Here is a 72089-nt window from a genome sequence, read left to right on the forward strand (position 1 = left end):
TCAAAAAACTCAAGCAGGTTTGTGAGGTACGATGTTCCTTGCCAAAAATCCATGCTGTCTCTACTCAATCCTTCCCTCTCTAAAAGATATAAAGCCTATCTTTCAGAATCATTGCCAACAACTTACCCACCACTAAAGTTAGACCCACAGGTCTATAGTTCCCAGGTTTTTCCTCACATCCTTTCTTAAACAATAGCACAACATTAGCCAAATTCCAGTTCTTTGGTTCTTCAGCCATGCTCAGTGTTGAAGTAAACTCTCGAGACTCGGACCTTCCAAACTAATTAGTTTATTACACGATATATCATGGGAATTCACCATCCTAACTGTGGCTCGATGTTATTCCGAAGTACATCAGGATAATATAGAGAAAGGAGCTGATCGTTAATTACACAGTTTGGCATGCTTACAAGTTGGTACTAAATTAGAGGTTAGTCATTAAGTTCAAAACTAAAGCATTTTATGCATTCTACAAGTGGACAAAAGAAATGGTTTTCACCACCTGCTCCAGTTAACACTAAGCAGAGATACCCCTAATTGGCTGAATGACCATGAGGAAGCAATAACTAGAGAAGGAAGGGGGACAAAATGGAAAGTCTATGTCAACTTGACTGGTTTTACATCCTGTGCTGATCATTCAGCAAAGGGAGGAGACACTATCTTGAGAAGGAAGATAAGGACAACCTTTCACATTACCTCATAGTAAGGAATGCATAGCCAGCAATGTTCTGGCTGGGGACACAAAATGGAACCCTCAGCCGAATCAGGAAAATGGCTTCTGGGCAAATAATGTTAACTCTTCCCCAACAAATATTTCTACTACGTGCCCCACAATTTCCTACCCACTTCCCACAACATCCTGGGACACATATAATCAGGTACTGGAGGGTTATCTATCTTTATGTTTTCAAATAACTTCAGTTCTTCCTCTTCTGTAATGTGAACTGTTTTCAAAATATCAATATTTATTTCCCTGAGTTCTCTAGACCGCATTTCTTTTTCAACAGTAAAAATTGATGTGAAATATTCAGTTAGCATCTCTCCCACCTCCTGAGGTTCAACACAAAGACAACATTGTTGATCTTTAAAGGGTCCTAATCTCTCTCTCTCTCATTGCTATCCTGTTCTTGAAGTGTTTATAGAATCTTTTTTGGGTTATCTTAAATCTTCCTTGCCAAGGCTATCTAATTTTGCATTTTTGCCTTTCTGATTTGCTTTTTAATTATGTTCCTACCCTCTTTATACCCTTCAACCAACAGGACCATATGCTTCTGAACTCTCATTATCACACTTTTAAAGACTCCCACTTGTCAGTCATACTTTTACCTATAAACAGTCTACTCTAATCAACTTTTGAAAGTTATTGCATCATTCCCCTAAATTTTGCCTTATTCCAATTAAAAGCTTTAACTGTTTTGGAAGATTTATCCTTTTCCATAGCTACTTTAAAACTAACAGCATTACAATCACTAGTTCCAGTCACTTGTTCTGCCTTATTTTGCAAAAGATATTCAAGTTTTGCTCATTCTCTCCAGGAACATATATATTGATAAAGAAAATTTTCTTGAACACATTTAACAAATTCTTCACCAACCAAAACTTTAACACTATGACAGTCCCTCAGAAATATCTAATCTAATTGCAGTAGTAATGTACTCCTTAATTAAATATGCCATTCCCTCTCCTCTCTTACTATCCCTCCTATAACACCTAAAGCCTGAGCTGCCTCTCTTGTCAATTCCTCAGCCAAGCTTCTGTGGTAGCTTTGACATCCCAAACCCACATTCCCACATGTGCTGAGCTTATCAGCCTTATCTGAGAGTTAAATCATTCTCTGACCGTTCATGTCTGTCTTAACTTGCTCTTTTCTGATTCAGAAACATCCTCATATTTCTGTCTATGTGCTGTTACTTGGAAGCTCCCACCTCACCACTCTAAAAATGCTGGCAGGATCCAAAACTAGAACTAGCAAATCTCCCCAGTCAGATATTGGTCCCTTTCCAGTTCAGGTGAAACCCATCCTTTTTGAACAGATCTTTTATGTCCCAGAAGAGATCCCAACAATCCAAGAAACTGAATCCCTTCACATTGCACCACCTTTTCAGCCACTGATTTATCAATCCTATCCTTCCCTCAAGCAAAACCCCAAAAACGCAGAAATGCTGTGCCGCCCACATTTCGGAAATAAGCCCTTCATCAGGAATGGGACTTGTTTACAATAGTTTCCAGTATCTGCAGTAATCTGCTCCTACATTTTCCCCTGTATCAGCTTATATTTCTCCCTGCCTCACAACTTTCCATCACCTTTATGTGATTAACATTGACTTCCAGAAGATAGCATACAACAAATTGTGTGGAAGATTATAAGTCGTGGTACAAGAGGCACGGGCAACATGGATACAACATTAACTGAGTAATAGGAAAGAGAGAGTCAATGGTCAGTGGATATTTTTCTGACTGGAGGAAGATTTGGAGTGGAGTTCCCAATGGGTCAATATTGGGACTGGCATGTTCCAGTAAGGAGAAAGGATAAGGATAGCAAGGTAAGGGCACCTTGGATAAAGAGGGAGGTTGTGAATTTACTCAAAAAGGAAAAAAGCAAATGGAAGGTTTAGGAAGCTAAAATTGGGCAAGGACTATAAAGAATATAAAGAAAGCAGGAAAGAATTCGAGCAGGGAATTAGTAGAGCAAGAAGGGACCATGAAATTGACAAATAGGTTTAAAGAGAATTCCAAGGCATTCTAGGCATACATTTAAAAAATAAAAACAAGACGATAATGAGGGAGAAGGTAGGCCCATTTGAGAGTAAAGGAGGAACTTGTGTTTGGAGGCTTGTGAAATCCTAAATGAGTACTTTGTGTCAGTATTGATCTGGAAGAAGGATTTAGAGGATAGAGAGTAGTGTGCAGCATGCTAATATACAAGGGCATGAAAGGGTAACGCATCAGCTCAGGCTTGGACTGCCGAAGGGCCTGTTCCTGTGCTGCATTGTTCTTTGTTCTTCTCTGTTCAGTGAGCTCTTCCTGCATTTAAAACACTGCAACAGGGATTCTATGAAACAACTCCAGGTCACTGAGATACAGACCCACCTTGGAGGATACAGTCCCAGATGTGGCTTTCCCAGACTAGTGCACATGGAAGTTTGAATATTGAGTTTTACTTTAAAAAGACCCCTCCCCTGGATACTATTGAGACAAAAATATCAGTGCAATCACATTTTCAGAATTCCAGTGGCTTTCCAGTCAGATCACTACTTCGAATCCCTTGATTAGATTCCAGTCTGTAACTCACTCCGGGGCATTGATTTATTCTAGATATAAACCTCTTGGAACATGCCAAAAAGAAATCACTGGAGAACCGCAGCAGGTCTGGCAGCATCTGTGGAGGGATAAGAGTTAATGTTTCTAATCCAGGTTAATTGGATTTTTGAAACCAGGATCCCTTCCTCCCAGGAACTGAAACTTCTCTGAACTGCTTCCAACGCAAGTATATCATTTTCAGAAAGGAAACCATAACTGAACGCAATACTCGATGTGTGGTCTAAACAGTGACCGTGCAGTTGTAACAAGACCTCCCTCCTTTTATACATTACTCCCTAACCTTAAAGGTCAATATTCCATCTGACTACTTACTTCTTTGATGTACCTGTATGTTACTCTTTTGTGATTCCTCTCCAAGAACAGGTAGGTCCTCCTCCTCCAGAATTCTGTCATCTCTCTCCTTTTAAATGTTCTGCTCTGTTATTCCTGTCAATCAAACAACTTCATAACACAGCCACATTATTCTCCAGGTTCCTTTTCCTTCCCATTTACTGAAACTAACCCAGAAGAAAGAAGAGGAGAAAGATCAAAAACGCAAAAGCGAAGAAGGAAGAGAAAAATGAAAAGGAAAGGTACTTGTGTGTGCACTGCGCTGCCGGGCGAGGTGGTGGAGGCTGGTACAATTGCAATATTTCAGGGGCATCTGGATGGGTATTTGAGTGGGAGAGGTTTGAAGGGGTGTGGGCCAGGTGCTGGCAAATGGGACTTGATTGAATTCATCTAATACAATTATTCTCTCTCATTTAGTCTGAAAATCCCCTTTTCAAATGAAGGGATACTCCCAGGGCTCCCATCTGCAGCATATGAGACAATGCTGAAGCAAACCAATATTCTGTTCCTCCTTCATTGAGCTTGAATAGTATGTACTACTTTTGATATTCAAGTCATTCTCCTCTTTTGAACAAGGCTGAACTAATCCCACTAATTATCCCTCTCATCTGCAAGGGCACATGGCAATGCTGCAGTTGGGAATTTGCCACACAGGGACTGACATTCTTAAGAGACCATAAAGTGCATTAGGCCTGTATTCTATAGGCCAAGAACTCATGGGAAAGCCACGTAAAAATAAATTTTCAGGGAGTTTGTGCAAAAGTTTATCAACTGTAAAGTAGTGATGGTAGGAGCCATTTTGGGAAAGCAAATATTAGCAGGAATTATACTCTTAATGGTAAGTCCTAGGGAGTATTGTTGAACAAAGAGACCTTGGAGTGCAGGTTCTTGCACCTTGAACATAGAGTTGCAGGTAGGATGTGATAGTGAAGAAAGTGTTTGGTATGCGTTCCTTTATTAGTCACAGTATCGAACACAGGAGTTCGTTGCAGCTGTACAGGACATTGGTTAGGCCACTTTTGGAATATTGTGTGCAATTCTGGTCTCCTTCTTCCTTTTACAAGGATGTTGTGAGACTTGAAAGGGTTCAGAAAAGATTCTCAAGGATGTTCCCAGGGTTGGAGGATTTGAGCTGCAGGGAGAGGTTGAACAGGCTGGGGCTGTTTTCCCTGGAGCGTCGGAGGCTGAGGGGTGACTGTATAGAGATTTATAAAGTCATGAGGGGCATGGATAGGATAAATAGACAAATGGGTTGGTGAAGTCCAGGATTAGAGGGCATAGGTTTAGGGTAAGAGGGGAAAGATATAAAAGAGATCTAAGGGGCAACTTTTTCACACAGAGGGTGGTACGTGTATGGAATGAGCTGCCACAGGGTGGGGTGGAGGCTGATACAATTGCAACATTGAAAAGGCATCTGAATGGGTATATGAATCGGAAGGGTTTGGAGGAAGATGGGCTGGGTGCTGGCAGGTGGGGCTAGATTGGGTTGGGATATCTGGATGAGTTGGACCGAAGGGTCTGTTTCTGTGCTGTACATTTCTCTGAGCCGATGACTCCAAATGGGCGGAGGGGACAAGCTCGATCTCAGGTGTCCTACTCCACCACCATCTTGGAATTGTCGCTATTTTAAAATCACTATTATAACTGCAGTGTAAGAATAAAGTGCGCTTTGCTTCAAATCTATCAATTTGTCCAATTGAATTTCCTCTGGAACACAATGAAGAACACTTGCCTTTAGAAAATAACTATTCTTTCACTACTTATTCTTACTCCTTTTTACTTAAAGAACCTGTTTCGTTGCATTCTAACCCTCTCAGCCAAGGCCATCCCATGCCCCCTTTTTGCTTTCCTGATTTCTTCTTCAATGAAACCCTGCATCCCCTGTATACATCCAGGGATTCCCATGGTCCCAGCTGCCGGTACCTCAGCCATGCCTCATTCGTTTTCTGGTCAAAGCCTAAATATCTCTTGTCATTCAGGGCTCCCTATTCCTGTCAACCTTGCCTTTCACCTTCATAGGAACACATAGACCTTGAACTCCAGCAATCTCATTTTAAAGGCCTCCCACTGCTCGAAGTCCCTTTTGCCTGCAAACAAACTATTCCAATCAACTCCTGCAAGCTCCTGACTAATTCCATCAAAATTCACCTTTCTCTATTTAGAACTTGAAACTGTGGACCAGTTCCTCTCCATAACTACTTACAAATTAATAGGACTGGTCCCAAATTGCTCCCTCACTATCACCTCCATCACCTGTCCTGCCCTATTCACCATGAGTAGACAAAGTTTTGTCCCTTCCTGAATAGGATCCTCTATATACTGCTTGAGGAAACTTTCATGAATGCATCTAACAAATTCATTTGTTCGCTTGAACCTGTTTCACTCTTTCATAAGTTTATGGCTGATATGTCTATGCTTTGAGTTCCCATCTACCCAGTGTAACCTTAAATTCTGGTTATGCAAGGGAATAAATCTACCTGTGACTTAAAAATATCCATTGTCCTCACCTCTCCCACTTTCTGGGACGGACAATTCTAAATTTACACACCCAAAAAAATAATTCTCTTCATCTCTGTCCAAAAAGTGTGATCCCTCACTAATTTAATAAACACAGTCCCTAATTCTGAACTCACTCAAAAGAAGAAACATCCATTCCACATTCACTGTGTCAAGATCATTAAGAGCCTTTATACAGTTTGATCAGATCACTCTTAACCCGTCTAAACTCCAGCAGAAACAAACCCAGTCTGAGCACCTATCCCGATTGCACAAGCCACTCATTCAAAGGCTTCATCGAGTAAACCTCCTCTGAACTGTCTTCAATGCATTTACATCCTTTTTCAAAATAAGGGACTGTCGAAATGAATTATACGATCAGGTTTAAATAGACATTATTATACCATAGTAATAGAAGAACAGCAGGTTTCAATTAATGAACCTTGAACCTTGTACCAAGTCAACCTTATGCATCCTCGAGGTTCGTGTCAACAGGAGTCTACAAACAGCAATTAGTGCCATCAAGTCACTCCAGATAGGCCTTGGGGGCAGAAGAGGTTTAGAGACAGGGAGGTGATGGTCACTGACAAAGGATGGGGCAAAACATTGACAGACTAAATGATCTCTGACTGAGTGAAGTCTAAAGAATCTTGGGAAATTCAAAGAATTTGCATTAATTCATGGACAACCAAATTAGCAAACTCTTTTAAGTCTGTGGGATGTAGACAGAAGCTGATGGGACCTATCATCAGTTTGCTGAGTCCAGCCTCCTTAGTGACTGTAATTACATTGTGTTCATCCCTCCCTCCCACTTCCTGACTTACAGTTGGGTTGACACTGAGGAGCACATACAGTATTCTCTCGGGAGATGCTTGTTCATGCATGGGTGAATGCGATTGGTTGAAGTGTTTCAATCATGCATCTTCTTTCCATGTTTGATCAGTTTCACTGGATGTTGAGATTTGGAGGGATAGAGTGAGGGTGGGAGAGAAAGTCTGAGGTTGAGAGAGAGATTGTGACCTGGAGAGGAGAGAGATTGATGTCCAGTCAGATGGTGGTTGGGGCTGGTGGAGGTGGTGCGGAGAATAGTGGTGATGTTCAGATTCAGAGAGGAGGGGAGAGGGTGAGGGAGATTGGGATGATGATGCAGACAAGCTGGAACTGTGCACGTGCTCAGTTCTGAGTCAGCATGCAGACACAGTTGGCCTGAAGTTTCAATGTCAGCAAAACAGTGTCTTACCACTATTACTGAAATGCTTTTTATATCTTCTATAGTGAAGATAGAAGCAAAGTACTTATTCATTTAATTCATCATTTCCCTAACATCTACAGATGAAGGGTTTCTGCCTGAAATATCGATTCTCCTGCTCCTTGGATGCTGTCTGACCTGACGTGCTTTTCCAGCTCTGCACTTTTTGCCCCTTCTCACCTCCCAATAACTCCATACTCTCACTCCCCAGAGGAGTGACACTCACATTACATACATGTTTTTAAATACCCATGGAAACTCTTGCTTTGTTGTTTTTAAGATTTTGAGTTGGGTTCTGAGATTCCAATTTCCTCCTTCTAATTAATCTTTTTCTCTGCCATACTTTATTTTCTAATCAATCATCTGACCTGCCACCTATCTTTGCAATATCCTCAAGTTGGACGGTTTCTTCAACTTTTCCAATCAACCACAGAAAGTGAGTCCTCCCTTTACAGTGTCTTGTTTCAGTCAGAATAGACTTATTCTGAATATTCTGAGGTATCCTCTTAAATCTTTGCCATCGCTGTCTCTACTGATCTCTCTCCGAGCCAGTTATGCCATTCACTTCAGCTGGCTTAGTTTACAAGCCTGCAGAGTGGATCTTGTTAAAGTTTGAAATACTTACCTCAGAGTCAATCATCTTCCATTCAAATTGGATGTAGAATTGAATTATATTGTGATGGCTGCTATGTAGGAGAGCCTTTACACTGAGATTGTTTCATAAATCCTGTCACATTACACCGTATCAATAAGATGATAATAACATAACCTTCCGTCTGGTTGCTTCAGAACACGCAGCTCTAAGATACTTTCTCGAAGGTCATCAATAACCTCTCGTCCACGTTACTGCTGCCAACCTGATTTACACAGTCTTTGTGTAGATTCAAGTCAGCAATGATGATTGCCATCTCACTATCACAAGCAGCCAATATCTCTTCTTGTTTAACATCAGGGGGCCTATCGATCAGCCCCTTGAGTGGCTGCTTTCCCCTAACTGTCCTCATGCTGTATTTATTTACATCAATGTGTGCTATGGATTTGTTTAAGTTGACATAAAAGATGCCGACGTTCAGATACAGAGTTATTATTTTGATTTGTTTAAATAAAAACATATTGGACAGGCTCATATGAACAGAAACCATTTATATTTGTATCTTGGGAAAACGGTCTGTCTTTATGTTGCCCATCAAAAGAAGCCAAAGTCTTTTCAACAGGGCAAGTCAGAGGGATTTAATTGCATGCACATTTCCAGAATAAAAACTTTCATGTCTGGAAACTGAGATGTCTGAGTTGATATTACTCAGCAAATGAAGATTAAAATATCTGCTCCAAAATGGGTGCGGCAGAGCTGTGTATTGAAGCCAGTGGAGAGAAAGTAGAGTTAACATTTCAAGTCCAATTCTGCGAAAGGGTCAAAATGTTAACTCCATGGGTCTTTCAGCATCGGTACAGAGAATGCAGAGAGAAATATCCAGCAATTTCTATTTGTGTTTCAGATTTCCAACAACCACAGTTCTTTCTTTTATATTATTGAAAATAGTGACTGTCCATTTGATTATCTCCTATTTGCAATATCTAATTGATCCAGACTGCGTCATAATCCAAACTTTTAGCACCAAATACCAATGAACATTCAATGGGCATTCAATACTGTCTCATATGCCACCTGACTTACTGTCTAACTGGCCTGTTGCATTAGCCCTTGAGTAAGTCAGTTACGCAGCACAGGGACAAAGAGTCAATATTTCACAAGTTTACAGGTGGACAACAGACTTATTAACTGTTAGTCTCTGTCTCGTAGTGATTGGCTATTTAAACATTTTATATTGGACAAATGCTGAGCATTCAGGTCCTTGATAATCAAATAAATGGAAGGAATTGCAGATACTGTAAATCAGTAACAAAAACAGAAATTGCTGGAAAAGCTCAGCAGGTCTGGCAGCATCTGTGAAGAGAATTCAGAGTTAAAGTTTCGAATCCAGTGACCAGAAACCAAACTTTGGTCTCAAGAATTCTAGTTGGAAATCCACCGAATGTGACAATTCTGTCCCCAGCCCGGAGTTCTGATCTCTGAAACTCTCCACAGCAAATTAATGGAATGTGACTGTGACAGATGCATCGCACATAATCATGGAACTGCAGCTCTGTATCAGCTTACCGACAATCTTCACAGAAGATTTTTGTCAAACCTATGTGTTTCCTGAGTCTCATCTTTCCTTCACATTTCAGGATGGCTTTGAAATGGTTAAATGAACAGAGATTGGATAATGCAGATTGCTGAGCTGGTACAAGGATGAGCTGGTCATTCTGCCTTGAGTGTATCTGGATCATTGGGAAAAGGGGCTGTATATTCAGGCCTGACTCTATTGTGTCAATGCATTTCAATGGGGATAATTGGGGGCAAAAGCTGGATAGTTGAGGTTGAATTGCAGAGTTCAGTTGGTGCGAGTAATTAGAATGTGTGGGTGATGGCGTTTTCTGGTCAGTTCTGGTTTGGAAGATGGTTCTAACAGTCAAGGTGTTTGACAGGTCAGATGAGGGGAGGGTAGGGGGTGGGGCTGAAATCGGATGATGCATGTTTATACTTTCTACTGACCGGGTTCAGAGGGTCTGGAGGTTTGTGGGGCTGGATCTGGAGGTTAGCTTACTCACTCGGTCACTGGGTATTCAGAAGGTAATGTGTGGGTTTGGATAGTAATCACATGGACAAAGGAACAGAATGATAGATGGGAAAGGGGACTCAGTGTGTGTGATGGTGCTATCATGAGTTTAGTTACCCAAGAGGTGGTTAAAGCCAAGATTTAGCAAACAGCTACCAGGAAACTAACGAGGACTTTGCAATGTCTGTGACTGAAACTCACTACAGAAGGCAGAGGATTGCTTTGAAATGTCTAAATAAACCAAGGTAAGATATCACAGGCTGGAGAGCTGGGTGTGAAGCTTTGGGTGTTCTTGATGGTCAGGGAGAAGGATCAACAGAGGCTCATGGGAATTTGAAACGTGCAAGTGTTATCATCAGGATTTCCGTATTTATCTTACTTTAGATATCTAATCTTTAGTGATCCAGGGACCATGATAGCTCCAAAATATCCCATATCACTTCCATCTGTGTTTCAAATGTCAGCACAGAGAAAATATTCACGGTCCTGTGTCCTCAGCAAGATTTTATTGCTCACTGTACAAACTATTTATTGTTGAAATAAAACAAATCCTAGAAACAGGTGCACTGTTCATTGCAGTTTCATTATGTTCAGAGGCAAGGGCAGACTAAACTCAATGATGAAATGTTCTTGCAATCAATTTATTTTGTTTGTTTGCCTTGTTCTCAGCCAATGGAAATGCATTATTTTCAATTGTAGCTTGATTTGGCTTGGTAGCTGGGCTTTAATTGCAAAACCCTCATATTAATTCCCAAAATTTACACAGGCTTTAACTGCTTAAACTGTAGCAATTTGAGTAGGATCTGGTCCTTGTACAAAACTTGAACATGAAAATCAGTCCTGAGCCACCAGAACAGAACTAGTGGGAGGTTCTGTCATTCAGAGGAGACCTTAAATTGTCACGAAAACTGAACATTGAACTCAAAATGTTAACTCTGTCTGTCTGTCTCTCTTTCCACAGACGCTGCAAACTTGCTGCATTCCCTCAGCACTTACTCTTTTTCCTTGTTTTAAATTCTCTCCCACCTGCACTCTCAAATTTCTTTATTGATTAATGTATCAGCCATGGATTACTTGCAAACCGTGTCCCCTAAGACACAGATATGAACGGCTTTACCTTCAGACCTGACTAAAAGCAAAAACTGTGGATGGTGAAAATCAAAACAAACATCGAAAATGCTGGAGAAACTCAGTAGGTCTGACAGCATTCGTGGAAAGAGAAACAGAGTTCTGAGGAACAATCACACTAGACTCAGTGTTAACTCTGTTTCTCTGTCACAGATGTTACCAGAGCCTCTGATTTTCTCAGGCATGTTTGGAATTTGGTTCTTTCAGATCTCCAGTTCCATCTGCAGTTCTTTGTTTTCCTTTCTACTGGCAATATATTATAAAATATTTCAAAACACAAAAAGTCCCATTTCCTATTCAAAAACTGCAGTCATTCCAAAAACAAAAAAACTCAGCAAGTCTGGCAGCATCTGTGGAGAGAAATCAGGAGTTAATGTTTTGGGTCCAGTGATCCTTGCTCAGAACAAAATCTGTCGATGATTTTTCTTACAAACGAGCACAATATAACAAATAACCATTAATATTCCAGGAGGCACACTCCACCTTTAATTCATGATTCCAGAAAGACATACCTAGATAATTATTAAGTGCATTCAAATAATTAGGACAAAACATATTTGTCATGAGTTCAAAGTCCCATACATTGTACACACACACATATTTTACATCGGGTCTTTTGTAGCATCTCCTAGTTGAGGCGACCTGCAAATGCATCCAAGCTGTCACTGATGCCTCTTTCTCCAGATTACACTTGTTTTACATCATTCACCCATAACAAGGAGAGCCAAGCAACCTGGACAGTGGGATTCTCTGCCATCACTTCCTTCCCCCAGCTGTAGGGTGTCATAGCCTGTATCCATATTGCTTTCAGACTGCCCTATCACCAACCCGCAGAGCTGGAGAGTGGGAAGGTTTTGTCACTTCCACAATGTTTAACTTATCGATGTTTAACCATCGATGCCAGAGTTTGGAGGATTGTTTCAGACTGTCTTGGAGCTGCCATGATGTTGATGTAGAAGACAAGTCCTGAGATCCTGCCTCCTTCCAAAGACCTTGGGCCACAGAAGAAGAGCTGCATGGAATTCAGTGAAAAATTCTCTAAATTTGGTTCATAACATGTTTTTCTTTTCTTGTTATTCTTTCCTGAGATGTGGCTTTTTTGGTAAGGTTGCCATTTGTTTTCCATCCATTATTACCTTTGAACTGAGTGTCTTACTTGACTATTTCAGATGTCCGTTAAGAGCCAACGTAATTGCCATGAATCTGGAGTTTCACTAATAAATCTGTAATCTGAGAATCAACAATGGTTATATGGTCATCATAGGCTAGTTTTTAAATTCAGATTTTATTGAATTCATATTTCACCATCAGCTGTGGCAGTATTCGACATCATGATTTCCAGAACAGTAAGTTAGTGCTCAGGATGACCACATGACAATAATGCCATAAGAAACAGGAACAGGAGTAGGTCCTTAAGCTCTTGATCCTGCTCCACCATTCAATAGGATCATGACTGATCCAACATTCCTCACTTTCACCTTCCTGTGCTTTCCTTGGAAACCTTGATTCCCTGACTGATCAAGAATCTATCCATCTCAGCCTTAAATATACACAAGGACTCTGCCCCCACAGGGGACACTGTGACAAGGACTTCCAAAGACTCTAAGAGAAGAAATTCATCGTCATTTCAGTCTGAAACTGGCACCCCTTGAATCTGAGACTATGCTTTCTGGTCCTAGATTCCCCTATGAAAAGAAACCTCCTCTTAGCATTTTCCCTATAAAACCCCTTAAGAATCCCATATTTTTCAGTTAGATCATTCTTCTAAGTTCCAGTGAGTAGAGTCCCAACCTGTTTAGCATTTGCTATTTAGACAATCCCTGCTCACTGGGGATTTGCTTAGTAGATATTCTCTCAACGTCCTCCAATGAAATTTCCCCAAACAAAGGGACCAAAACTGCCCACATTAGTCAAGACTGATAGAAGTTTATAAAAGAATGATGGGTATGGATAGAGTTAATGCTAGTTGTCTTTTCCCAAGGGTGGGCATTTCAAGACTCGGGGGCACATTTTTAAAGTGAAAGCAAAGAGATTTTTAAAAAATGAGGAACTTTCTTTATGCATAGGGTGATTTGCATGTGGAATGAACTTCCCGAGAAAAGGGAGGATGTGGGTACAATTATAAGGTTTAAAAGACATTTGGAGAAGTACATGAGTGGGAAAGGCTTGGAGGGCTATGGGCCAGGAGCGGGCAGGTGGAACTAGTTTAGTTTGGGATAATGTTCAGCTACGCTTTGTTGGACCGGAGGGTCTGTTTCCGTGTTGTATGACTCTATGTGGTCTCACCAGTAAGTCTTCCCAACTCTTACACTCCAATCTCCTTGAAATAAGGGTCTATGAATGTTATCAAGATGCTAATGCGTCCCTGAGGCAATGGCAAAATGAAGATACAACACTGCCCATGCTTCCACCAGGGCCACAGTTGAACAATCATAACTCAACCACTTCAAGATGAGTTGGAAGCACCAGTGGGGCATTGCAGTATAGATCAGAAATGGTGCACTATGCCTTTCTCAAGTGCGGTTGACAAACAGGGTGTGGACTGTTGGCAGAGGAAATAGGGGACCAGCAGTAATCTTCTGAGAGTGAAGATGAAGATAAAGACAAGGACATTGAACAGGGTGAATATAGATGAGAGCAGACATACCTACATTAGAGGGTAATGCACTGTCAAAGACAAGAAAACAGAAAGAACTGAATTGCAACACATGTCTGGGATGAATAAACTGGGTTTAAACTTCCTCATGTATAATTGCTTTTGGTTATATGGTAGCAATCATGATTGGGGCAAAATATATGTGGACCAAGTTATTTTTGTAATCATCCAACATTCCTGTTGTTGAGTAAATGTATTCTTAATCATATTAATGTATGCTTGGTGAAGGTAAAGGTAAAGTCCACATAGTCTGAGTAGACCATTGGTTGTTCTCATTACGGAGAGATGTGTGTGCTCAGTTTGCACTGTCTAGTATCTCCACATCATAGACCCTTCAAACTGTTGAGGAGATAGCAACAATCAGTGAGAAAGGGACACGAACATAGCTTCCTGCTAAAGTTCGGTGGTTTTATAGCCTGTAGTCAAAATATGTTATTCAGTGTAATGTCATCTCTCACACTAGTAAGTTAAGAGCATTCCTGAGGCATTTTATAAGAATTATCCCAGGAATGAAAGCCTTGTCACATGAGGAGCGGTTGAGGACTCTGTGTCTGGACGCAGTGGAGTTCCGAAGAGTGAGGGAGATCTGATTGAAACTTACAGAATACTGAGACCCCGTGGTAGACTGGATATGGAAAGGTGTTTCCACAAGTAGGAGGGATGAGAACCAGAGGACATAGCCTCAAAATGAAAAGGTGATGCTTTAAAGCTGAGACCGGTAAGCCTGACATTGGTGGCGGGCAAGTCGTTAGAGGGAATTCTGACGGACTGGATTTATACGTATTTGGAAAGGCAAGGACAGATTTGGAATAGTCAACATGGCTTTGTGTGTGGGAAATCATGTCTCACTAACTTGACTGAGTTTGTTCAGAGAAGTAACAAAGAGGATTGATGAGGGCAGAGCGGTAGACGCAATCTATGTGGACTTCAGTAAGGCGTTCGACAAGGGTCCCCTTAGCAAGGTTAGATCACATGGAGTAAAAGCAGAACTAGCCACTTGGACACAGAACTGACTTTGAAGGTAAAAGACAGAGGGCGGTGGCGGAGAGTTGCTTTTCAGACTCGAGGCCTGTGACAGTGGTGTGCCACAAGGATCGGTGCTGGGTGCACTGCTTTTCATCATTTATATAATGATTTGGATGTGAACATAGGGGATACAGTTAGTAAGTTTACAGATGACTCCAAAACTTGAGGTGCAGTGGATGGCAAAGAAGGTTATCTCAGAGTACAACAGGATCTTGATGAGATGGGCCAATGGGCTGAGGAGTGGTGCGTGTATGGAATGAGCTGCCAGAGGAAGTGGTGGAGGCTGGTACAATTACAGCATTTAAAGGCCATCCGGATTGGTATATGACGAGGAAAGGTGCAGAGGGATTTGGGCCATGTGCGGCAATTGAGTCAAGATTAGGTTAGGAGAACTGGTCGGCATGGATGAGTTGGATTGATGAGACTGTTTCTGCGTTGTACATCTCTATAACCCCCTCCACCCAGTACATTCCTCCCTATCTCTGTAACTTCATCCAGCCCTGACACCTTCCCTATTTCCAGAACCTCCTCCACCCCCTACACCCCACCCTATCTCTGAAACCTCCTCCAGTCCAAATAACCCTCTCTTAGCTGTAACATCAATGCTCATTTTCACTCCATGATGTCAGCCTCTTGACCATCCCCTAATTCCATCACTCCACCGGCCTTCAGCTGCTTGAGCCCTCCATGTTATCATCTCATAAGACTTTGAGCAATTTGCATTTCCCTTCTCTGATGAATCCTGTCCATTTTTTCCTGGAAACAATGTTATACCTGTTGTGGATTTACTAGAGTAATTCAGGAAGGGTCCCTCAACAGCACCTTGTAAACCCAACATCAATATCACCTTGAAGACAAGGTCAGCAATATGACGCAACACTACTCCTTCTGCAGTTACTCTCCACTTCACCCTTAATCCCAACTTTGAAATTAATCATCCTTCCTTCAGTTTTTCTGGGACGGAATCCTGGAACTCTCTCCCATGTGACTTTGCATTTGTGGTCAGGGTTCTTTAACCCCACTGTCCTTGTGTTTTAAGAGGACAGTTCCTTATCATTTATGCCGGAGAGATTAGAGGGATGTGTAACACGGCTGTCCCAGTCAGTGATGCCCACTTCATGTGAATCCACAAACAAGTCTGTCATTGCGATGTTGCCATGGGAATGCACATTACTTTCCTGTTCTGAGGGATACACAGGAACAGTAGGAAATGAGACTTGGTCGAGTCAGTCAAAGAGCCAAGATGTTTCCCATCAGTGTCCCAGCGAGATGTGGACAGTTACAAGGGGAGTCAGGGTGAAACAATACCTGCTGGAGTGTGATGACCTTCGTTGTTCAGCTCTCTGAATATTGGAGTTGGGATGGCGTGCTGAGGTTCAACAGGAAGTTGGTAAGGCCAGTTCTGGAAGACTGTGTCCTGTTCTGCTCACGCTGATGTAGGAAGAATATTATTAAGCTGGAGTTGGTTCAGAAAAGATTTACCAGGGTGTTGCCAGGAGTGCAGGGTTTGAGATATAAAAATAGACTGGAGAGGCTGGGGACATTTTACAAAGAACATTACAGCACAGGAACAGGCCCTTCAACACTCCAAGCCTGCACTGACACATTTTGCCTTCCATATTAAAACTGTCTTCACTTACAGGATCCGTATTCCCCTGTTCCCTTCCTATTCATGCCTGCTGCTGTATGATTCTTGAAAACTACAATTGTGTCTGCTTCCATTGTCTGTTCTGGCAGTGTGTTCCATGAACTCACCACCCTTTCCAAGATAAACATGCTTCACATATCTCTTTTAAACACCCCCCTGACCCCTGCACCTTGAACCTGTGTCTCCGAGTAACTGACTCTTCCATCCTGAGAGAAGGCCTCATACTTTCCACCCTATCCATGCCATTCACAATCTCATAAACTTCTATAAGGTCACCCCTCAACCTCCTGCATTCTAGTGAAAACAAATCCAGTCGATCCAATCTTTCTTCACAGGTAAAAACCCCCATTCCAGGCAACACCCTGGTAAACCTTTTCTGTCCCCTCTCTAAAGGATCTACATCAGAACTGTACGTGTTTTTCACTGCAGCATAGGAAATTGAGGGGTGACCTTGTTGAGGTTTATAAAATCATGATAGTGATTGATAAGGTGAATGACAAGGGTATTTTCCCTAGTGTGTGGGAGGTCAGAATCGGGGCCATGTTTGTAAGGTCAGAGGAAAAAGATTGATAGATTTTCCCCAGAGTGATTTGTGATGGAATGAACTTCCAGATGAAGTAATGTATGTGAGTACAGTTATAATGTTTAAAAAATGCCAGCTCTTGATGCCAGTTGTTTTTTTTCTCCGTTCTGTGCTACTGAATGCCCAAATTTCTGTGACATGCATTTCCAGAGGACTAACGTGGCAAGGGAGTACATGTTAAATAGGAGGACCCTGGCAAGCACAGAAGATTAGATGGATCCTGGTTTGTATGTCCAGCCATCCGTGAAGGCAGCAGGATAGGCAGGTAAGGGAATTAAGAAGGATCAAAGCCACTGAATACATGAGCAGGGAGGTGTCATGTTGGAGCTTTACAGGATTTTGGTGAGACCACAGCTGGAGTACTGTGTGCAGTTCTGGTCACCGCATTATAGCACGGATGGGATTGTACAGGAGGGAGGTGCGGGCAAAGGAGATCCACCAGGATGTTGCATTAGATTGAGCATTGCATAAACCTGCAGGAGTGTTCTGCTGTCTGTGTGTGTGCGTGGGTGTGGCTATGGTAACCCACCCAGCCTGCACATCCCTGGACATTATGGGCAATTCAGCATGGCCAATCCACCTAACTTGAACATTTTTGAAATCCGAGCACCCGAAGGGAACCCAAGCAGACAACATGCAAAACTCCACACAGCCACCCAAGGCTGGAATTAAAGTCTGGATCCTGGCACTGTGCTCCTGCAATGTTAACCTCTGAACCACTCTTGGCTAGGGGAATTTTTTTTTTGGATTAATATCAACTTACTGTGCTCAGATTTCCAGCTTTATTATGAACAGTCAAATCACCATAATTCCAATTTTGCATCAGAGAGAGAGGACGGGTGGTGAAGTTTGATTTAATTTGATTTCCTCTTTGTCGCTTTTATTCAAAGAAATTCATGGGATGGGGGCACTGTCGGCCAGGCCAGTGTTTATTGGCCATCCCTAATAGCCCAGAGGGCAGTTAAGAGTCACAGTACAAACAGGTAACCACCTTCCCGTCTCCTGGCCCTCTCTTTATCCAAGAGTTACTCCTCCCACATTGTTGTGGGCTCGATGGCAGGTTCCTTCCTGAAAGAGCAGCCCAGGCTGGGGCATGGTTTATTGGGCTTGGCTGGCTCTGTGTTCTCTCTGGTCGTAAGTTCTCCGATCCAGACTGCACACCAGCGCGATCCGCGTTTACTTCACCCGGGCAACACCGGTCCAGGAACGGCTGGAAAGAAGCAGAGACCGGGCAAGGAAACGCCTGTAGCCAGGCAGGCAGACAGGAGCGAGAGGAGCCCGGACTCCGAGAGGGAAACAACGGAACATTGGCTGGGTTTCATCCAGAGGAGGGCGGGAGGAGTTACTGAGAGAGACAGAGAGAGAGGGACAGGAGCTACCGAGAGAGAGTTACAGAGGGAGAGGGAGGAGAGGAGTTACTGAGGGAGAGGGATGAGTTAGTGGAGGAGAGGGATTACAAAGGGGGAGGGGTTATCAAGGGAGCGGGGTTACAAAGGGGTAACGGAGAGAGGGAGAGGTGTTAAAGTGGGAGAGGAATTCCAGAGGGAGAGCAGTTCAGGGGGGAGAGGGAGTGAAAGTCGGAGTCATTCGTTGAATCTTGGGGAAAAGGGAAGACAAGAGTCTCACAAGAAGAGGGGACTGGCTGGGGCGACCTCTCCAGCAAATTGCAATCACTCCTTCCCCAAGGCCTGGTGGAGGCAGTGCTGCCCAGCACAGAGGGCATCCATTCTGCATTTACCTTTTGCCTATAGGCTGGGGACACTGCCCTCTGGAAAGTGCCATGCCCAAGCTGAGCCAGCGTTGTGCCCACTGTTCATGCCTCAGATCAGTGCTGTGTGTGTTCAGGGTGGTCTTGTTGTGCCAGTGGCTGCTGGTCCAGAGAGGAGGGGGCCGGCTGACCCTCAGACTGGTGAAACCAGGCGCTAGTCCAATGCAGGAACACCTCCTGCTGGTCGAGGAGAACTCCACCTGCTGGCAGATCATCGGTGGGACAGGCAGGAGATGGAATGGGCCCTCCTCAACTCTATTACTGTCTCCCTCAAGCACCAAGCCATCACTGAGGGAGATTATCTGAACATGACCCAAAATTGCAGATCGTTTGTGAGGGCCCGCAAGTATATCACTGTCCCCCTGAGCCCTGAGGAGGAACACTTCCCCTTGGGTTATTCCATGGTCATCCACCAGAGCATTGAGATGTTCGAGAGGCTTCTACGGAGCATTTACGCCCCACAGAATGTCTACTGTATCCACGTGGACCGCAAATCCCCGAGTCAATTTCATGCGGCAGTTCGGGCCATCGCTTCGTGTTTCCACAATGTCTTTGTCGCAGCCAAGCTGGAGTGGGTCACCTATGCTGGCTGGAGCAGAGTTCAGGCGGATCTCAACTGCATGAAGGAGCTGCTGGAGAGCCCTGTCCCCTGGAGGTACTTCATCAATGTGTGTGGCCAAGACTTCCCCCTGAAGACCAACCGGGAGATAGTCCGCAGCCTCAGAGCTCTGAATGGCTCCAACGTGATTGAGTCGGATCCTGCGCCAGGGTTCAAAAAGGTAACCGCCTTCCTGTCTGCTGGACCTCTCTTCATCCAAGTGTTTTCCATCCTCCCTCCCTCCATCATCTCTCTCTCTCTTTCTCCCCTCCAGTCCTCCACTCCTGCCTGTACAAAGAGAGACAGGGTTGTTAAAACTGTTCAGTTGCATGGAGGGAGGTTCAGAATGTACAAAGGAATATAGAGGAGTTGGAGAGTTGAGCTGCAAACAGAGTAGAAGGGCAATTGACGTTTCAGGTTGGAAACTTTCATCCGAACCCAGGGAGGGGATGGAGCTGCAGAATAAATGGGGGTGTGGGGCTGGGGAAAGGTGGGTGGGATGACAATTGTTGGATGCAGGGAGGAGATGGCTGTGATTGGACAGTGGGTGGGGTGGAGCAGATGGGTGGAAAGGAAGATGGTCAGGTGAAAGGGATGGGGTGGAATGTAAGGGCTGGGCGTGGGATAAGGAGGGATATAGACTGATTAGACAAGTATACAGGAATGTAAGTAGGTTAAGAGTGTAGGAGAAAGTGAGCACTACAGATGCTGGAGATCAGAGTCAAGAGTGTGGCACTGGAAAAGCACAGTGGGTCAGGCAGCATCTGAAGAGCAGAAGAATCAATGTTTCGGACATAAGCCCTTAATCAGGAATGAGGCTTGTGGACCAGGGTGTCGAGAGATAAGTGGGATGGGTGTGGAAGGTAGCTGGGAAAATGATAGATAGATGAAGGTATTTGGGGGAGTGGGGGTGGGGGGTGGGGGAGGGGGTGGCGGGCGGAGGTGCGGAAGGTCGAGTGGACAGGTGAGAAAGAAGATGGACCGGTCAGGAGGGTGGTGCTGAGTTGGAGGCTTGGGACTGCGATAAGTTGGGGTGGGGAAATGAAGAAACTCGTGAAATCGACATTGATCCATCTGGTTGCAGGGTTCCAAGGTGGAATATCCAGGCATCAGCTGGTAAGGGTTTGGTGATGGAGGAGGCCCAGGACCTGCATGCCCTTGGTGGGAGGGGGAGTTAAAGCGTTCAGCCACGGGGCGGTGGGGTTGGTTGGTGCGGGTGTTCCAGAGATGTTCTCTGAAACCATCCGCAAGTAAGAGTTCTATCTCCCCAATGTAGAGGAGACCACATCGGGTGCAATGGATGCAGTAGATGACATTGGTGGAGGTACAAGTACATTTCTGTCTCACATGGAAGGATCCTTTGAAGCCTTGGACGGAGGTGAGGGGGGAGGTGTGGGTGCAGGTTTTGCACTTTTCAGAGGCCAGGGAAGGTGCCGGGAGGGGAGGTTGGTTTGTTGGGGGGTGTGGATCTGACAAAGGAGTTGTAGAGGGAATAGTCTCATCGAATGCAGATGGAGTGCAGAGGGAAGTATGTCCCTAACGGTGCGGTCTGTTTGTAAGTGGCAGAAGTGGTGGAGAATAATGCAATGTATCCGGATGTTGGTGGGGGAGAAGGTGAGGACCGAGGGGTTCTGTCCCTGTTGAGTTGGGAGGAGTGTGCTTCAAGGGTGAAGGTACAGGAAATGGAGCAGATGCACTGGAGGGCATTGTCAACCACGTGGGAGAGGAAATTGTAGTTTTTGAGGTAGGACGCCATCTGGGATGTTCTGTGATGGAATTGGTCCTCCTGGGAACAGATGCAGCAGAGGCAGAGAAATTGGGAATAAGGGATAGTGTTTTTACAGGGGCAGGGTGGGAGGAGGTGTATTCCAGGTAGCTGTGGGAGTTGGTGGGTTTGTAGTAGATGTCAGCAGTTAGTCGGTTGCCAGAGATGGAGATGGAGAGGTCCAGGAAGAGGAAGGAGGTGTCCGAGATTGTCCGGGTGAATTTGAGGTCAGGTCGGAAGGTGTTGGTAGAATTAATGAACTTTTCAACCACCTCAAGCAAATACGAGGTAGTGCCAATCCAGTCATCAATGTAGTGGAGGAATAGGTGGGGAATGGTGCCGATGGATGAAGAGTCAGGTTAGTTGAGGCCCATGTGGTTGCTCATTGCCCTTAAGAGTCAAGAGTGAACAAAAGAATGTAAGTTCGGTTCAGAGCACGTAAAGGATTGTTCTTTGGTTGATAGTGAAATAGTCTCACAAACGATTGAGTTTTTTGAAGAATTAACAAAGAGGATTGATGAGGGCAGAGCGGTAGATGTGATCTATATGGACTTCAGTAAGGTATTCAACAAGCTTCCCCATGGGAGACTGATTAGCAAGGTTAGATCTCATGGAATACAAGGAGAACTAGCCATTTGGATACAGAAATGGCTCAAAAGGTAGAAGACAGAGAGTGGTGGTGGAGGGTTGTTTTTCAGACTGGAGGCTTGTGACCAGTGGAGTGCCACAAGGATCGGTGCTGGGCCCTCTACTTTTTGTCATTTTCATAAATGATTTGGATGCGAACGTGAGAGGTACAGTTAGTAAGCTTGCAGATGACACCAAAATTGAAGATGTAGTGGACTGCGAAGAGGGTTAGCTCAGATTACAACAGGATCTGGACCAGATGGAGCAATGGGCTGAGAAGTGGCAGATGGAGTTGAATTCAGGTAAATGCGAGATGCTGCATTTTGGGAAAGCAAATCTTAGCAGGGCTTATACACTTAATGGTAAGGTCCTCGGGAGTGTTGCTGAACAAAGAGACCTTGGAGTGCAGGTTCATAGCTCCTTGAAAGTGGAGTCGCAGGTAGATAGGACAGTGAAGGCAGCGTTTGGTATATGCTCCTTTATTGATCAGAGTATGGAGTACAGGAGTTGGGAGGTCATGTTGCGGCTGTATAGGACATTGGTTAGGCCACTGTTGGAATATTGCGTGCAATTCTGGTCTCCTCCCGATTGGAAAAATGTTGTGAAACTTGAAAGGATTCCAAAATGATTTACAAGGATGTTGCCAGGGTTGGAGGATTTATGCTATAGGAAGAGGCTGAACTGGCTGAGGCTGTTTTCCCTGGAGCTTCGGAGGCTGAGGGGTGACCGTATAGAGGTTTACAAAATTATGAGGGGCATAGATAGGATAAATAGACAAAGTCTTTTCCCTGGAGTCGGGCAGTCCAGAACTAGAGGGCATAGGTTTTGGGTGAGAGGGAAAAGATATAAAAGAGACCTGAGGGGCAACATTTTCACGGAGAGTGTGGTACGCGTATGGAATGACCTGCCAGAGGAAGTGGTGGAGGCTGGTACAATTACAACATTTAAGAGGCATTTGGATGGGTATACGAATAGGAATGGTTTGGAGGGATAGGGCCGGGTGCTGGCAGGTGGAACTAGATTGGGTTGGGATATCTGGTCAGCATGGACAGGTTGGACCGAAGGATCTGGTTCCATGCTGTACATCTCTATGACTGTAATTGGGTACTGCAGATGCTGGAGATTACAGTCAAGATTAGTGTTGGAAACGCACAGCAGGTCAGGCAGCATCCGAGGAGCAGGAAACCCCAACATCAGGAATAACTTCACAGAGGCCATTATCCAGTCACCAACTCACCCTTTTGTTTACACATGGAGAGTCCTTGACATGGATTCAGCTTCCTCAGAGCCAGCTGAGAGTGAACAGAACATCTGATCGTCCTGTTTATTTTTTTTGGAAGCAGCCTCAGGAGTAGCAGTCAAAGATGTCCCCAGGGTTTAGGTAGGCCCAGGCGGCAGCAGCAGGGGTGCAGGCGAGGTCCAGGCTTCAGTTGCAGGAGCAGGCCCAGACTGTAGCAGCAGTGGTGGTAGTAGCTGCCTGTGCAGCTGAGCGCAGCTTCAAATGAACAGAAATAAGCAAAGAAACCCCAGAAAACAATCACAACAAACTATGAAAAAAAATTAAAAATAAACTCCTCCTCAGGAGGAAGAAACCAACAGCAGCACATAAGACACACTGTGGCTATTTCGAAGTCAGTCTCCTCTCCTCAAGAGGATTGAAGAGTCCTTCATATGCTGATCCAGCTCCCCTAGAGCCAGCTCTGAGTGAGCAGATCCCTTGATATGCCTGTGTATTTTTCTTCCACTACCACCCAACAGCAGTCATGCTTATTTTTCCCTTGTACCCATGTCATGTGTGCAGGTGTCAGATGCAGTGTAAAACAACAAGTGTGTAAATCTTAATTTATGTGGGAAATAGAACCCACTCACTTCAATAATTTAAGTCCAAGACAAGATCTGAAGCAGCAGCATCGTCTGATATACTCTTGCAAGATAGGCACTCCGAATACAAAACCTTGATACAAATCATTTCTCTTTCCCTCCTCCCACTACCCTAAACTCAGCATCCATTCCTCTTGTTTATCTCTAGCCTTATCAGGCCTTGTGCGTAACAGTACGTAAGAGGCATTTGGATGTCTTCAATAATTTCAGTCCAAGACAAGATCTGAAGCAGCAGTATCGTCTGATATACTCTTGCAAGAATCGTGTCCACAAGGTAGGCACACCCAGTACACAACCTGGATACACAACTCTAAACCCAGCATCCATTCCTCTTGTTTATCTCTTGCCTTATCAGGCCTTGTGCGTAACAGTACAGGTTTTGCTTGGCCATTTCCACATCCCTCTGTGGTCTATTGTTAGAGTATATCCTCCTTCACTGCCATCTGCTTCCTTGCCTGCTAAAGCAACATTTCCTCTCATTCTTCGTCCACACTGAGCCTTATGACCTTGATTGTGGTTTTTGTTTTTGCAGAAGCGGGAAACAGATGCTTATAACTGTGTGTACAAGCCTATCTAGCTTAACCTACACTCCCCTTCCTCTTTCATGATTCAGCTTTGTGATTTTCGCAGACAACATTTCTAATTGCTCCTCACAATTTATATATTCCATCACCAGGAAGAAAGGAAACAGGCAGTCCTGTTTATTTATATTTTATTAAACAATTCACAGTTTATACAAACAATTACATTTACAGCTGTATACAGAGAAACAGCAATTTTACAAGGGAGGGGAATGACAAAGCCAAGCCCCAAATCCTGACATTCAACCGGTTTCAGGGAAATGAGGACAAACCTCAAATCCCAGTTTCAATCATTACAAACAGTAACAATGACATTCATACATATAAGTCAGTCCACTTGTGTAAGAAACAGCGCATACAATACAGACCCCCGAAAAAACAGCAAGCCTCTTTTCTCTCCCCCCCGCCCCCACCACCACCACCACCCCAATCCCTCCCACCTTCTGGCTGCTCTAAGACAGCCCGCCCCTACGCACCTTCCGGCTCTTGGTCCACCCTGACACACCTTTCGACCACCTCTAGGACAACCCACCCATTAACCCGTCCGGGGCGACAGCGCTGTGGACAGCTTCTGGCTCTCTGTCTGCCCCTACTTACCATTGGGCTCTCATCACCCCACTGCACCGTCCGGCCAGTGGACTACCCTGACACACCTTCCCGCACCTCTAGGACAGCCCGTCCCCTTCCCAGGGACGACAGCGTGCAGGGTCGCCCACAAGCCTTCCGGATCTCAGCCTACCCCTATGCACCATCTGAGACACCTTCCAACCAACTCTAGGACAGCCCAGCCAGATTACCCCTTCTGAAAGTGCTCAGAATGGCCTACCCACCTACTGGCATCAGGGGTGGCCTACCCACCCTCTGTTTCTTGGGGTGACAGCTTTCAGGACGACCCATGAACGTCCCAACTCACAGTAAGGCCTGCCAGACCCAGGGACACACATGACACACAAGACAGTCTACCCACCAATAAGCTCTCAGGGAGACTGTCATCAGGGTGGCCTACCCACCCTCCAGCTTTCAGGACAGCCTACCAATCTTCAGGTTCACAGGATGGCCTACCCACCCTCCGGCTCTCGGGGTGACAGCTTTCAGGATGACCCACGAGCCTCCCAGCTCACAGTAAGACCTGCCAGACCCAGAGACATGCAAGACAGTGCAGGTGATAAGCCCAACAAACCATATGACAGTTAATTACCAACAAACAGAGTCCTTTCTAGGCCAGAGTCCATTAGTACAGGAATTTTTCTTCAAAATGTAGAGTCCATTTCCAGGCCTGAGGGGTGGAGAGAGTGCCATACAAGGCCTTGATCAGACCACATCAGAATCAGTCTGTACATTTTTACCTCATTTAAAACATAAAATAATTACATTGACAGCAAGTTTAACCTGCCTTTTTCCTGGGATGAAGGGCTTATCTTATGAAGGAAAGTTGAACAAGTTGGCTTTTACATATTTAAGTTTGGAAATCTGAGAGATCTTTTTGAAATGTATAAATTTCTCTGAGGGAGCATGATAAGGTGGTTGATGAGACATTGTAAGTTTGACAAGATGTTCTGTAGAATAAGATATCATCAGAGTCCTACAGCACCGAAACATACCCTTTCGTCCAACTCATCCATGCCAACCAGGTATCCTAATTGGAACTAGTCCCATTATCCTGTGTTTGGTCCATATCCCTCTAAACTCGTCCTATTTATGTCATCTGTTAAATCTTGTAATTGTACCCACTACAACAATTCTTTTTGTCAATTTGCTCCATATTTGCACTACCCTCAGGTCTCACCTTAAACCTATGCCCTCTGGGTTTGGACTCCCCCATCCTGGGGCTATTCACTTTTATTGATTTCCCGCACAATTTTATAAACATCCAATACTCCAGTGAGAAAAGTCCTAGCCTATCTAGCCTCTCCTTATAACTAAAACCCTGCAGTCCTGGCAACATCTTTGTAAATCTATTCTGCATCCTTTGCAGTTTAACAACACCCTTCCAATAGCAGGGCGATCACAAATTTACCCAGTACTCCAAAAGTGTCCTTACCAATGCCTTGCAGAATTATTTTCCCCTGAGAGGGCTGTGGCACTATGTAAATCTCTTCTGTACGAAGTTGTGAAGGCTGAGTTGACGAAGTTATGAAAGAGTGAGCAAGGTGACCTTTTTTAAAAAAAAAGATAAGGACTCCGGGGCAACCGATAGAAATGTGGAATTGAAATTGCAACCAGATGAGCAGTGACCTTCTTGAATGGTGGAGCAGACTTGAAGGGACGAATGGCTGATTTTTGTTATGATACTGGTGGAGACAGGTTATGCCTTAGTTCAAGTAAAAAGTAGGGAGTTTTCTGACCACTCAGCTGAGGAAAGGGCTTTGGTGTTCCTCCTGATAACATGAACCTTGAAGGAAATCTTCCTCTACGCCAGTCACAGAATTAAAGAATTCTTGCGGAAGGATGCCATTCAGCCAATCGTGTCTGTAATTATTCCACATCTAGTACCAATCTCCTGCATTTCCACACTCAACTCTGGCAACATCCTTGTAAATCTTTACTGAACCTTTTCAAGTTTCACAACATCCTTCCTATAGCAGAGAGACCAGAATTGCATGCTGTGTTCCAGAAATTGCCAAACCAATGTCCTATTCAGCCACAGCATGTCCTCCCAACTCCTACACACAATGCACTGACCAATAAAGGCAAGCGTAGCAAACGCCTTCTTCACCACCCTGTCTATCTGTGACTCCATTTTCAAGAAGCTATGAATCTGCATTCCAAGATCTCTTGTTTCATCATCACTCCCCAGACTTTACCATGAAGTGTATTATTCCTACCCTGATTTGCCTTTCCAAGATAGAGCACCTCACATTTAACGACGTTAAACTCCATCTGGCACTCCTCGACCTATTAGCCCATCTGATCAAGACCCCGTTGTACTCTGAGGTTGACTTGAAATATTACTCTGGATGTAGGTTTGCTCGTTGAGCTGGAAGGTTTATTTTCAGATGTTTCATCGCTATACGAGGCAACATCTTCAGTGAACCTTCCAACTCAGCGAGCAAACCTACAGCGAGAACCTCAACCTGAACTACAAACCTTCTCAAACCTTGCTGATATTTTACTGTCATATATATCAAGTTACAGTAAAAAATGTTGTCTTATGTGCTTTACAGACAGATATTGATAGGCTAAGCTGGCAAAAATGTTGGCAAATGGAGTGCAATGTGGGAAAATGTGAAGTTGAAGGGAAATCAAAAGAATAGAATATTATTTAAATGGAGAAAGCTTCAGAAAGCTGTAACACCATGGGACTTGGGGCAACTAGTGAATGAAACATGGAAAACTTGCACACGGGGGCAGCAGGTAATTGGGAAGACAATTGGAATATTGGATGAAAACAGAAATTTCTGGAGAGACTCAGCAGGTCGGGTAGCATTCGTGGAGAGAAAACAGAGTCAATGTTTTGAGTCTGGTGACCTTTCTTCAGAACTGAAGTGGAATGTTTGCCCTTATTTGAAGGGGGTTGGAGTATAAAAATCAGGAAGTCTTACTGCAACTGTGCAAGGTGCTTGTGAGAGCACATCCGGAGTACTGTGAGCACTTCTGGTCACCTTATTTAAGAAAACATGTTGTTTCATTGGAGGAAGTTAAGAGAATGTTCGGGGTATGGCCCCCACGATGGAGGGATTGTCTTAAAAACAAAACCTAAACAGGATTCTACTCACTGGAGTTTAGAAGAATGAGAGGTGACCTCATTGAAATGGACAGGATTAAGGGGCTTGACAGGATAAATGCTGAAAGGATGTTTCTCCTCATGGGAGAGTCCAGGACCAGGGCGGGTATTGTCTCAGAATAAAGGGGCACCAGTTTATGACTGAGATCAGGTGGAATTTCCTCTCTTAGAAGATTGTGAATCTTTGGAATTCCTTGTATATATTTAAGGTTCAGATGCATAGATTCTTGGTCAGTGAGGAATTAAGGGTTACGGGGATAGGGCAAGAACATAGATGTGAGGAATGTTGAATCAGCCATGATTCCAGTGGAGCTGGCTTGAGGGACTAAATGGCTGACTCCTGTCCCGACTTGTTAATGGTCTTACATTTACTGATGAATCTGTTCAAAGATGTTACCGCACAACTCTGGAGCAGAAGCGACTTGAACCTGGGTCTCTGAGGTTCACACCGCATGGATCCTAGTTTACTTTATATCATGCACTTGACATTGATGCTGGTAGTTATAGCTGCAATTTGCACCAACCTGCCTTAGATCAAATTAATGAAGCAAAGCCACTGCAGGTTTTCAAAAGGTAAGTCTTCAACTTTGCATCATGCATTGATGAAGCAGCTGAGAATTTGAATGCAGAGAATGTTGTCTGAACTGGATTCAATGAAGTGTTTCACTAGGCACTAGATCAAAACGGCTGGACAACAAAATTGACAACACAAGCCCTGATTCATGGATCTTATTTTGGACGAGAGGTTGGTCGGTTGGTAGGTGGGAATGATCCACACAGCTGGGACATATAAACATCAAGACCCGGAGCAGGAGAAGATGATTTGGCCCTACCTGACGCCCACCATACTATATGATCATGGCTAATCCTCTATCTCAATGCCATACCTCCACTTTCTCCCCATGCCTTTGATGCTTTTGAAACCTAAATATTTGTTAGTCACATTCTTGGATATATTCAATTACTCAAACTCCACAGCTTTCTATGGTACAGAATTCCATAACTTGCTGGTTAAAGCGCTGCAGGTCAGGCAGCATCCAAGGAACAGGAAATTCGATGTTTCCGGCATAAGCCTGATGTAGGGCTTATGCCCGAATCGTCAAATTTCCTGTTCCTTGGATGCTGCCTGACCTGCTGCGCTTTAACCAGTAACACATTTTCAGCTTTGGCACATATCTCTCTAACCTATCCCTATTCATGTCCACATCTAGATGCCTTTTAATTATTGTCATTGTACCAGCTGCCTGCACAACCTCTTGGTAGCTCATTCCAGGCACACATCACCCACTGCGTGAAAAACTAATTCCTCAGGTCTTTCCCCTCTCACCTTAAACCTATGCTTCTAGTTTTGGACTCCCCCACCCTTGGGAAAAGACCTTTGGCTATACAAACAACGTGGAAGGAATCAAAATGGGGCAAGAACAGAAAAGGAGGTCAGCTAAATAATTCTGAGCAGCAACAGAAAAGTGTAGCCAAGCACGTATGTAAGCTAGCTAGCTTACTGAAACTGGCTCCAGTTAAGTGAGAAGACAGGAAGATAGAAACAACACTCAACAGGTTATGTAGAAGTTTAAGGTCAATGATCTAATTGCTAAACATCACATACCTAGATCAGGGTCTGATTGATCAGTTGTGTTGCTAAGGCTTGAAATCAAAATGTAATTTGTGAAAAGGGAACACTGATTTGTGTGTAAAAGTGTGATTGCAACTGCCTGTTTCAGACTCTCCAGGTAAGGGTGGGCTTTGACCCGGCTGGTTGAGTCTTCTTGCATGTATGTGGTAAAGAAGCTGTGTGAAGTGTACTATCATCCGGCTGATCATTTCAACATCTATCCATGCCCCTCTTGATTTTATGAACTTCTGTGATGACACCCCTCAGTATCTGACACTCCAGGAAAAATAGCCCCAGCCTATTCAATCTCTTACTGTAACTCAAACTCTCCAATCTCGGCAACATCCTGGTAAATCTTTTCTGCACCCTCTCAAGTTTAACAATATCCTTTCTTTCGAAGGGCGACCAGAATTGTATGCAGTATTTTAAAAGTGGCCTCACCAATGTCCTCTACAGACAATAGATCACACTTGGTAATGGCAAAGGCATATCAGAGATAGTCAAAGATACTCCTACTTATAGACAATAGGTGCAGTAGGCCATTCGGCCCTTCGAGCCAGCACCACCATTCATTATAATCATGGCTGATCATCCACAATCAGTATCCTGTTCCTGCCTTATCCCCATAACCCTTGATTCCACTATCTTTCAGAGCTCTATCCATCTCTGTTACAGCTGCAACATCACATCCCAACTCCTAAACTCAATGCACTGACCAATGAAGGTAAAGGTATCAAACACATACATCACCACCCTGTCTATCTGCAATGCACTTTCAAAGAACTATATCCCTGTCCTTCTCTCTAAGGCAAAAGCTCTGTGTTCAAGTTCCACTCCAGGAGTTGATGACCACAGGCAAGTGTCTCCATTGCACTGGTGAGGCATGAAAGGCGATGTTCCCAGTGCTGGAAAATGAGACTGGAGTAGAAGGAGCCTGTTTTGCCAGCACAGACACGATGGGCTGAAGGATCTATTTTTCTGGTGCTCTCAACCTTTATGACCAGAGGGCACAGCTTGAAGTCTATTTTTGGAGTCAGATCCACTGGGAGAGTTTGAGAATGAGTTTTATATTTGCTCAGCAAAGGAGCATTGGGAGATGGTTTGGGAGGCATGGATATGGGGAAATAGGCAGGTGACTGGCACTAGGCAACAGGAGTGAGAAAGGCCTGAGGGGCTGAATGGCCTTGTTCTCCACTGTAAGGTGAGTAACTGAGAGAAGGAGTGTGCATGGATCTTGCTGGAGCTGGGCCAAGGAGACTGCAGAGGAGTTGGGGAGGGGAAATGTCATAGGCGAAGTTGAAAGGCTATCATTTCTACTTTCTCGTCTCTCTCACTCTCTCTTGCGCTTGCCTTTTAGAAACGTTGGCAATACCACCACGATACCCTCGACCAAGTCGACTTGACGGCGCAACTGAAAGACCAGCCGAACATCAGCACCTCCATCTTCGTGGGCAGTGCCTACTTCATGACCACCAGAGAGTTTGTCAGCCATGTTTTTGCCAGTGCTGAGATCCAGGCCTTCCTCAAGTGGTCGGAGGACACCTACAGCCCGGACGAGCATGTGTGGGCTACCCTGCACAGAATGCCCAATGTACCCGGCTCTATCCCGTACACCCAAGAGGCCATCAGGACACTTGGCCGGGCAGTAAAGTGGTCCTTTGAGGCTGGTGATGTTGCGAGGGGTGCCCTATACCCTCCCTGCACGGGAAGGTATCGCCACTTGGTTTGTGTGTATGGGGCAGGAGATCTACAGTGGGTGGTCCGTCAGAGATGTTACTTTGCAAATAAGTTTGACTCCAACATGGACAACACGGCAGTACAGTGCATGGAGGAATATCTCCGAAACAGGACACTTGGTAAAAGCAGGGCTGGGTTGGAGGTTGGGACAGAGTAAACCTCGGTGATGGTCGTAGCGATGGTGGGTGAGACATTGGAAAAACTGAGAGACTGGGCACTGTGAAACTGGGCACTGTGAGACTATACTATAACACTGGCTCTTGCGGAGGCCAGGCACTGTGAAACTGCGTGCTGTAACATGGCCACTGTAGAACTAGGCAGTGTGAGGCTGGGCACTATAGTGTTGGGCACTGTGGAGATTGGATACCTTAATACTATCCACTGTAACACTGGGCACTGTGAGACTTAGCACTGTAACATTAGTCAAAATGTGTGGTGCTGGAAAAGCACGGCAGGTCAGGCAGCATCCGAGGAACAAGAGAATCAATGTTTCAGGTATAAGCCCTTCATCAGGAATGTGGGGGAATAAAGGCGTTGAGAGATAAATAGAATGAGGGAGGGGCTTTTGGGGAAGGTAGCTGGGAAGGTGCTCGGTAAGTCCAGTTGGATGGGTGATTGTGATTGGTCGGTGGGGAAGGTCGAACATGTAGTTAGGAAGGAAGATGGACAGGTCAAGAGGGGAGAGCCGACTTGGAGGGTTGGATCTGGGATGAGGTGGGGGCAGAGGAGAGATTTGGAAACTAGTGACATCAAAGTTGATGCCAAGTGGTTGAGGGTCCCAAGGCAGGAGATGAGGTGTTCTTCCTCCAGTCATCAGATAGCTTGGATTTGGTAAGGCAGGAAGTGTCATTGTGGAGTGGGAAAGGGAGTTGAAGTGGTTGGCCACAGGTCGATGGGGTTATTTGTGCCCAGTCTCACCAGGGACACATCCACCAATAATACTCAACACTGCACAAGTGGGCACTGCATTACTGGAACACTACACTCGTGGGCACGGCATTACTGGAACACTGCACAAGTGAGCACTGTATAACTTGAACACTGCATTAGTGGGCACTGTACAGCTGGACCCTGCAAGACCGGTATTGTGACCATCACTACTTTTTTACTTTTCTCATTTTGGTTTGGAACTGAGTCCAAATTGAGAATTGAACTTTGAACAGTGGCTAGTTCTTCTTTTAAAAAAAAAACTGGAGAGACAAAAGACTGATGTTTGCTGTTAGAATCTGGCCAGGAAAGATAATGCAGATGAATTACAGCTCTCTGAACACAGCAGACATTTCAGCACCGAGATGTAGTTCTGCTCAGGGACTGACAGCTGGATGGATATTGAATGGGTCAGTCAATAAGAGGAATGCTGCCAAGCAGGTAACTACAGAGAATGGTGAGAAAGAAAGTGGAAACCATGAGTGACCTCGCTCTGACTGGATTTTGGGCTTGGAGGAAGTGCTTCTTTGGAAGTTGCTGGACTGGTCTGGTCTTCCTTTTTGGTTTGACTTGGTCTAGTTATTTCCCCAGTTGTTAACTTGTTAAAAGGTCTGAGATGAGAATGTGAGTCTTCAGGAATGAGTATTAGTCTCCACAGGTCTTCAGAATTTGTTCGCATTGACTGGTGACTTTAAGTTCAAACAGGGTGTACAGTTCTTATGCCTGTAATACAACCCAGTATCAAAGGATTTCATGATGGCCTACTATTTATCATTAAAACTGTTATCAACTGGCAAATTAAAATTGGAAACAAGTTTATCTCTTAACTGTCTGCTGGTGTGCAAATTGGGGGGGGTGCATGGGTTTATGATCATCTGTGTTCTGCTAAAGTGACATAAATTGTTAATTTCTGTTTATTAAGTTATAAACTTGATATCCAAGATCTGTAATTTGTAAATTCTGGTTAGGAACAATTGAACGATTTTGAGGGCCATTGAAATAGTTGAACGTCACTGTGTTGCAAATCCAGTGATCGGGAGGCTGGTTTTGGTTGATCTTCATTTTCCTGTGTCACTCCGGACCCCATACCTCTAGGCACAATAACTCTGGATATTGTCACTCCCTGTATGACACTGTCAGTCTGGACACTCCAACGCTTGACACTGTCACTCCGGTTACAACACTGTCCCTCTGGACTCTATCACTAGATACTGTGAGATCAGACTGTGACACTGGGCAGTGTAATGCTGGACATTGCGATGTCAGATGTTTTAACTATAAACACTAACACCGGAAATAGTGACACTGGATATCATTTGGATGCAGATAGAAATGAAAACAGTCAAAAAGAAAACAATTGAGATAGAATCTACTTGTAGAAATGGGAACTAAATGGGACTGAGTGAGAATGATTATGGCTGTTTAATGAACAGAAATCAGAACACTGCAATGATGTCCACATCTAACGGAGGGTCTCGGGGTGGTTTGTATAAAGAATACCAGATATGCGGGAGTGAGTTTCAGACTGGAATCTAATCGAGAGGTTCAGGGTGGTTTCTGTACAAATGACGGAAGCTGACCTGTGTGTGTGAATGGCCCGTGTTAGTCTAACATCCAGGGATTGTTTAATGGAGCTTGCTTCATACTTCAAGGACTCAGACATCTCCATTTTATCTGTCTCCCACCAAAATTGACAGGGCAATGACAGCAGAAGCTACAAAAAGAAATGTTGCCTCTGTAATGCCATCTGTATACATCCAGGGCAGAAACAATCCTGGGATTGATAAGAGTAAATCTCCCTCCACTCCATCCTCATCAAACACTCCCAGGACAGGGACAGAATGGTGTTCGGTACAGAGGAAGAACTCATCTCGATATTATTCCCATCATTGTTCCTTTGGCCATGGGTTTGAAATGCGATCCCCACACTGTCATTGACTATAGATCTGTCTGAATTTTGTTTCATCATTTAGGAATGTATTCAGCCCAGTGAGCTCTCACAGCTCTCTCTCCCTCATAGGTATAGACATTGTGTCTGTCTCTCCTCTTCTGTCTCCTTATTTCTCTCCCTGTCTCTCTCTCTCTCTCCCTTTGCCTCTCACTTCTCTGCCTCCCTCCCTCATCTCTGCTTTCTGAGGGTTTTCTGTGGGTTCGTGAGACCAATGCGATGTTAAGAAAGACTGTACCACGAATGTCACGGTGTTTGCTGTGCCCTAGAGGTTGGAAGACTAGCTGGTGGGCAGTAATCAAGGTCATTTCCAGCTTGGTGAGCTAGTATCACCCCAGCCTCAAAATTTCCCTGGACCATCTCAGACTCCTCCCTCCCCTTCCTCGACCTCTCCATTTCTATCTCGGGCAACCGACTCAACACAGATTCCACCTCCTCCCACCCTGCCTCCTGTATAAACGCTATCCCATATTCCCAATTCCTTTGCCTCCGCCGCATCGGATCCCAGGAGGACCAATTCCACTATCGAACAGCCCAAATGGCCTCCTTTTTCAAAGACCGCAATTTCCCCTCGAACGTGGTCGACGATGCTCTCCACCGCATCTCCTCCATTTCCCGCACCTCCACCCTTGAACCCTGCCTCTCCAATTGCCACCAGGACAGAACCCCACTGGTCCTCACATTCCACCCTACCAACCTCCGGATACATTGTACCATTCTCCGTTATTTCTGCCACCTCCAAACAGACCCCACCACCACTGATATATTTCCCTCCCGACCCCTATCAGCGTTCCACAGAGACCACTCTGTCCGCAACTCCCTCGTCAGGTCCACACCCCCCACCAGCCCAACTTCCACTCCAGGACCTTCCCCTGCAACCAAAAAAAGTGCAAAACTTGTGCCCACTCCTCCCCCCTCACCTCCCTCCAAGGCCCCAAGGGATCCTTCCATATCCGTTGCAAATTCACCTGCATCTCCACACACATCATTTACTGTATCCGCTGCACCCGATGTGGTCTCCTCTACATTGGGGAGACAGACCGCCTACTTGCATAATGTTTCATGGAACACCTCTGGGACACCCGCACCAACCAACCCAACCACCCTGTGACTGAACACTTTAACTCCCCCTCCCACTCCGCGAAGGACATGCAGGTCCTTGGCCTCCTCCATCGCCAGACCTTGGCCACACGACGCCTGGAGGAAGAGCGCCTCATTTTCCACCTAGGAACCCTCCAACCACACAGAATGAATGTAGATTTCTCCTGCTTCATTTCCCTCCCCGCACCTTATCTCAGTCCCAACCCCCGGTTTCAGCACCTGCAATCTTCTTCCTGACCTCTCCGCTCCTACCCCCTCTCCGGCCTATCACCCTCACCCTCACCTCCTTCCACCTATTGTATTCCCAGCACCCTCCCGCAAATTTGCCCCAACCTTTTATCTCAGTCCACTTGGCACACCAGCCTCATTCCTGAACAAGGGACTATGCCTGAAACTTCGGTTCTTCTGCTCCTGAGATGCTGCCTGGCCTGCTGCGCTTTTCCAGTGCCACACTTTTCTACACTGGTCTCCAGCATCTGCAGTCCTCACTTTCTCCGAGTTAGTACCAAGTGAGGCTGCCTGAAGGGTCACTGCTAAAGACACAGGCACTTACAATTGATAGCAATGAGTAGCTGAAGGGAACAAATGTAATGTTTCCAAGTTCACTGAAAAGTGGGTGGGAGAGAAAGCTGTGGGGACGACTGAAGATATGGGCAACTTCACTGAGTGAGAAAGGAATTAGCAGATGGAATATAATGTGCAGCAGATATTTCCAAGCTAACTTAGTGACTGATTAAAATTCCCATTCCTTGCCCAGTCCATCCTTCTACACCCAAAGGTGATTTGTCCCTGTGGGACAGCAGTGTAGGTCAAACTGTGGGATATGAAGTGTTCCCAGTCTGAGCTACAACATGAGGAGCACAAGGATTGAGGTGATTATTCTGTTGTGGAAGTTGAATGAGTTTTGGAAACAGAGTCCCTGTGATTGAAAACACTATGAACCTGGCAGCATCCAGAACCCAAGTAAGGCGTCAGAGAAATCACAGATGGAAGTGGGAAGGGACTGGGCAAGGGCAGAAAAAAAAAATCGACTCAATGTTCTGGGGACATGAGTTTGAATCCTACCGTGGCAGGTGGTGGGAATTGAATTCAATTTCAGGGGAAAAGGAAGGAGTCTTCCCCATTAAAACATTGTTGTGAAAACCCATCTGATACACTAATGAGCTTTAGGTAAGGAAATTTGCCATTTGACCTGGTCTGGCTTACATGTGACTCCAGACCCACAGCAATGTGCTTGACCTTTAACTACCCTATAGGCAACTGGGGATGGACAATAATGCCGGCCCAACCAACGATGCTCCCATTTGTGAACAAGTTTATTTAAAAGTTCTCCAGCTCTGGTACCCTCCTGGTAATCTTCCTGTGCCAACTCTCCAAGATTGATGAATTCTTTGGCAATGCAGTTCAGTTCAGTTCCCAGTTCAACTTTTAGCTCAATTGACAGGGTTTGTGTAGCTCTAATTTTTAATGTTTGCTTTAATGATTAATAGCATTAGGTACTTATCTGTGATCATCATCTCAACTTGTCAAAGACCATAGAATCCCTACACTGCAGAAAGAGACCACTTGGCCCATTGAGTTTGCATCGACCCTCCACAACCCAGGGCTTGGTCATGACATGGGCTGCTTCAGGCACAGCCAACTCCATTTTCACCTGTAGCTCCATGATCCGCTTGTCTTTCTCCCTGCCTCACAATTATTCATCCCTTTGTCTGCCAGACTGCTCTTCTCTCTCCCTTTCTGGGCTCCATCTATTGGAGGAGTGGGACACAAGTAAGTTGTTCTCTCTCACTGGTTCCCTTCATGCGAGTTTCAGGTCTCGTCTGGTTGACCATCTCCTCACAAAGTGACGAATTTGGTCCCTCGTGTTGCTGCTGCGAATCTGATGCTCCCCAGTCAGAATCTGTTCTCCGTCCTTGCCATTTGAAGCATGTCTTTGAGATGGTGTTTAAAGGGCAATCAACATTTAGGAGTGAAGTGATGTAATAATCAGCAAAAACAACCTTGACCATGTCTGTCCTGCTACCAGTTATTAGGAAGAAGTACTTTACTGTGTTCATTGAAATTGGCAACACGCACAATGTTGAAGCTGAAACCGAATAGCATTCCTGTTTTCGTTTCTCACTCATGTCTGAAACATACATCTTTAACCATGCATTATATATCAGTCAGAACTATTTCATGTCTTCTGAAAACACTTCTGGGCCAGACCAGGTAAGATTCCCAGATTTCCTTTAGTGAAGGACATGAGTGAAGCAGATGTGAATTTACAGCAATTGGTGTTAGTTTCATAGTTCCATTGCAGAACTTAACTTTCAATTTCAAATGGATTAATTATTTGAGATTAAATTCTGCCAATTGCTGGTATTTGTATCCTGGGTGACTGCATTACAAGTCCAGTGAGGTTCTCCCAGTCCCACTACATCACAAGTTACATTATTTCCCAACTATCAATACCTTAGTTTCCAACAGCACTGTCTGTGTGTGCAGCAGCTCATTTGATTCTCTCTCCCCCACCACTTCCACCCATTGTTACTATGTAGCTGCTACAGTTTGATTTCAAAATGTGTGCATTTCAGTTGGAAACATACAAATAATTCTGTAATTTTAACTTTATCAATTGGTCGGTTATTAATCATTTATTTCACTCTTAGATTATGGAGGAATCATTTCATTTCAGATGGAAAGAGGTAGCTCTGATCACTGAGATAATGCAGGGCTGGTGTCTGAGTATTTGTGTGATCAAAGGATCAAGAAGTTGCCAACTATTTGGACTTGATATTACAGTGTGGTGTATTTCTCTCACCTCTGTAAAAGGATAAAGCAAAACACACGAGACATTACATTGACGCAAGAAAAGCAATTCCTGGAATTCTGAAATAAAATGGGAGTGATGTGGAGTCTTCCTTGTTTCAACAAGATTCAGTGGAAAATTTCAGTAGCAGCTGGTGAGCGTTGGGGTGTGGGTGATAGTCACTGTCAAGCAGAGGGAGATGGAGCTGTGATTGTAAAACCTTCACAGAGTCCTAGAGGTCTACAGCATGGAAACAGGCTTTGCGGCCCAATTTGACGATGCCACTCAGTTTTCACTGTTAAATAGTCCCATTTGCCTCTGTTGGCCCATTCTCTCTGTGTCTCTCTCTGTGTCTCTCTCTCTCCCCACCCCCCCCCCCCCACCCCACCCCACCCCAGCAGTCCCTCACTCCCACAGATTATGGATAAAGGGGACTCAGTAATAGCAGTGCCACTGAGTTTCATAAGACTCGAAACAGAAAGTAATCCTTGATGTCGAGGAAACAGCAGTAATGAGGTGAGGCAAGGAGATGTAATGCACATGGACAGGACAAACAAGACAAGGAAATACACGATGAACAACAGGACCCTGGGAAGCATTGACAATCGATTTGGGGTGAATGTACACCAGTCTCTGAAGGTAGATAAAGAATGGCTTTTATTAGCCTGACATCTTGTTTCTGTCCTTGGGATTTTCACTTGCGATCTCTTCCTCCCTTGAACTCTCTTTCTCTCATTCCCTCCCGCTGACTGTCACTATCTCATTCTCTGTCTGTTGGTTCTTCTCTTTCTCTCAATGCATTTTCTCTCCATCTTTCTTCTTGGCCCCTCTGCTCTGTCCCAGTGGCAGGGAAGGGGGATTGGGAAGATTTGGACTTAGTGCCACAAGTTGCTGTACAGTTAATGCAATAGGATACACATTTCCCATGTCTCTCCCGGGTTTTACCGTCACTGTTGTCCAAACCGGCCAGGGGGTGGAGGGATGAGTGGAAGGGGCATTAAGTACCTTTCTCATTGAGTGTGTGATCGGTTGGCTGCAGACTGGAATCTTGCTGTGCATTACAGCAGTCAGTCAAAGACCAGTTAGTCTCTGAACATACTCACCATGTTCTTTAGCTCAGGGATTGTGAGTCTGTGAGGGGAGGCAGAGTAGCCATGCCCAGAGTTCTTGAGCAGAGGAATGGGAAGCAAGGAGGTGGTGAGAGAGAGAGCCATGGAGAGGAGGAGTGTTTGATGTGGCTTGAGGGGGGGAAGGGACTGTTGTAGGAGAGAGAGAGAGATGGAAGGGTGAGAGGACAAAGAGGCAGAGTATGAGACAGGGCGGAAGAGCAGTCTCCCCTGGTAGGGGAGTAACAATGCCATTCAGGGCAAGGCCTGAGGAGCTGGACAGCACTAGGATCATTTAATGGGGAGTGTGGGGGGACGATGGAGTGTTGTTGGTGGTTGTGGTGCTAGGGAGGCATGATGGGCTGAAAGGATTATCTGTGTGATGTGAAGCTTCCATAATTCTGGGACTGGGATCTTGCTGTGCACGAAAGGAGTCAGTTACAGGCCAGTTAGTCCAGGCAAACTCATTAATCTCTGCGCCAGGGAGTGAGGCTCAGCATGATATGGAGGACTGCAAAATATTTGTGAGGGTACACATTTGGTGAGGAGTATATTTGGGAGGGCAAATAATTGGGGAAGGGCAAACATTTGGGAGGGGAGTAAAATGGGAACAGAATAGGGGGATGCAATATTGTGTGGGCACTTTCAGATCCAAGAGAAAAAGACAGGGTGAATGAGAGAGAAAGAGACAGAGGGAGTAAGTGACAGAGAGAAGAGGGGAAGAGTGGGGAAGAAGAAACAGGAACAGAGAGAGAACAGAGAGATCGAGGAGGAGGAGCGCAAGTGAAGAACAGAGACAGAGAGCTAGAGAATCTCAGAGAGGGAGAGAGAGAAGGGCAGGGGGAGAGATAGGGGTGAGCAGGAGAAAGAAAGATGGAGACAGAGAGGATGAGAAGGACAGTGAGAGAGAGATAGAAAGAGGGAGGCAGACAAAAGGACACAGAGAGAGAGAAAAAAAAGAGGAAAAGTCAGACAGAGACAAACAGAAGTTAAGACATGGACAGACTTAATATTCCAGTTAGTCCCAGCTCTCTTGATGGTTTCTCATATTTCCTCTCTCCCATGAGGTTTGCTTCAGCCTGAAAATGTATCAGTGTGTTGTATACTTGTGAGTAATCTCTGTGTCTGTGTCTCTGTCCAATGGAGTCTCTTTTGTTTTGGGGGTTAATTTCCTCTTTCTCTCTCTTGTGTTTAAAATGATACCCTCTGCTGAACACCCCATGCCACTGCACAAGCATCAACAGCATTTCCTTTGAGTGAACCTTTTTGGAATTGAAGTAACAGGTTGTTATTCCATCAAAAAGTCTGATCCACTGCATTACTCCCTTGATGTAAAACATGCTGTGCCAGCAGCAGCCTTGACATATACAATGTACTGGGGGAATGTTCAGCTCAGTGTTGTTGTTACTGCAAACATTTATAAACTTTCAACAACAAGTCCTTTCAATATTACCTTACTCCCACCCTGATATACTTTCCAACCATCAATAACCACAAAGCAGTCTGGGGTTATTCAGCACCTAAATGTGATTTTCAATAAATCACCTCACTTTCACACAGTGATTCAAACAACATGAAAAATGACAAATAAAAACTGAAAGAACTGCGGATGTTGTAAATCAAAAACAAAAATAAAAGTTGCTGGAAAAGCTCAGCAGGTCTGGCAGCATTGGTGGAGAGAAATCAGAGGTAATGTTTCAATTTAAGTGGCCCGACCTCAGAACTGTCATCCAAACAGGAGCTGAACATAAGAAACTGCCCTATGTGAGGTCAGTTCCCTGAATAGCCATCCCCAACCAGCAAAGGGTCTAGTCATGAACAACTACCCAGAAAATGAACACGGGCGAGCAGTCATTCCCACTCACCTCCTTTCCAATCACCCAGAATGCAAGGAAGATGCAATAAAAATTCTAAGAAGCAGAAGCAACTCCTGGCAAAAATGTATCCCGTCAGGGTTTATCAGGATTAAATTTAATCTGCTGTTGATCTGCCCGTTTGACCAATCTACCTATTTTTGTTTGTAGCCTAAGAATACTTTCCTCACTGCCAACCACCCAGTCAATATTTGTCTCATCACAAACTTACTTAGTATCCCCAACCACCCCCACCCCCCAACAACACACACACACATTCACCCACATTCATGAACACACATGCAGACATACACACACTCTATCATTTACGAATATCACAAACAATAAAAGATCCAAAATTGATCCCACTGGATACCAGTCTCCAATTACACTAACAGACTTCTTTCAGCTTTGCCTCGGCTTCCTCTGTCTGAGTCAATTTGCTACATTTATTCTGAATTCCATGTGTTTTTACTTTAGTTGTCAATCTCCTATGTGTGGCTTTGGAACAGTTCAGTGACTCAGTGCTTAGCTCTGCTGCCTCATAGCACCAGGGCCCTGGGTTCGATTCCAGATTTGGGTGACTATGTCTGGAGTTTACACATTCTCCCTGTGTTTGTGCGGGTTTCCTCTGGGTGCTTGTTTTCCTCCCACAGTCCAAAAGTGTGCACGTTAGGTGAATTGGCAATGCTAAATTGCCCATAGAGACAGATGCATTAGGTAGGGGTAAAGGTAGGGGAATGGGTCTGGGTGGGTTAACCTTTGGAAGGTCAGTGTGGACTTGTTGGCCTGCATGGCCTGTTTCCATACTGTAGGGAATTGAATATAATCTTGTCAAAGGCTTTGCTAAAATCCATATAAACTACATCAATTGCCCTACTCTCATCCAAAGACCTGGTCACTTCCTCAAAGAATTTCACCACATTTGTGATACATTTTGTCCCTCTGACAAAACCATGCTAACAAAAAAGAAAGAAAGAAAATTACAGCACAGGAACAGGCCCTTCAGCCCTCCAAGCCTCTGCTGATCCGGATCCTCGATTAAAACCCGTCACCTATTTTCCAAGGATCTGTATCCCGCTGTCCCATTCATGTAGCTGTCTGGATACATCTTAAATGACGCTATCTGGTCCATCTCTACCTCCTCTCTGCATAAAGAACTTTCCACGCATATTTACCTTAACCCTTTCCCATCTCACCTTGAACTTGTGACCCCTAGCAATTAGGTCCCCCACCCTGGGGAAAAAAAAGCTTCTTGCTATCCACCCTGTCTATACCTCTCATGATATTGTCGACCCCAGTCAGGATCACCCCCTCAAACTCCATCTTTTTAATGAAAATAATCTTATTCTACTCAACCTCTCTTAATAGTTAGCACCCTCCATACCAGGCAACATCCTGGTGAATATCCTCTGCACCGTCTCCAAAGCATCCACATCTATCTGGTAATGTAGCAAACAAAACTGTATGCTGTATTCCAAATGTGGCCGAACCAAAGTCCTATACAACTATAACATGACCTGACAAATCGTGTAGTCAATACCCCGTCCGATGTAGGAAAGCATGCCGTATGCCTTCTTGACCACTCTATTGACCTGCATTGCCACCTTCAGGGAAATATGGGGCCTGAACACGCAGATCTCTCTGTATGTCAATTTCCCCAGGGCTGAAGTCCAATGATGTGCAGATTAGGTGAATTGACCTTGCTAAATTACCAATTGTGTTCGGGGATATGTAAGCAAGGTGCATTAGATAGGGGAAGTCTAGAGTAATTGGTGTAGGGGGCTGGGTTGGTGTGGACCTGTTGGGCCAAATGGCCTGTTTCCACACTGTAGGGATTCTAATTTACTGTATAGTTTGCTTCAGAACTGGGTCTTCCAAATGCATCACCTCGCATTTGCCTAGACTGAACTCCATCTGCCATTTCTCTGCCCAACTCTCCAATCTATCCATATTCTGCTGCATTCTCTGACAGTCCCCTTCACTAACTGCTACTCCACCACTGGTCACAGTTCTTCATTTTGAGAAACTCCCTTCCACTATTGCTCACAGTCTCCTGTTGTTCAGCCAATTCTCTATCCATCTAGCTAGTACACCCTGGATCCCATGCAACTTCACTTTCTGCATCAGCCTGCCTTGGGGAGCCTTATCAAACGCCTTATTGAATATAACATCTACAGCCCTTCTCTCATCAATCAACTTTGTCACTTGCTCAAATAATTCTGTTAAGTTGGTATTATCTCAGAGAATAGATAAGGGAGATCTAGTGGACGTGGGTACTTGGATTTTCAGAAAACTTTTGACAAAGTCCCACATAAAAAGTTAGTTTGCAACATCAAAGCAAATGGGATCAGGATAATATACTGACTTGAATTGAGAATTCATAGCAAACAGAACGTGTATTGTTTGGAGTGGAAGGTAATGACACTGGGTAGTATAAGGATCAATGCTTGGGTTCCAGTTATTCGCAATAGCCTTCGTGAGTTTTTTTTCATTCATGCGATGTATATACTGGGTTCTCTAGACTACTCTTAGATATTTTGCTTATTTATTAATTGGATAATTAATATGACAGGATACTTCATTTCATTGACTTGCAGACTGAATTTGAACTGAGTGTTTATGCAGCAATTTAAATTCACTAGTGAAATGCCAACCATTGCAAATATAAATTCTGAACTGTTGTAATGGCTCAGATATGTTCAACGAATGTTATAATAAAAGAATTCTATAATTCTTGTACCGACCACAGAATGATGAAAGTCTCGGATAACGACAGAAGTAAAATCAGACTTTTTTCTGCTTTCCATCTCTGGGTCACTGGGATTCTCTCCTTTGCTATGGCCCTTCAGTTTCTGATGGGCCCAACTTGTCATAAAAATACGTCTCAGTACTGAGCAACAGAATTAAAGTGTATAGAACCAAGGGCATTAAAACCAATCAAAACAGTCAAATCCCACCCAACCGGCACAGAAAAATAATTCTGCTTTGGATAACAGAAACAATTGGTAATTACCTCTGTTGGTTCATATCTATAGTAGAAGAGGAAGTTTTTAAATAATAGACCAGAATGCATGTTATTCAGAGGATGACAGCTGCATTTTTCTTGGCGCAATACTGTGTATCCACGTTCTGGAAATAGATGACAATTACATCGATCAAAGGAGGAGGTAACTGTCAACCAGACAGAACAGTTTTTGGCTGAATGAATCAGAACATTGTGAACACTACACATAGCAGTGAGATCCAGGAAAGACAGGGTAAATTAATAACATTTAATCTGCCACAGAATAACCTCTGTGATTATAATAAATAGGTCTGCTGTCACCACAGCCATGAGGTAACGGCTGGTGCAGGCTGAGAGGCTGCACTTTCCTTCGGCCAGTATCATAATTCCGAGTGAACAGCTCATTCTCCTGTTTAAGATACCATTTAAAATTCATGTCTTTGAATAAGTTATTATCATCTGACGTAATATAAACAATAGACAACAGGTGCAGGAGTAGGCCATTCTGCCCTTCGAGCCAGCACCACCATTCATTATGATCATGTCTTATTATCCTCAATCAGCATCCTGTTCCTAACTTATCCCCATATCCCTTGATTCCACTATCCTTAAGAGCTCTATCCAACTCTTTCTTGAATGTTTCCAGAGACTTGGCCCCCACAGCCTTCTGGGGCAGAGCATTTCATACATCCACCACTCTCTGGGTGAAGACGTTTCTCCTCAACTCTGCTCTAAATGGCCTACTCTTTATTTTTAAACAGTGTCCTCTGGTTCGGGACGCACCCATCAACGGAAACATGCTTCCTGCTTCCACAGTGTCCAATCCTTTGATAATCTTATACATATCAATCAGATCCCCTCTCAGCCTTCTAAACTCAAGGGTATACAAGCCCAGTCGCTCCAATCTTTTAACGCAAGATAGTCCCGCCATTCCAGGAATTGACCTCGTGAACATACGCAGCACTCCCTCAATAGCCAGAATGTCCTTCCTCAAATTTGGAGACCAAAACTGCACACAATATTCCAGGTGCGGTCTCACCAGGGCCCTGTACAGCTGCAGAAGAACCTCTTTGCTTCTATACACAATTCCTCTTGTTATGAAGGCCAGCAAGCTATTAGCTTTCTTCACTGCCTGCTGTACCTGCATGCATGATGGGTCAAAATTAACTTCATTTAATTTGTCATGACAAAAGTGGGTACATCAGCATCAGGCCAGGATGAACTGAATGGAAACAGACCAAGTAAAGTATTGCTGAAAATACTTTTTAAAAATCTGTCTTTTGATTGCAAATGTATGCGATTTAATCTTTATAATGGAGTATGTTGTCCTCTAAATTCTCAAATTTACATTCTCACCTGTTTACCTGTATTCAAAATGTTCCATTTTCATCATTAATTTATTTGCTTTCTTGGACAGGTGTGAATCACATTTTGTAAAATCTCTATGAAAAAGTGTTAGCTGTTCTGTTGTGATATAAATGTTACCAGCTGGTGTGATCGTGAAAGAAATGACTGCTTTCATTGAATTAAGTGAAATGAAGTGCAGGTATGAATGCCAGAAACAACAGTAAGTTTGACAATTGGGTACAATCCTGTGTCACTGCGCTGTCTAAGCTTCTGGATTCTTTCTCAAAGTCCTTCTGATTATCCAACTCCATCTCCTAAACCTATACCCTCTATACCTCTCCCTTGGGAAAAAGACCTTGGTGATTCACCCTATCCATGCCCCTCATGATTTTATTAACCTCTATAAAGGTCACCCCCTCCGCCTCCAAAATTGCAGGAAAAATAGCCTCATCCTATTCAACTTCCCCCTACAGCTCAAACCTTCCAACCCTGGCAACAACCTCGTAAATCTTTCCTGAAACCTTTCGATTTTAACAATGTCTTTCCTACAACAGGGAGACCAGAATTGCGCACAGCATTCCAAAAAGGTCTAACCAAAGTCCTGTATAGCCGCAACAGGACTTTCTAACTCTCATACTCAACACACTGAACAATAAAGGCAAGCGCACCAAAAGCCTACTTCATTACCCTGTCCAACTGCGACTTCACTTTCAAGGAACACTGAACCTGCACCCCAAGGTCTCTTTATTTGACAGCATTTCCCATTAAGTATATTGGTCCTTTCCTGATTTGCCTTATCAAAGTGCAACACCACATACTTATCTGAATTAAACTCCATCTGCCACTCCTTGGCACATTGGCCCATATGGTGACGATTCCATTGTACTCTGACATAACCATCTGTACTGTCCACTACACCACCAATTTTGGTGTGATTTGATTTTGATTATTATTTTATTGTCACATGCATTTTTCATAAAAAATACAGTGAAAACATTTCATTTGTCACCATGATACAGCACTATTTTGAATAATTTAAGAATAAGGAAAAATGAAAAGATATGGCTGAAGATGAGCCAGCTAAACACTGTCATCAATGCCTATGCCATCATTCTTTTTCCATCACCACTTCACCACCATCTGCAGTGGACCCAACCAACATTGAAGTGCTGATCCTTAGACATGTACTGCTCGACCATTGCGAGCCAAGGGCTGTGCCAAACCAACCAACGTCAGAGCTGTATTTCTCACTGGTAGACCCACCTCATCGATGTTGTCATCATGCCTTTCCGCCACTGCTTCACTGGTGCTAGTGCTGGACCCAACCAACAATAAAATTGCCAAACCTCAGGCACGATCTTTTGCCTCTGGGTTGATCTTGCTGATGTCGTCTCCACCGGTATGACAGACACTGATTTTAGGTCCTGTGCATGCTCTGGAAAAGTAAGTAGCGGCTCACTCGAGGTGTGCCCAGGGCCCACTCTTCCCCGAGTTGGACGCTTGCTGCCATTATACTGTCCAAGCTCAGGACAAGGTCAAGAAAAAAAAATAAAAAACAGAGAAGCAAAAGAAAGAAAAAGAAAAGCGGTCGGAGCAAATGAGTTCTGGTACAAGAACCGTTCTGCCATCTTAAGACGAAGCAAACTTATTGCAAACTTACTAACCATACCTTCTATATTTACATCCAAATCATTTATGTAAAATGATAAAAGGTAGTGGACCTAGCACCAAATTCTGTGGAGCACCGCTGATCAGAGGCCTCCAGTCCGATAAACAAACCTCCATCACCATCCTCTGTCTCCTACTCCAAAGCCAATTTTGTGACACATTGGCAAACTCACCCTGAATCCCGTGTGATCTAACTTTACTAACGAGTCAACCATGCAGAACCTTGTCAAAGGCTGCACTAGAATCCAAGTAAACAACTTCTTCTGCCCTCAATCTTTTTGATTACTTCCTCAAAAAAACTCAAGCAGGTTTGTGAGGTACGATGTTCCTTGCCAAAAATCCATGCTATCTCTACTCAATCCTTCCCTCTCTAAAAGATATAAAGCCTATCTTTCAGAATCATTGCCAACAACTTACCCACCACTAAAGTTAGCCCCACAGATCTATAGTTCCCAGGCTTTTCCTCACATCCTTTCTTAAACAATAGCACAACATTAGCCAAATTCCAGTTCTTTGGTTCTTCAGCCATGCTCAGTGTTGAAGAAAACTCTCGAGACTCGGACCTTCCAAACTAATTAGTTTATTACATGATATATCATGGGAATTCACCATCCGAACCGTGGCTCGATGTTATTCCGAAGTACATCAGGATAATATCGAGAAAGAAGCTGATCGTTAATTACACAGTTTGGCATGCTTACAAGTTGGTACTAAATTAGAGGTTAGTCATTAAGTTCAAAACTAAAGCACTATTATGCATTCTACAAGTGGACAAATGAAATGGTATCACCACATACTCCAGTTAACACTAAGCAGAGATACCCCTAATTGGCTGAATGACCATGAGGAGGCAAGAAGGAAGGGGCACGAAATGGAAAGTCTATGTCAACTTGACTGGTTTTCCAGCCTGTGCTGAACATTCAGCAAAGGGAGGAGACACTATCTTGAGAAGGAAGACAAGGACAACCTTTCACATTACCTCATAGTAAGGAATGCATAGCCAGCAAAATTCTGGCTGGGGACATAAAATGGAACCCTCAGCCGAATCAGGAAAATGGCTTCTGGGCAAATAATGTTAACTCTTCCCCAACAAATATTTCTACTACGTGCCCCACAATTTCCTACCCACTTCCCACAACATCCTGGGACACATATAATCAGGTACTGGAGGGTTATCTATCTTTATGTTTTCTAAGACCTCCAGTTCTTCCTCTTCTGTAATGTGAACTGTTTTCAAAATATCAATATTTATTTCCCTGAGTTCTCTAGCCCACATTTCTTTTTCAACAGTAAAAATTGATGTGAAATATTCAGTTAGCATCTCTCCCACCTCCTGAGGTTCAACACAAAGACAACATTGTTGATCTTTAAGGGTCCTAATCTCACTCTCTCTCATTGCTCTCCTGTTCTTGAAGTGTTTATAGAATCTTTTTTGGGTTATCTTAAATCTTCCTTGCCAAGGCTATCTAATTTTGCATTTTTGCCTTTCTGATTTGCTTTTTAATTATGTTCCTACCCTCTTTATACCCTTCAACCAACAGGACCATATGCTTCTGAACTCTCTTATCACACTTTGAAAGACTCCCACTTGTCAGTCATATTTTTACCTGTAAACAGTCTGCTCTAATCAACTTTTGAAAGTTATTGCATCATTCCCCTAAATTTTGCCTTATTCCAATTAAGAGCTTTAACATTTTTGGAAGATTTAACCTTTTCCAGAGCTACTTTAAAATTAACAGCATTACAATCACTACTTCCAGTCACTTGCTCTGCCTTATTTTGCAAAAGATATTCAAGTTTTGCTCATTCTAGACAGGAACATTTATATATTGATAAAGAAAATTTTCTTGAACACATTTAACAAATTCTTCACCAACCAAAACTTTAACTTTACGACAGTCCCTCAGAAATATCTATTCTAATTGCAGTAGTAATGTATTCCTTAATTAAATATGCCATTCCCTCTCCTCTCTTACTATCCCTCCTATAACACCTAAAGCCTGAGCTGCCTCTCTTGTCAATTCCTCAGCCAAGCTTCTGTAGTAGCTTTGACATCCCAAACCCACATTCCCATATATGTGCTGAGTTTATCAGCCTTACCTGAGAGTTAAATCATTCTCTGACCGCTCATGTCTGTCTTAACTTGCTCTTTTCTGATTCAGAAACATCCTCATATTTCTGTCTATGTGCTGTTACTTAGAAGCTCCCACCTCACCATCTAAAAATGTTGACAGGATCCGAAACTAGAACTAGCAAATCTCCCCAGTCGGATATTGGTCCCTTTCCAGTTCAGGTGAAACCCATCCTTTTTGAACAGATCTTTTTTGTCCCAGAAGAGATCCCAACGATCCAAGAAACTGAATCCCTGCACATTGCACCACCTTTTCAGCCACTGATTTATCAATCCTATCCTTCCCTCAAGAGAAACCCCAAAAACGCAGAAATGCTGTGCCGTCCACATTTCGGAAATAAGCCCTTCATCAGGAATGGGACTTGTTTACAATAGATTCCAGTATCTGCAGTAATCTGCTGCTACATTTTCCCCTGTATCAGCTTTTATTTCTCCCTGCCTCACAATTATCCATCCCCTTTATCTGAGTCTCTTCTCTCTCTTTCTGGGCTCCATCTCCACCTATTGCAGGCGTGAGAGCCACTAGCTGCACTTTTTTCCGAGCTACTTTCAGTACTAATGAAGGGTCACTGAATCTGAAACGTTACCTTTGTTTTAACTCCACAGAAGCTGCCAAACCTGCCGAGTTTCTCCATCGACTTCTCTTTATAACCACATTCACTTCCAGATGACGTTCCCAACGCGGGACCGCACTTCTATTGGCTATAAGCACGGGATTGACAGATTGTCTGACCAATCAGAGCTGGAGGAGAGTAAAGGCCCGCCCTGAGTTCTCACGCGGGGGCTCGAGACCGCGGCCGTTTAACCGACTCTGCGCGAGGTCGCGGACTGGGGCCTCGTGCTGGAGAGAAATAAGAGTTTATTTTTAAGTCTTTCCAGTGAAGGTGAGAAAACAGCTATGATACTAATCAGTAAAGTGTTAATGTGCGGGTACGCTGAGGAGGAAACTTTTCCTCACCAATTCCCTGTCCAAATGATGTTGGCACTCGGGTTTAACAGGACACCAGATCAGGATGAGATACATCCAAGGATTCTGGTTGAAGTGAGAGGGGCACTGGCCATAACATTACAGCCTCCTCTGGACTGAGAGGAGGTGTCAGGAGACTGGAGGGTTATCAACATTATGACCTTGTTCTGTGAAGACTTGTAAATTAATGCTGGAATTGACAGCCTTGTCAGTTTAACACTGGTATTGGGAGAGCTTCTGGAAGCAACTATTGTGATAAAACTGATAATCACATGGATAAAGGTGGGTTGGTTAAAAAATATCAAGGGGAAAATTGTGCATAACTAACTTGCTGAAGTGTTCTGATGACTTAACAGAAAGGGTCGATGAGGGCAATGTTACTGATGTGATTAACATGGATTTCTAGAAGATAGCATACAACAAATTGTGTGAAAGATTATAAGTCGTGGTACAAGAGGCACGGACAACATGGATACGACATTAACTGAGTGATAGGAAAGAGAGAGTCAATGGTCAGTGGATATATTTCTGGCTGGAGGAAGATTTGGAGTGGAGTTCCCAATATGTCAATATTGGGACCGGCATGTTCCAGTAAGGAGAAAGGATAAGGATAGCAAGGTAAGGGAACCTTGGATAAAGAGGGAAGTTGTGAATTTACTCACAAATGAAAAAAGCAAATGGAAGGTTTAGGAAGTTAAAATTGGGCAAGGCCTGTAAAGAATATAAAGAAAGCAGGAAAGAATTCAAGCAGGGAATTAGTAGAGCAAGAAGGGACCGTGAAATTGACAATAGGTTTAAAGAGAATTCCAAGGCATTCTAGGCATACGTAAAAAAAATAAAAACAAGAGGATAATAAGGGAGAAGGTAGGACCATTTGAGAATAAAGGAGGAACTTGTATTTGGAGGCTTCTGAAATCCTAAATGAATACTTTGTGTCAGTATTCATCCAGAAGAAGGATTTAGAGGATAGTGAGATTAGTGTGCAGCATGCTAATATGCAAGGGCATTTTGAGATCAAGAAAGAAGTGATATTGGGTTTTTTGAAGAGCACTAAGTTTGATAAGTCGCAAGGGCTTGATGCTATCTACGCCAGGTTTTTGAGTGAGGCAGGAGAGGAGATTACTGGGACCTTGACCACAACATTTGTATCTTCACTAGCCACTGGAGGTACCGGAAGACTGGCAAGCAACTAATGTTGTTCCTCTGTTCAAGACTGCAATTAGGGATAAATCAGAAACTTATAAACTGGTGAGACCTTCATCAGTCGTTGGGAAGCTATTGACAGAATTTTCTGGGATCGGATTTAAGCACATTTGGAAAAGCACTGCCTAATTAGGGGCAGTGAGCATGGCTTTGTGTAGGGAAGGTCATGTCAAACTAACTTGGTTGAATTGTTTGAGGAGGTGATCGATGAGGGTAGAGTGGATGGATATTGTCTCCATGGATTTTAGTAAGGCTTTTGACAAGGTCCCTCATGGTAGGCTCATCCAGAAGAGTATAATGCATGGGATCCACAGTAACTTGGCCGCATGGATTCAGAATTGGTTTGCCCATAGAAGGCAGAGAGTAGTTGTGGAAGGGTGTTCTTCTGACTGGAGAACGGTTACTAGTGGTGTTCTGCAGGGAATCATACTGGGACCTCTACTGTTTGTAACAGATATAAATGACTTGGATGAAGTTGTAGGTGGATGGGTTAGTAAGTTTGAAGATGATGCAAAGATCAGTAGAGTTGTGGATATTGTAGAAGATTTTGAGTGAATGCAGCGGCATATAGATCAGTTGCAGATATGGGTGGAGAAATGGCAGATGGTGTTTAATCCGTCTAAGTGTGAGATGCTAGTCTTTAGGAGATCAAATGTTAAGGAAAACTATACAGTTAAGGGCAGAACCCTGAACATATCGATTTACAGCGGGATATTAGGGTTCAAGTTTGTCGCTCCCTGAAAGTGGCCACACATGTAGGTAGGGTATTAAGAAGGTATGTGTCATACTTCCAGTATTGGTCAGGACATTGAGTCCAAGAGTCAGGATGTCATGTTGCAGCTTTATATTATGTTGGTTAAGCCATACTTAGAAGATTGCATTCGGTTCAAAGTTAAAAATCACACAACACCAGATTATAGTCCAACAGGTTTATTCAGAAGCACTAGCCTTCGCAGCGCTTTTGATGGTCATGGAATATAAAATCGTAAGACACAGAATTTAGAGCAAAAGTTTACAGTGTGATGTAACTGAAATGATACATTGAAAAAGACCGATGTCTTATAATCTTATACTCCACAACCACCTGATGAAGGAGCAGCACTCTGAAAGTTAGTGCTTCCAAATAAATGTCTTTGACTATAACCTGGTGTTGTCTGATTTTTTTAACTTTCTCTTCCATCATTGTATAATTTGCTCTCGAAATAGACTTGCCTTACCTATGAGATAGTATGCTTTCTCGCATGACTCATGAACTGCCTTGTCTGGAGACTGTCGCTAAACAGCATGTGAATACAGAGAACAATGTACCATTAATACCCACTCTTGGCAAGGTCTCAACTCTGCTGCATGCAAGTGTAAGTCGGCCATCTTGTGGCGAAGTTGTGGTACTGAGTCTAGTTAAGCAAATTGTTGTTGGGCCATTTATAAATCCCCACTGAATTGGAGCTTTTCGACGCAGTCGCGATTCATTTGTTTTATGGACTGGCTGCTACCCATGACATATTATGAGATGTAATAGGCTCAGTCTGTTCCCAAGGTGTGCATCTGAGATTTTCTTCAACAATGTCCGATGAAGGAAAGCACGCCATACGCCTTCTTGATCACTCGATCGACCTGCATTGCCACCTTCAGGGCCTGAACACTCTGTACGTCAATTTTCCCCAAGGGCATTTCCATTTACCGTGTAGTTCGCTCTCGAATTGGATCTTCCAAAATGCATCATCTCACATTTGCCCGGATTGAACTACATCTGCCGTTTCTCTGCCCAACTCTCCAATCTATATTCTGCTGCATTCTCTGACAGTCCCCTTCATCATCTGCTAACCCACCAATCTCCGTGTCATCTGCAAATCAGATCACCTATACATTACTCCAGATCATTGATGTATATAACAAACAACAGTGGTCTCAACACGGATTCCTGTGGAACATCACTGGTCACAGTTCTCCATTTTGAGAAACTCCCTTCACTGCTACTCTCTGTCTCCTGTTGCTCAGCCAGATCTCCATCCATCTAGCTAATACACCCTGGAGCTCCGGTAACTTTACTTTCTCCATCAGCCTCCCATGGGGAACCTTATCAAATGCCTTACTGAAGTCCATGAGTATGACATCTATAGCCCTTCCCTCATCAATCAACTTTGTCACTTTATTTTTAGATTAGATTAGATTTCTCAAAGAATTGTCTTCAGTTTAAAAAAAAAGCCAAGCATTAAAATCCCTGTTACTCTTTTTTTCGTCAAAGCTTCCAATGGAAGTATTTCAAAATACAAACTATATTGCACCACTGTTACTTTAACTTGAAGTAGTTAAAACTCTCTTTGCTCAAAGTTTTTTGAAAAGGAACGAGCATTTGGAAAGGTCTTGGACATAAAGATGCAGGTTAGATGGAGATCTAAATGAAGACAGAATATACTCAAAGTGAATTTCACTTCTGGTGAGAATCCAGAAGTCACTCAGGAAGGGCACTGTAAAACATCTTTTTTTTTTCCAATGTTTGCACAGTTGCTCAAAACAGAAGAAACCTTTGAGATGATATTGTAAAATCAGGCAGTCAGTGGAAGCGCTGCTGACATTGATGTGTCTGGAAAATTCTAAACTAAAAGTAGCAAAACCATTAATCAATTTGAAACGTTTTCAGTACAGGACATTTTTACATCATCTAGGAGAAAGTGAGGACTGCAGATGCTAGAGATCAAAGCTGAAAATGTGTTGCTGGAAAAGCGCAGCAGGTCAGGCAGCATCCAAGGAGCAGGAGAATCGACCTTTCGGGCATGAGCCCTTCTTCAGGAATGAAGAAGGGCTCATGCCCGAAAGGTTGATTCTCCTGTTCCTTGGATGCTGCCTGACCTGCTGCGCTTTTCCAGCAACACATTTTCAGCATTTTTACATCATCCTCAGCTGCAAAATGCAGTCCAATTACTGAGCATGGGGAGAAGGCAGAAAGGTTTTATGTTTAGTATGAATTTTATTGCTTTTGTAAGATGTTTCAGACAAGCTGACCAACCAATTTAGTTTTAAAACCTGTTGTGTCTATGAAAAGTTGTTGGAGTTGTAAGATGTTTACCTGTTTTAAGGATGTTCTCAGAACCGCTCCAATTATCATGCTCTGCTCCCAAGGCAAAACGTTTACTTCCCTCTACAGGAACTAAATAGCACATCTGCAGACTGAGTTATAACATAGATTAGACAATCAATCCAAAATTGCACCTGATAAATCCATAATTTGAAGGTCTCTTATGGTAAAGTCCGTGTGTCTTGTCAAGGAGGCCTGGGATCAAATCCCACCTGCTCCAGAGATGTATAATAACTTTGAACATAGAACATATCTACAAACAATGCACCTGAAATGGAGCTCCATTTGTGTTGAGGGGTTATGGATACATGATTTCCCAGCAATCTTGTTTTTAACTTACAGTTTAGCAACAGGGCCAACACTAGCAAGGCTTGTCATTCACTTCCATTGAGACAGTGCTGGTGAGTTGCCGACTTGAACAACTGGTCTCGCCAGTGAAAATGCATCTATACTGATTTTAGGTAGAGAATTCCATGACTTTGATTCAGTGACAATGCAGGAATACCAATCTAGTTCCAAATTAAGGTAGGACATGAATGTGAATGCATCTGTCAAGTTAGTCTTTTTCAATGATGGAGATTCCAGAATTGGAAGTAACAGCTTGACAAGTGGCTCCAGGATACAGTAAGGACAGGAGCTGCACATGGTGCTTAACATTGCACGGTTATCAGCAAATATTCTCACCTCTGACATTATGAAGGAGCAAATAGATGCAAAGATAAAGCAAAAGATTTTCTCCAGATTTTTAAAAAATCATTGGTTAAGTCCCAGTCAGAGAACTCTGCTCAACACTGGGTAACATAATATAGGACAAATGGCAACGCACAAAAAGGGTTTTAACTGAAATGGTATTGAGGATAAAGGGTGATAGCAAGAATAGTTGGAACCAAGAGAAGCTGCGAATATTCTTCTTACAGCAGAGTAGGTGAAGGGAAGATTTGATAGAAACTATTCATAGAAAAAAGAAACAGGCTCCACTGACAGCAGGATGAGTGGCCAGTGGATGTACTTGATGGAGGAATGATAGTTGATAAAAGGTGGTTTGGTTCCACATGGGACTTCCCTCCAAGTGTCCCTCTTCTCCATCTCCATTTACCTTTTCCCCAGGCAGAATTCAGCCCCATTCCTTATTCTCCCCCATTCACCAATCCTTCCATTTCTCCAGCTTCCTATAGTTCCTTGACCTCCCTCAAGCCCTCCAACTTCCCCTTTGCTCCACTCTCAGTGAATGGAAGTTGGTTTTTCTTGCTCTGTGACTGCATGGATAGAGCGTGCAAAAGCAGATAAGTTAGGAATACCATGCAAGCAACAAGAGGAATTGTTTACCTATGCAAGGGCTATCACCAATCCAGCTGACCAAGGTGTTTGGCCTACAGTGGAAGTGGCACAGGCCACATACCCAAGACTGTCTAATGCAATAGCACATGGTCATTATGTTAGCCAAAAATGAAACTTAAGAAATTGAAAATCATATATAAAGTATCAGTGTACAGCCCTTCAGCACTAAACTACTTTAACCAATTAAGCACAGCAACTAAGTTAAAATGACCTCTACTTGTCCACTTGAACTGAAGCAAGTGTTAATGCTCCAATCATGACATAATGTTGTTCGCAACTAATCAAACTTCGGGACATAACTTCAGTACACCATGCACTAACTTTATGCTCACGTTCCTGCACAGCCTTAGTCACAAAGATAAAATCTTTTATGAGTGTCGGCAGAAATTGAACTCCCTTCCCACTCTGACAAGGTCATGCAGGTCCTGGGCCTCCTCCACCGCCACTCCCTCAACCCCCTACGCCTGGAGGAAGAATGCCTCATCTTCCGTCTCGGAACACTTCAATCCCAGGGCATCAATGTGGGCTTCACCATTTCCTCATTTCCCCTCCCCCCACCTTCCCCCAGTTCCAACCTTCCAGCTCAGCACCTTCCTCATGACCTGTTCCACCTGCCAATCCTCCTTCCTGTCTGTCCACTCCACCCTCCTCTCTGACCTATTGCACACTTAGCTGCCTTCTCCCCATCCCCACACCCCTCCCATTTATCTTTCCACCCCGGAGGCTCCCAGCCTCATTCCTAATGAAGGGCTCCTACCCGAAACGTCGATTTTCCTGCTCCTCAGATGTTGCATGACCTGCTGTGCTTTTTCAGCATCACTCTGATCTCCAGCATCTGCAGTCCTCACTTTCACCTAAAACTTTAACATAGCAGAAGAAAACTGCTGGTTACTGCAAGTATAAGTGATTAACTCTGATATCACATGCCCGGTGACCGTGTTCTGAGGATCTGTGTACAATGTGATAAACACTATTGCGAATGTGACTATTTTAGGCAAATGGAGGGTGAATGAATAACATCCAAGTGTAAAAGTAGCTCTGGCCATAACCCAGGCTTGTGCTTCTTTCTACATTTTGGCTCAGATTCTGCAGATATCAGAATTAGAATTCAGAAAATCCTGCTCAACTCCAGCTCCACATCTAACACTACAGTAAAACAGGGAAGGTAACAGGCAATTGATTCAAATAAGTACCATATTGTAAGGAATGCTAATTATATCAAATGAGCCCACACTAAAACCCCATAACCATAATGATACTGAGGCCAATAAAAATCATTGTACAGGATTCTGTAAGAGGTATAGTTTAATGAACAAAATAAGATAGAATTAAATACACTTCCATTTGCGAATCTACTGGGTGGAAGCTGCTTGGAGGTTTTGCTGCCATCGATCCCCTAAACGTTCTGTAATCAAAGCTTCCATTGGGACTTCGAGAAACCCCAGTGTTTCAGCAAATCGTGATGCCCCTCGGTCACTCAGCATCACATGATTGGTCTGGAACAGCAGCAGCTTCCAATCGGCATTTAATTAAACAAATCACAACATATCACCAACAAAAACAGAATTTGCTGGAAGACTTTAGCAAGTCTGGGCGGCACGGTGGCACAATGGTTAGCACTGCTGCCTCACAGTGCCAGAGACCCAGGTTCAATTCCCACCTCAGGTGAGTATCTATGTGGAGTTTGCACATTCTCCCTGTGTCTGCGTGACTTTCCTCCGGGTGCTCCAGTTTCCTCCCACAGTCCAAAAATGTGCAGGTTAGGTGAATTGGCCATGCTAAATTGCCTGTAGTGTTAGGTGAAGGGGGGGGGGAATGGGTCCGGGTGGGTTGTGGGTCGGTGTGGACTTGTTCGGCCAAAGGGCCTGTTTCCACACTGTAAGTAATCTAGTCTAATATCACCAACAAAAACAGAATTTGCTGAAAGACTTTAGCAAGTCTGGCAGTAGCTGTGGAGAGAAATCAAGATTTAACATTTTGGGTCCAGTGACTCTTCCACAGAGCTGCTAGTCACTAGGAAAGCGTTGTTTTTTTATGCAGAAGATAGAGTGGGTTGGGGGTGAGGGAGGGAAGGAGTAAAGGGGAGATGGAGCTCAGAGAGACAGCTAAACAGTTGGGTAGACGGAGAAGTGGAGCAGCCTGGGAAATCAAATAGCTAATAGGGGGATAAATTAATGGGTAATAGTGGGTTGTATGTAATAGCAGACCATGCAAGGACAAGGCTTGGGGTTGGGGTAAGGAATGGGAGAAGGTGTTTCAAGTTCTAAAATTGTTGAACTCAGAGTCTAGAAGGCTCTAGAGCTCTCAAATAGAAAATGAGGCACTGTTCAGGAACAATGCAGCAAGCCTGACACAGTGATATAGGCCAGAGAGCAAGATGGGATGCTGAAGTTTCAAGCAACTGGAAGCTCAGGGACATTTTTTTGCACACAGAACGTGGATGTTCTGCAAAGCAGTCACCCAATCTATGCTTTGTTTCCCCAGTGTAGTAGAGACCACGTTTTGAGCAGGGATTGCAGTAAACTAAATCGAGGGAAGTATAGATTAAGCATGATTTCATCTAGAAGGTGTGTTTAGCCGCTGAGGTATTGATGATGGAGGAAGTAAATGGACAGATATCCCACCTTCTGGGGTTGCAGAATGAAGGAAGAGTGCACCAGAGTCCCCCAGAGGGAATGGTCCTTGCAGAAGGATGACATGGGAGGAGAGGAGATGGGAGGACATATTTGTTGATGACGTTTGGAGGTGGCAGAAATGGGGCTTATGGAGTGTAGAGAGACCTAACTCAATTCTGCTTTTCTTCCCTTGTCCACGTACCCCACAAAGAGACAACATAACTGGGCTCTACGTGGGTATCCATGGCCACCTCTCTGACCTGAAGAAGGTGAGTGCCATTAAGAGAAGCTTTTCAGGTGAGGATAAGCTCAGCCAGGTGGACGAGGGTGGTGGTGGGTAGGGCCCATCAGGCCATTTTTCCAGGAAGAAGCAGAGAGCCCTGAGACCACCCTGATGGGATGGATGGGGAAAGAATTGCTTGTCCACGGTAAAGAGGAGGTGGCTAGAGCCTGCAAACTGGAAATTCTGAAACTGACGTAAAGTATCAGAGAAATTATAGATGTAAGTGGGAAGGGACTGGTCAATGGAAGAAAACCAGAATTGAGTTAGGTATCTCTACATTGCATAAGCCCCATTTCTGCAACCTCCAAATGCCATCAACAAACTGGTAACTGTTGTGTGGAGTTTGCACGTTCTCCTTGTGTCTGTGTGGGTTTCTTCAGGATGCACCCGTTTCCTCCCACATTCCAAAGATGTGCAGTTTTGGTGAACTGGCCAAGCCTCCCATGAGAGGAAACATCTTCCCTGCATTTGCCCTGTCAAAGCCTATGTTTCAATGAGATCACAGCTCATTCTGCTGAATTCCAGTGAGTACAGTCCCAAACTGTTTAACGTTTGTTCATAAGACAATCCATCCATTCTCGGGACCATCTGAGCGAATCTTCACTGAACTGCCTGCAATGGAATGATGCCTTTCCTGAAATAAAGGGACTGAAACTGTTCACAGTACTCCAGATGTAGTCTCACCAGAACCTTGTACAGTTACAGGAAGACTTCCCTACTCTTATACTCCAACCTCCTTGAAATCGGAGCCAACAATCACAATTGCCTTTTTTTCCCCAGAATCCCTACAATGTGGAAACAGACTCTTCGGCCCAACAAGTCCACACTGAGCCTCTGAAGAGTAACCCACCCAGACCCATCCCCCTACCCTACTACTCTACATTTACCCCAGTCTAATGCACCTAACCTGCACAGCCCTGAACAACTGGTTTAGCTCAGTTGGCAGGGCAGCTGGCTTGTAATACTAATAGCAGAAGTTCAAATGGCACCCTGGCTGAGGTTACCAAGAAGGACTCTCCTTCTCAACCTTTCCCTTTGTTTGAGATGTCATGATCTTCAGGTGAAACTACCACCGGTGACCTCTGTCTAATAAAGATCAGGACTATGGTCACTTTGCCTTTTCTGTTCTGTATGATTTGAAATGGACTTTAATGGAGTGTATTTTACATATTATTTCATAAAGTGCTGCATACTTTTGCAACAAAAAAGATCATTGATTCACATAAATTATCCAGTTGTATTATTTAACAATTCAGTATCATCATATTCTACCTCATCAGTGTTCTGACGTGGATAGCTGCCAGAATTTGTTTACCCAAACTGTACACAAAATCTTTGAAAATGCTGCAATCTGAATGTCCCTGTGGAGATTTCCAGAGAATATCGATGATTGGCTTCATTGACTCTAGGTTTAATTCAGTCGGGTTGTTCGAGGCAGAGTAACACAGTCAGAAAATGCACGGAATTATTCGCAATGTCAACAAAATATATGACATGATCCTGGCTATCATTGGTATTCTGGGTTTGTACAGAAACTGTGTAAATATGCTGGTTTTACTGTGGGACTGATAGTGCTGACCGTCTTTCTGCAGATACCAGGTCACTTTTTATCATATATTTTCAAACTGGTCGGTTAGTCTCAATTAACTCTGGAGTTTTGATTTACTGCGTCGGATATAAGTGAGGTTGGCATGACTGTTTAGTCCAATGATATCTAAACCAGCGATGCCTGCAAAAGAAAAATTGATATTATCGAATCAGAAACAGAAATTTCTGGAGAAACTCTGCAGGTCTGGTAGCATCTGTGGAGAGAAAACAAAGTCAATGTTTTGAGCCTGGTGACCCTTCTACAGAATTGAATCTGTTCCAAAAGCTTTGGTTTTGTTTCTATTTGCTTCATCGTCCCAGCTCACCTTGCTGTCCTGCTCCCACCCCTACCCAAATGAGGAATCCAGAGCAAACTGAGGTCCAGCTGCATTTGGTCCACTTTGGGTCTGAGGTCACTGTTCATGATATGATTCTTTGGCAACCTGTTTAAACTTTGCTCAGAAGACAACTCTTCCATACAGGGTTTCATCCTCGTATTTGGACCTTCTGTTACTCATCTGCAAGAGGCCACTCAACTCATCATCCAGAGGTGTGATGGAAGTGGGGTAACGTGGTGGAATCTGGAGTGGAATTCTGGTCCAGTAATGTCTAAAATTAGGAATGTCTAACCAAACTTAAATTGACCAAATCCCAGTACGATCTGAAGATACAACCGGAATGGGATCCAATCTTCAATATTGTGCAGCTTTAGCTTCTCATGACTCTAAAATAGGTGAGCTAAGTCAAAGAAAACCATTCCCATTTGTCCAGCCTGATAAGAAGTGTGCTTCCATCTTCACTGATTCTGGGTTTGCCTCCCTTCAGCTTCCTGATTTCCCACACCAGGCTGGGAAATGCTCAAACTGCAAAGTCAGTTAAATCAAGGTTCAAAAATCTCATTGAAACTTACAAAGATGTCAATCAGCTTTCAGGAAGTGGACTCAGGTTTATCCCATAAACTCTCTGTGTATTAAACCTTGGAATAGGCATTTCTGAGATTAAATGAGATGACAGTTGTGATGTTTAACCATTTGCTTAATTCAAAGTCCATGTCTTTTTGTATCAAAATACAGATATGATAGCCTGGACTCGGGTAGTATGTTTGCTTCAAACTATTTTAGTCTATTTTCTTTTCTCTCCCTAACAACAGTTAATTTAGTGGCACTTAATATTTTGTCTCTGGAAAGTGTGGCCTGTCTTCCTGCACCACTTGCTACCTGGTGGCCATGGCAGCATCTGATATGATGGTTGTTATCACCTGAGGTCATACTGAGGCAGATCAATGTTTATTATTTCCCTTTATCTTTCTTGGATAAAACTCCTATATGAAGCATAAACTATGTCCTGTCAATAACAGCCACTTCTTTGCTCTGTTTGGTTCATTGTCACTTTCAGCTTTGATCGTTTTGTCACTATTTGCTTCCAGAAAATGAAAAACTAAATATTGCACAAAGAGAAATGCTGTTGTAATTCTAACAACAATCTACCATAGTTTTGTATTTCATAGCCGAGCTATTAGAGTGAATCCCAGCTGGGTGGGATTTAAATGGTTCCTTACAGTTCTTAATCCATTGTTGCCATTTGATCTAATTCTGCTGCTCAACACCCTGACAGTCAGACACATTATAGTAGCCAGTTGAGTCCGTAAGGGACTGAGGGGTCAGAACAAAGAAGAGAATCACAGTGATCCTGAGATGGAGAGCAGAAAGAGGTCTACAGTTTTACTCTCTACCATTTCTGGCAGCTTTGTTATTTTGTGTTCCACATATGTGATAAATTTCATTTACATTACTATTCCTCAAACTCATGCCATTGATGGAAATCATTCTTTACACGTATTTGAACAAGTCGGAGTTATTTTGGTGAATTTAAGTGGTTGCACAAATGCATTTATTTGTGGGGCAACACAGTCCAAATTCAGGCACCAGATCAAGAAAGCAGTGAAATGTTCTTTTACATAAATCAGCATTGTAATGAACAAATAGAACAGTATCAAGTGTCCAAATGCAGATCCTAATGTTTCTAAAGCATGGAAGGTTTATTAATATCTTAACTTGACATTTGCATAGCTCCAGTGGCTGATTTTGTGGGTGGATGAATGAGATGCTGCTGGGGAACGATGTGTAGGGGGATGCAGGTAGTGTTGTAGAGGGTAAAATAATTGTCATTCTGAAAAAACTGCACAGAGCTGGTATCCCATTATCAGGTCACCTTTTATCTACATTTGCACAGTACACTGGCTGTGGGTAGCCAGCTCAGAATCAGTCCCTGAAGTGAGGAGACTGAATTTCCTATTTGTTTTCTTTTCTCTTAAATTGTTTCAGATGGTGGTAATTCTGTTGTGGTTCTGCTCGCCGAGCTGGAAGTTTTTGCTGCAAACGTTTCGTTCCCTGGCTAGGGAACATCATCAGTGCTGTTGGAGCCTCGTGTGAAGCGCTGCTTTGATGTTTCTTCCGGTATTTATATTGGTTTGTTCTTGCCGCTTCCGGGTGTCAGTTTCAGCTGCAGTGATTTGTATGTGGGGTCCAGGTCGATGTGTCTGTTGATGGATGTTCTTGCCGTTTCCGGGTGTCAGTTTCAGCTGTAGTGGTTTGTATATGGTGTCCAGGTCAATGTGTCTGTTGATGGAGTTTGGGGATGAATGCCATGCTTCATCCTGTGGTAATTCTGTCTGAAATTGTGCCCTGTTATTATCCTTATGCAGCCTGTTTCGGAAGTCAATTGCTCATTCATTCTCTTTGCCCAATCTGTCTCAATCATAGAATCCCTACAATGCAGAAGGTGGTGATTTGGACCATTGAGTCTGCCCTAACCCTTCAAACAGCATCCCCTTACCACTGTAATCCCAGTTTACCATGGTCAATTCACCTAGCATTGCACACCCCTGGACACTACAGCATAGTGAATCCACCGAACCTCTACACCTTTGGACGGAAGGAGGAAACCCATGTGGACACAGGGAGAACATGCAAACTCTACACAGACAGGAGTGGAGTAGAACCTAGGTCCCTGACACTGTGAAGCAGTCATGCTAACCACTGAGCCACCATGCCAACTTTCCCACAGATGGAAGAAACTGGAACCAAATCAATGAGAACAGAGGAGTGGTTGTGGCTATATCTTCACCCCAATATTGTATAATGTTGCAGAACCATTGGCATTACCTCAGTGTCCCTAAGCTTGTTGTCAAGGAAGAGCTGAATCTCGTGGTCATTTGTACAATTAACAAACTTGTACAACAAATCTGTGTAATCACTGGATGGCCGTCTGCGAAAAGAATTGATGTTTACCCTCAGAAACTGAATGAAAAAATAAAACTTTACAGGTTTATGTCAGTCTCATTCATACCTTGTGTTGATCCCGTGGGAATTGTGTGAAATAATTGCTGGAATAGGGAAGGGTCCAGCAATTCCTTTCCCTCCAGCTCAGTCTGAACAGCATCAAGAAGCTGGGACTGGAACTGATCTGCAGCAATCTCGGCTGGTTCTAACAAGTCAGTCTGACAGAGAGAGACATTTGTGTATGGATGTGGGGATGGCACAGGCTGGGTCCTGGTCACTGGATATCCCACACTTAGTCTAGGTTCAACACTCCCTGTTCCACTAAGCTGCCATCAACTGACTGGTCGAACTGGATACTGCAAAGGTTGTGCATCCTGACAACATCAGTCTCTAAAAATTGTCACATGCCTAATAAAGGTGTGCCGGTACAGCTACAGTGCTGGTGTGGAATATAATGCCTACAGTGTGAGATAACTGATGTATGGACAGTCCACAGTGTGCAACGTATGTACTATCTATAGTAATACAATATCTATAGTAATGCAACATCTATAATATTTGGTAACTAATATACAGACACACTGTAGTTTGCAAAGTGTGAACTTCCAACAGTGATATGCTGTCTACAGTGTGTGACAATGACATGTGGACAGTTAGCAGAGTGCACGTTTGTATTGTCTACAGTAATACATAGTCAATGGTGTGGGAGACTGATATTTGAACATTTAGCTGAGTGCAGCCTGAATTGAACACACGGGTGCACAATGAGATGCTGGGTCCTTTCCAGTCTTTACCATTGGATGATGCGCCATTTGTTGAACTCTAAGACTGAATGGAGCCTTGTGGAGATCTGTGTTACAAGCAAACATTTAACAGACAAATCGACAAAATTGCCATTGGACACTGACATGTCGACCCGACCCTGCAACCCGACATGAGATAGGGACCAGAGATGGTCAAAGTGAAATCACAGTGAATGAGGAGGGAGCATCAAAAAATGGCCTTTTCGGGACTGGGAGGGAGATTACTTAATTAATCTTCCCTTTGAAATGTTCTTTCTTTCGGAGTTTTGTTAGCGGGGTCGCTAGTGTCAGGGTCTCTAGTGTATTTGATGAGAGTGGTTCAGGCACACGTTGTGGAGATGGTCACTGGCTCCAAACTACGACCCAGTCCTGACTGATTTTACACACACCTGTTGATGCAGACCCTGTCATTCCCACAGGGGAACAGCTGAAACTGACACCCGGAAGCGGCAAGGACAGACCACTATAAATACTGGAAGAAACATCAAAGAAGCGCTTCGCAGGAGGCTCCAGAGCACTTGATGATGTTGCCTAGCCAGGGGACGAAACGTTTGCAACGAAAACTTCCAGCTCGGCGAACAGAACCACAACAACGAGCACCCGAGCTACAAATCTTCGCACAAACCTTGAACAGTTACAGCGCTGACCAATCTCTGACCCAGTATCAAACACAGACTGTGTCACTAAAGTCTAACGCTGGGAATAATTACACACTTGAACATATGTTTATTACACAAACAACCATATGTTTATGACAAATTGAATATAGTTTTATGTACAACTGAAGACAAGTTATTAATTATTAAGAAATAATTAATAACAAACAGGTTTATTGTACAATTGAACAAATTGCAGAGCATGGAGTACAGGAGTTGGAATGTCTTGTTGCAGGTGTACAAGAGTTCTTTGAAGAAGTAACAAAGAGGATTGATGAGGACAGAGCAGTAGATGTGATCTAAAATGGACTTCAGTCAGGCTTTGACAAGATTCCCCATGGGCGACTGATTAGCAAGGTTAGATTTCATGAAATACAGGAAGAACTAGCCATTTGGATACAGAACTGGCTCAAAGGTAGAAGAGTGGTGGTGGAGGGTTGTGTTTCAGACTGGAGGCTTGTGACCACTGGAGTGCCACAAGGATCCTCTACTTTTTTGTCATTTACTTAAATGATTTGGATGTGAGCATAAGAGGTACAGTTAGTAAGCCTGCAAATGACATCAAAATTGGAGGTGCAGTGGACAGTGAAGAGGGTTACCTCCGATTACAACAGGATCTGGACCAGATGGGCTAATGGGCTGAGAAGTGGCAGACGGAATTTAATTCAGACAAATGCGAGGTGCTACATTTTGGGAAAGCAAAATCTTAGCAGGACTTATATTCTTAATGGTAAGGTCCCAGGGAGTGTTGCTGAACAAAGAGACCTTGGAGTGCAGTCGCAGGTAGATAGGATAGTGAAGAAGGCGTTTGGTATGCTTTCCTTTATTGGTCAGAGTATTGAGTACAGGAGTTGGGAGGTCATGTTGCAGCTGTGCAGGACATTGATTAGGCCACTGTTGGAATATTACATGCAATTCTAGTCTCCTTCCTATTGGAAAGATGTTGTGAAACTTGAAAGGGTTAAGAAAAGGTTTACAAGGATGTTGCCTGGGTTGGAGGATTTGAACTATAGGGAGAGACTGAACAGGATCGGGCTGTTTTCCTTGGAGCGTCAGAGGCTGAGGGGTGACCTTATGGAGGTTTACAAAATTATGAGGGGCATGGATAAGGTAAATAGGCAAAGTCTTTTCCCTGGGGTTGGGGAGTCCAGAACTGGAGGGCATAAGTTTAGGATGAGAGGGGAAAGATATAAAAGAGACCGAAGGGGCAACTTTTTCACGCAGAGGGTGGCACGCGTATGGAATGAGCTGCCAGAGGAAGTGGTGGAGGATAGTACAATTGCAACATTTAAGAGGCATTTGGATGGGTATATGAATTGGAAGGGTTTGGAGGGATATGGGCCGGGTGCTGGCAGATGGGACTAGATTGGGTTGGGATATCTCCTCGGCATGGACGGGTTGGACTGAAGTGTCTGTTTCCATGCTGTACATCTCTATGACCCTATGACTCTATGACATGAGTGAGGTCACATTTGGAATACTGTATGCAGTTCTAGTCGCTCTACTATAGAAATTAACTATTAAACTAGAAAGAGGGCAGAAAGGATTTCCTAGGATGTTACCTGGACTGGAAGGTTTGAGCTACAAGAAATGAGATAGGATGGGACATTTTTCCCTGGAGTGTAGGAGATTCAGGGGTGACCTTATACAGAACTATAAAATCATGAGAGGCATAGATAAGGTAGGTAGCCAGAAGCTTTTCCCCAAGGGAGTCTAAAAGTCTGGGGCATATGTTTAAGGTGAGAGGGGAGAGATACAAAAGGGTATAGAGAGGCAGTTTTCTTTACACTGAGGATGGTGAGTGACTGGAATGGGCTGCCAGAGGTGGTGGAAGTGAGTGCAATTTCATCATTTAAGAAATATTTAGACAGGTGTATGGATGGGTTCGATACGGGGAGTACATGGACCAAACACAGGCAAAAGGGACTAGTTTAACGTTGAAAACTGGACAGCATGAGCATGTTGGCTGAAAGGCCGTTTCTATGATGGTGATCTCTCGGACCCTTTTATAAAAGCTTCACAGTCACAGCTCCATCTCCCTCTGCTCGATGGTGAATATCACCCAAACACCAGCACTCACCAGCTGCTACTGAAAGTTTCTGCTGAATACTCCACATCATTCCCATTCTATTTCAGAATTCCAGGAATTGTTTTTCTTGAGCCAATGTAATATCTCATGTGTTTCACTTGATGGAGGTGAGAGAAATACACCTCTCAGTAATATCAAATCCAAATAGTTGGCAATTTCTTGATCCTTTGATCACACAAATACTCGGACACCAGCCCTGCATTCTCTCAGTGATCGGAGCTGCTTCTTTCCATCTGAACTGAACTGATTCCTCCATAATCTAAGAAAGAAATTAATGATTAATAACCAACCAATTAATAAAGTCAAAATGACAGAATCATTCATAATTTTCCAATTGAAACACAATTTGAAATTAAACTGTGAGCAGCTACACAGTAACAAATTGGTGTAAGTGGTGGGGGAGAGAGAATCTAATGAGCTGCTGCACACACAGACAGTGCTGTAAGAAACTAAGGTGTTGATATTTGGGGAATTGTAAATTGAGGATGTAGCTGGACTGAAGGAAATCACATTGGACTTGTAATGCAGTGACCTAGAGTATAAATACCAGCAACTGGCTGAATTTTATCTCAAATAATTAATCCATCTGAAATTGAAAGTTAGTTTCATAGTCACCATTGCAGAACCATTACAGTGATTGCTGTAAATACATATCTGCTTCACTCATGTCCATCACCAAAGGGAATCTGGGAATCTTACCTAGTCTGGCCCAGAGGTATTTTCAGAAGACATTAAATAGTTCTGACTGATAAAGATGTGATTAAAGATGTATGTTTCAGATATGAATATGGAATGAAAATGGGATGGATATCTGGTTTCAACTTTGGCACTAAAATTTACAACACACATAATTAACACAGTAATGACTCCTTCCTAACGACTGGTATCAAGATGGATATGGGCAAGGATTTTTATTCTGCTGATTTTTCATCACTTCATACTGAAATGTTGATTGCACTTTGAACATCACCTCAAAGACGTGCTTCAAATGGCAAGGACGGAGAACAGATTCCGACTGGGGAGCATCAGATTCTCAGGAGCAACACAAGGAACCAAATTCGTTAGTTCGTGAGGACGTTGTCAACCAGACTAGACCTGAAACTCGCGCAAAGGGAACCAGTAAGAGATAACAACTTGTTTCAACTTAATGAGATGGGAGTTGTGGAGGCCATGGGGCTCAGCAGGAGAAAGAGCATCCACTAGAGGTTTGTAGTGAGAAGTGACTGAGGAAAATTCTGGGAGTTGAATCACTAGAACAGGGAAGGAGATTGCTGAGTATTCAGTGTCAAAGAACAGCTGGATTAACCCCTGGAAAGGGAGGGGGAACAGCAGTGTATGTGATTCAGGTGGGAACTAACAATCAACAACTTTAAGGCAGAGCAAAGAGTGTCTTTCAGCAAGGTGACGGTCCACCAGGAGCAGTTGATGTTTGTCTCGTTGTGCGTCCTGGGGAACAGACTGTAGAGTACAGAGTCTTGCGTCAGGGAGCTGCTCAGGATGAACCTTGACAAAGGCCACTGCATCTTTCTCCAGATTTCCTTTGCAAAGACAAATTCCAGAAGGAGATGTGTGACAGTCTCTCTCCCCCCGACAACCCCTTAGAGAGTAGCATGCTGAGGCGAAGAGAGTCCGGGTGTGAGATAGAGAGAGAGAGACAGAAAAAGAGAAGAGGATTCAACGACAGAAGTGGGGCTGTCTAGTTGCCTACATGCAGTGCCTTGGTGAGACTACACCTGAAGTCATGTGTGCAGTTTTTGTCCCTTATCCAATGAAGGACATTCATGCATAGAAGGAATATAACAAAGGTTTCCCAGACTGACTCGTGGGATAGCAGGACTGATGAATGAAGAGAGACTGGATCAGTTATTTTCACTGTAGGTTAGAATAATATGGGGCATCTTTTAGAAACCTACAAAATAGGAAAGGTCAGGGTAAAAACAGGAAGGATATTCCCAAGGTCCAGAACAAGGGGTCAATGTCTAAGGATCTGGGGTAGGCTATTTCGAGCTGAGATGAGGATAAATTTCTTCACTCAGGTTGAGGTGAGTCTGTGAAATTCACTGTCAGAGAGAGTGTTTGTTGGCTAAAACTCTGAATTGTTGTAAAGAAAAAGTTAAATATTGTTCTCAAAATGAACAGAAATTTCTGGTGAAACTTAGCAGGTTTACAGAGAGAGAAAGAGAGTCAGCTGTGAAGAAGGATCACTGGATTCGAAACATTTTACTTTCTCTCCACAGATGCTGTCAGGCGTGTTGAGTTTCTTAAGCAATTTTGGCTTTTGTTTCAGGTTTCTATTATCTGCATTTCTTTGCTTTAGTATGCCATGTTGTGGCTGTGCAGGCCATTGCTTTGGCCACTTTTGAAATGCTGCATGCAGCTCTGGGCTTCTTGCTATAGGAAGGATGTTGTGGAAGTTGAAATGGTTCAGAAAGGATTTACAAGGATGTTGTTGGGGTTGGAGGGTTTGACCTAGAGGGAGAGGCTGAATAGGTTGGGACATGGGAGGCTGAGGGGTGACTTTATATCAAGGTTTATAAAACCATACAAGGTTTATAAAACCATATTAGGGGCATGGGTAGGGCAAATAGACAAGATGTGTTCCCCAGGGTTGGGGGAGACCAAAACTAGGGTGCATAGGGTTAAGTTGGGGGCAAGATTTAAAAGGGACCTAAGGGGCAACGTTTTCACACAGAGGGATGGTATGAGATTGGAGTGAGCTGCCAGAGGAAGTGGTGGAGGCTGGGACAATTACAGCATGTAAAAGGCATCTGGATGGGTTTATGAATGCGAAGGGTTGAGGGGGATTAGGGCCAAATGTTATCAAATAGAGTCTGTGATGATGCTGCTCCTTTAACAAGGTTCTGTTGTACTTGGTTTTCTTTCCCCCCAGAGAGATCGTAAAAGACACAGGTTCCAAAAGGTTTGGGTTTCGAAGGGTTTTAGGGCCAGTTTGATTATAGCTACAGATACTGCCTCCAGCAAAAAGTTTTAGTTTTAAAAGACATTTGTGCAATGAAAGGGGAATGGTTACTTCTCCCAGCTCAGCTTTTCTCTGGTTTGATTTGGTTTTTGGAAGTCTGGCTATTCACTGAAAGCAGACAGGTAGTGTTTTGAGGCTGCAGATCCAAGAAACAGTTACGTGAAAGAAGCAGGTTCGTGCTGATCCTCTCTGTCTGACATCTCTCTCCTGTAAGACCCTGTTTGATGTTACCTTTTGCGCCACGAGGTGTTTATGGGGATTATTGCAAGTATAGGGAACAACAGGTAAAGTCTGTTTGGTTTTTGGATAGGTGAGGTTATTCTGCATTCCGTTCTCTTTTGCTTCTATTTCATTGGGTAATCTTGTAAATAAATTTGGTTTTGTTTAAAATGAAGTGGTTTGACCAACGGCACCTCTCCTGGAATATCCACTTTACACCTTCTTAAAACAATGAGCAAAGTTAGGGTCTGGGATACTTTCTTGAAATGTTTTGAGGGGGTCTGGCCTGGTCCATAACAAGTCAGAGACATGTACATCACAGAAACAGATCCTGAGGTCCAACTCGTCCATGCTGACCAGATATCCTAACCCAATCTAAAAATCATTCAACACTAACTTTTGGAGCACTGCTCCTTCATCAGGTGGTTGTCCGGAGCAGCGCTCTGAAAGCTAGTGCTTCCAATTAAACCTTTTGGACTATAACCTGGTATTGAGGGATTTTTAAACTTTGTATACCCTAGTCCAACACTGGCAGCTCCACATCCTAACCTAATCTAGTCCCATTTGCCAGCGCTTGTCCCATTTCCTTCCTATTCTTGTGCCCACCCAGATTTTTATCAATGACCTGGAGGAGAGGCTAAAAGGTTGGGTGAGCAAGGTTGCGGATGATAAGAAAGTCGGTGGAGTTGTTGACAGTGAGGAAGGATGTGGCAGGTTACAGCGGGATATAGATAGGCTGCAGAGCTGGGCAGAAAGGTGGCAAATGGAGTTCAATGTAGGTAAGTGTGAAGTGATTCACTTTGGTAAGAATAACAAGAAGATGGAGTACTGGGCTAATGGTCGGATACTTGGTAGTGTGGATGAGCAAAGGGATCTTGGTGTCCATGTACACAGATCTCTGAAAGTTGCCATCCAGGTAAATAGTGCTGTGAAGAAGGCATATGGCGTACTGGCTTTTATTGGTAGAGGAATTGAGTTCCGGAGTCCTGAGGTCATGTTGCAGTTGTATAAGACTGGTGCGGCCGCATCTGGAGTATTGTGTGCAGTTTTGGTCACCATACTTTTGGAAGGATGTGGAGGCACTGGAACGGGTGCAGAGGAGGTTTACCAGGATATTGCTACCAGTATGGTAGGAAGATCGTATGAGGAAACACTGAGGCACTTGGGGCTGTTTTCATTGAAGAAAAGAAGGTTTAGGGGTGACTTGATAGAGGTGTACAAGATGATTAGGGGTTTAGATAGGGTTGACCATGAGAACCTTTTTCCACGTATGGAGTCAGATATTACAAGGGGGCATAGCTTTAAATTAAGGGGTGGAAGGTATAGGACAGATTTTAGGGGTAGATTCTTTACTCAGCGAGTTGTGAGTTCATGGAATGCCCTGCCAGTGACAGTGGTGGACTCTCCCTCTTTATGGCCATTTAAACGGACATTGGATAGGCATATGGAGGATAGTGGGCTAGTGTAGATTAGGTGGGCTTGGATCGGCGCAACATCGAGGGCCGAAGGGCATGTACTGCGTTGTATTTTTCTATGTTCTATGCCTTTTAAACGTCATAATTGTACCAGCCTCCACCATTTCTCTGGCAGCTCATTCCATACACGCACCACCCTCTGCATGAAGAGATTGCCCCTTAGGTCCCTATTCAGTGTTTCCCCTCTCACTCTCTAAACCTACACCCTCTAGTTCTGGACTCCCCCATCCCAGAGAAAGACCTTG

At 43.8% G+C, this 72089-nt stretch overlaps 1 protein-coding gene across 1 annotated transcript; it reads left to right on the forward strand.

Annotated features, from left to right (window-relative positions):
• Window positions 1-18150: 18150 nt before the first annotated feature.
• On the forward strand, window positions 18151-36103 carry LOC132806909 (beta-1,3-galactosyl-O-glycosyl-glycoprotein beta-1,6-N-acetylglucosaminyltransferase 3-like). The gene is made up of 4 exons (XM_060821280.1): window positions 18151-18412; window positions 19034-19644; window positions 31011-31532; window positions 35996-36103. Exons 1-4 carry the CDS (start codon window positions 18151-18153, stop codon window positions 36101-36103), a joined length of 1503 nt encoding a protein of 500 aa, XP_060677263.1.
• The last annotated feature ends 35986 nt before the right edge of the window (window positions 36104-72089 follow it).

The sequence above is a fragment of the Hemiscyllium ocellatum genome, assembly GCF_020745735.1.
Source record: "Hemiscyllium ocellatum isolate sHemOce1 chromosome 15 unlocalized genomic scaffold, sHemOce1.pat.X.cur. SUPER_15_unloc_5, whole genome shotgun sequence".
NCBI classification, from domain to species: domain Eukaryota; kingdom Metazoa; phylum Chordata; class Chondrichthyes; order Orectolobiformes; family Hemiscylliidae; genus Hemiscyllium; species Hemiscyllium ocellatum.

Bases quoted from the DNA above. Each gene is read 5' to 3' on its own strand.
- LOC132806909 (XM_060821280.1), top strand. From the start codon at position 18,151: ATGGCAGGTTCCTTCCTGAAAGAGCAGCCCAGGCTGGGGCATGGTTTA. The intron at 18,413-19,033 runs GTTTCATCCAGA...AGTCCAATGCAG, and splicing joins AACAACGGAACATTGGCTGG to GAACACCTCCTGCTGGTCGA. The intron at 31,533-35,995 runs GTTGGGACAGAG...TGGGAGAGAAAG, and splicing joins AAAGCAGGGCTGGGTTGGAG to CTGTGGGGACGACTGAAGAT.